Genomic DNA, 72,089 nt, shown 5'->3' with positions numbered 1-72,089 from the left:
GCACGGAGTCTCTAAAAAAAACAGAAACAAACTTTCCCCACACCGTAGTCTCTCCGAATTCCAATTCGAAGCCTTTCTTCTCTTCTCTGAAAAAAAAAAAAAAATCAGATATCCGCCTCCGGTTTTCTTATAGCTAAACTTGAATTCCCTATCACCCAATAGCTGCTCAGCAACGCTTCCTCGATGGTGTCAACCCGACCGAGAGAGTGTCTGTTAATGAAACATCTTGGTGGCAGACTGCCTCTTGGGCATATGTCAATTACAATTTGTAGATAATGCTGGCTGAAGTGCACCTGGCTTTGACACTTAATGATAATGGTTGCTGGTGATTGATCAATTCTTGATGACTGAAGGAGTCTCTTCATAAAGAAAAAAAGTTTGGCACCTGGATGTTTGGACGTTCCTCTCCCTTGATACACGATGGATCTATTTGAAACGACGGGATGCACATCTGTGTTTCAACACCTGGATAGTAACAAATGATCAGACACACTGACTCTCCTTGGGAAAAGGATCCACATCTAGAAGTCCGTATACACTTGATTATGTGTTGGAAAATGGAAGACGTTACATCTGGTCTGAATGCCATTAACCATGTGAGGGAATGTTACAAGAGTTTCAGAAAATGACCATAAGCAGGCCTTGCGCTCCTATGGTATAATATTCCACCGAAATATACATAATAGGAAACTTATTAGAGTTGAAATATCAGTTAACCCTTTGTTCCCGAGTCATTATTCCGATCATCCTTTCAAGACTTGGATAACGGAATATCCTTTTAACAATTTATTGCATATTATATAGCTGGATACTGAAAGAATATTTCGATTATTGAAGATAGAATGTTATGGGTTACCGAAGATTATTTTCCAACAATTATTAAATTTATGCAAATTGGAAAAGAAATTTCATAAACAAGTTTTACAAGAAATGCTTATATCTTAAATTAAACATTAATACTGAATTAATTAAATGCGTTAAAAAATATGTCTTGCAAAACCTTCGGTAGACTAAACTATGGCGTCTTTTATTGTCCTCGGTCAATGTTATTTCACTATTCTCAAGATCAATGCATTCGAGGCAGATCCGGACAATTGTGATTACTAGCATAAATTCAATTGAGAGCCTTAACGAAGGCCGAAGTGGCCTGGTGATAAGGCCTCCTTTTCGGGATCCTGTTTCCACCGAAGAACCATTGTGTAAGCGGGTTTAGTGTAAGTTAAATCCGTCTTGGCCAAAATGTCCTCCCACTAGTGTGATATTTGAAGAGGAGTGCATGCACAGGTGCCGTCCTCGTCATCTGACCGCAGTTCAAAATTGCGTGGTCAATACCATAATAGCCGTGCTGTTGTTTAAAAATGGAACTTTAGTATAACTAAACAAGAGCCTTGACGAGAGAAATTCGTCACATTTTGTGTTACTGGGATTCTTTCTTCGTATCCGTAAAAGTCCAGAGTCCATTTAAAGTCTTGTGATATTCATTTGTTTTTTCAAATTCGTGGGAGAGGCGATTTCGGTAACCATATCTACAGCACAGCCACAATGCAAACAGCCATCGATCTATCGTAAGGTATAAATAAACCAAGTCGATAAGCTAAGTCCTTTAATTTAGTGCACCAGACAGGTTTAACCACATGTCCTAAGTTCTTGCTTGATGGTTCATTAGTAATTTCGATTGCCTCTAATAAACCTCTTTTATGATAAACTTAGTTCAATTTGGCATTGATGAACTTTGGGAATTTATCGTGCGGTGTGATTCCATCAGAAGTTTTAGAAGATAAATCAAGTTATTGTCTGTCAATCCATTTAATAATTATTATTAATTAGATTAATCCTATAACTTTAAACGATCAATTCTTGTATATATAAAAATTTATTTCGTGCTTCTCGAAACGGCTTTAACGTTTGCAATTAAATTTTATATTTGAATAAGCTTTTGCTTTTTAAGTTTATCTATATGGGTGCCTTTCCTGAAAAAAAACGCGATTTTACACAAAAAAAAAACAATTTATTTTATAACTATTAGAATAGGTATATTCAAGCTTCAATTCGGAGAATGGGCAGTGCAATATAGTGGTCAGTACAACATGGATGACGAATGTATTGTGGGACCTCGGCTCGAATCACAATTTTTGCTTTTTTTTTTTTTTTTACCTTTGTATTTATGTTTTATATTTTTATTTTTTAAGTTTATCTATATAGGTGTCTGTCCTGAAAAAATAAATTTTGAGCACACACACACACACACACACACACACACACACACACACACACACACACACACACACACACACACACACACACACACACACACACACAAAAAAAAAAAAAAAAAACATTCTTCATAACTATTACAGCCTTTTTCTATCTGCTCTCTTGCTGATAATGTCCTATAGCGCCATCTCGGACCCGATTCAACCATTGAGTGTAACTGATAACTCTGAAAACTGAGTGCAAGTTCAAAAATATAAATAATGATGCATAAACTGAAAAATGAATACTGTAATATAGTAAATTGTTTCGAATAATGTATTAAATTAAGTGTATTCAGAATTTTCTTTTTTTTTTAAATTTAAATTATCAGTTTATATGTAGGTTAGATTGAAAAATATCCATATATAATTAGTATGTGATTTATATCTAAATATTTTCTCCGAAAAAACACGATTTTTTTTTTTAAAAGTCGAACGAAGCCAGACTAAAACTATTAAACGGGAAATGCATTATTTATTCTCATTTTTAGTAATACTTATTTATCAGATAATTCATTCTGTCTCTTTACTAGCAATGCTAAAAAATTGATATCCTGATTATTAAATGTACAAATTTTACTATGTTTTGGAGGTAACTGATTGTAGAGTTTAAATACACCAGAAAAACCACTTTTTCAACTTACCCATCTCTGAAATGAGTTCAGTTCAGTTCTTTTAAAGTCCGTTTTAAAGCAACAGTAGGGCTATTTTGGGACGGACCTCGTAATTTTGAACCGCTGTCAGATGATGAGGTGGACACCTGAGCTGGCACTCCCCTCAACAAACTTCCGCACTACATCAGCGGGCTGACTTTTGGATTTAGCGCTCTCCAGAACTCTTTACATAACGGTTCTTCTGTGGAATCGGGTCTCAAACCTGGAACCGTCCGATTCGAAGCCGAGACCTTACCACCAGGTCACCATGGCCCCAGATGTGATTATGTTCTGCCTGCTCAATGCAATTGTTGAACTTTCCGTAAAAAATTAGAGCATTGCATAGACTGAATAATTTCGTTCAGTTCGTGCCAAATCATATATTACAGGCAATAAAAATTAATAAGAGCCCTTTTCTTGTCAGTGCTTTTCAGAGGAATTTGTATCCAAATGTTTTTCAACCTCATTCTAGCAGTCCAACTGCAGCTATAAATAGACCATAACAACAGCCAAACATGAGATGTAAAGCTCTAGTGCATTATTGTCAGAAAGTTTAATTCTCTAAATCGATAGTATTCCAAATTTTTGGATGTTAGCTGGCCTCTTTAAAGTAGCGTTCACTCGGGGCCAGCTATTGCGCGCAATGGAATGCCACGCCTACCTCAAGAACATCAGTAAAGGTGGGTTCACACGAAGCCAACTATTGCGCGCAATAGAAGGTTACGCCTACTTCAGGAAAATCAAGTGACTACTACGGGACAATGGCAAATGGTTGTCCCGTCGGGACAACTATTAGCCATTGTCCCATCGACGTTGTCTCAACTGTTCACACGGGAACAATACAGGGACAACAGTAGAGAGACAACAATTGCGCACAACTGTTAGCCTCGTGTGAACCCACCTTAACCCCAACGGGACAATGGCTGTCTCATCGGGACCAACTACTTGCCATTGTCTCATGACAGCCACGTTATCTTCGATTGCACGCAATAGCTGGCCTTGTGAGATCCTTGTTTTAGAAGTTTATTTAAGAAGACATTGGAAGAGGTAGAGAAGTACTTTCTTCATATTTATAACAAAATATAAAAGCTTATTTACAGAAGTTTGCTGAAGATGGATCGTACAGGAGATTATTACGACGAAGAAAATAACACGAAGGAAGATTTCTGCACGATTAAATTTTTAGAATTTCTGTTGCGGTATGATTATGTATATCGCCAGGATTGCGAGGAAGATTTTAAACTGAATCTATCAGAAAAGGATAAAAGTCAGTTTCTGCAAGAGTGCGGAAATTTCTTTCGAGGTATTAATGAAACGGAAGCTTCTAGGAAAATAACATTTATAAAAAAACTTTACTGTAAAGAATTAGATAGATTGCAAAAGACTTCAAACAGTACGGATGGATCGAAATATCCTTGGTTTTCTCTAGCAGATAAACTATTTCGAAAAACATCAACTCCAGCAATTGCGATAGCTTCTGCTTCACAGCCTTTGGAGGATATGGAAAAATTACAAGATGAAATTACTTCTCTGGCCCAAGAAGTGAGTATATTTCTTTAATTTCATTTGCCTAAAGAGTCCAGGTAATTTTATATGACGATTTTAAATGTTAGATATCATTACAATCAGCTAATATTTTTGATTAATTTTCGATATCTCTGTTATTTACACAATACGACACCTTTTTGTGTTCTGATTTGTAATATAAAGCAAAAAATCAGGTACATATTTAGGATACATTCAGGGTTTAAATGGGTCAAAAATTTTATAAAATAAATATATCTAACCGTTGTTAATATATTCTTAGTTTGCTATATTTAGTAGAAATTGTGATATGTTTCGAAATTGATTTAATGTGTTAACATAGACAGAAACATACCGTTTAACTCAACATACACTCGTCAGCAAATTTTGCTTAAAATTAGGAATAAGTTTAGAATTTTGATGTAAATATTGCATACTAAAATTTAATATTAACTAACTAGATGCATTTGAGCTGTCGAATGCGCATGAATTTTTGTCTTTCGATTTGCAATATAAAGTAGAAAATTAAGTAAATATTTTGGACGTATTCATGGTTTAATTTGGTCAATTTAATTATACATAATATATCTAACTATTGTTAACATGTTCTTTGTTTGCTATGTTTAGCAGAAATTGTTTGTGTGTTTCGAAATTGATTTAATGTGTTAAGATAGACCATTTAACTCACTATACACTCGTAAGCAAATTTTGCTTAAAATTAGGAATAAGCTTAGAATTCTGATGTAAATATTGCATATTAAAGTTTAATATCTAACTAGATGCATTTGAGTTACCAAATATGCATAATAACATGCAGACAATTCGCATATACATGAAGAGCTTGTAGACAGCATGTGAATGAAGGAAAATATAGAATTATATTCTTAGTGTTGTACTATTTAGATGTGTCTGATAGGAACTTATAGTTTTAGAGATTATACATTTAATTTCATTAATTCATTTCGTAGCTTCTCGAGATTATCAAACTTACAAGAAATCGAAATGCATGAACTTCCAGTTGACGAAATTTGAAAGAAATCTATAACTTTAATTTAAAGACTGCATACCAAATTTTAATGCATTTTGCCTAATTATTTTGATAATTTCTTTCATATTTGACTAACTGGGTTGATAAATAGATATAATTTTAATGGTGGTTGTTTTGCGAATTGAAGGTAGTTTAAACAGATTTATCACACGTTTGAGGTTGTGACTAATCATGATAATTCTTCATCATTTCTTGCATTTTTGACTAATCACGTTGATAAATAGATATAATTTTGAATAATAGTTATTTTTTGTATTGAGGTTGGTATAAAAAATATTTGTCAAACTCTTGAAGTCGAGGTCTTTGTTGTTTAAAATATTTGCTATGTTTGGAATAAAGAAATGTAAAAAATTATTTTTTTTCCGATTTCGTTCTTCGTGTTTATGAAAATAGAGCTTATAAATGAAATGAAAACACATAAAACAACAGAAAGGAATTACGATTGTGCACTATTTTAAAATTAATAACAAGTATGTAACATAACATGTACACAAATAAAAATCCAGTTTGCGATGCGGTGCAATTCTTTTGCCTTGTTTCATATATTTAATATTAAAAAAATTTATAAGGATTAATTAGAATTTTATGGGTCTAAAAATATAGTGATTTGTTAAAACTAAGCAATGAGGGCTTACATGAAACTTTAATGAGGCGTGTTTTTAAGATTATGGTAATATTATATTGTCTATGATAATTTAATAAGCATTCTGGAATCGTATAAAAACGTTTCTGGTTTACGTAATTATCAAGATAAGGCTAAGAAGCATAACGCACATCTTAAAATAGAAAACTGCTTGCTTTTTGTTGTGCTATATTTATGCGTCAATCTTTCTTTGCAGGGAAATTTAACAACGATGCCTGAAAGATCTGTATTATATAAATCTTCATTAAGTTATTCTCCTGAAAATCAGCAATATATGCCAAGAAAATCTAATATACCGATGTCTACATCGTGTTTAGATCCACCTTTAACGATGGGTAATGAATCGATGAAACAGGATTGTACATCTAATATCGCCAAATCGCCAACTGCTGCTGTTTCGATATCAACGACATCTAGTAATCCTTCTCCTGTATCGATCAGGAATTGTTTTTCGTATTCTGCCATATCATCTTCATCCCCAGCTGATAGAATTTCTGCATCGCCCACACATTCCTACATCACACCCAGAATTTCTACATTGCATTTCTCGTCTATGGACTGGAAATCTATATCGCCTGCAGACAAATCGCCTCCTGCATCCGTTGACCCATCGCCCCCTACATCCGTTGGAGCATCGCCAAATATACCCGTTGGTGTATCGCCTCCCACATCCATTGGCGCATTGCCTCCCACATCCGGTGGCGAATCGCCTACTGTATCAGTTGGCCCAATGCCTACTTCGTCTGGAACAATGACTGCGTTTTGTCTATCGCCACCAAAATCAATGCATTATGAATCAACGAACTTAAAATGTTGCATTACTAATACATTAGCCACGAACTCGATCCCCGGTTTGCCGAATGCCAATGTTTCAATACCATCGACATCACTTGACACTGGATATGTTACATACATGATGCCTCTTTCGCACGTGTATTCGAATTTTGATTCAACCCTAAACTGGACCTCTACTCGGGCAGCAATCAGGAATCCTACACCAGCAGCAAACAAGAATTCTAATCCAGCAGCAAACAGGACATCTACTCCAGCGACAGTCAGGACATCTACTCCAGCGACAGTCAGGACATCTACTCCAGCGACAGTCAGGACATCTACTCCAGCGACAGTCAGGACATCTACTCCAGCGACAGTCAGGACATCTAATCCAGCGACAGTCAGGACATCTAATCCAGCGACAGTCAGGACATCTAATCCAGCGACAGTCAGGACATCTAATCCAGCGACAGTCAGGACATCTAATCCAGCGACAGTCAAGACATCTACTCCAGCTGCAGTCAGAACTTCTGCTCCAGCGACAGTCTGGACTTTAGCCGCGAACTCGACTCCCGGTATGCCGAATGCAACTGTTTCAATACCATCGACATCTCTTGACTCTGGATATGTCACATACATGATGCCTCTTTCGCATGTTTATTCGGGTTTTGATTCAACTGCAAACTGGACCGCTACTTCAGCAGTAATCAGAACTTCTACAGCAGCAAAAAGGACTTCTACTCCAGCAGTAGTCAGGACATCTACTCCAGCAACAGTCAGGACATCTACTCCAGCAACAGTCAGGACATCTACTCCAGCAACAGTCAGGACATCTACTCCAGCAACAGTCAGGACATCTACTCCAGCAACAGTCAGGACATCTACTCCAGCAACAGTCAGGACATCTACTCCAGCAACAGTCAGGACATCTACTCCAGCGACAGTCTGGACTTTAGCCGCGAACTCGACTCCCGGTATCCCGAATGCAACTGTTTCAATACCATCGACATCACTTGACTCTGGATATGTCACATACATGATGCCTCTTTCGCATTTTTATTCGGGTTTTGATTCAACTGCAAACTGGACCTCTACTTCAGCAGTAATCAGAACTTCTACAGCAGCAAACAGGATTTCTACTCCAGCGGTAGTCATGACTTCTACACGAGCGGCAGTCAGGACTTTAGCCGCGAACTCGACTCCCGGTTTGCCGAATGCCACTGTTTCAGTACCTTCCACATCTCTTGATTCTGGATATGTCACATACATGATGCCTCTTTCGCACGTGTATTCGGGTTTTGATTCAACTGCAAACTGGACCTCTACTTCAGCAATATTCAGAACTTCTACAGCATCAAACATGACTTCTGCTCCAGCATCAAACATGACTTCTGCTCCAGCGACAGTCAGGCCTTCTACTCTAGCGGCAGAATCAATACCATCGAGATCACTTGACACTGGATATGTTACATACATGATGCCTCTTTCGCACGTGTATTCGGATTTTGATTCAACCGCAAACAGGACCTCTACTCCAGCTTCAGTCAGGACTTCTACTCCAGCTTCAGTCAGGACTTCTACTCCAGCTTCAGTCAGGACTTCTACTCCAGCTTCAGTCAGGACTTCTACTCCAGCTTCAGTCAGGACTTCTACTCCAGCTTCAGTCAGGACTTCTACTCCAGCTTCAGTCAGGACTTCTACTCCAGCTTCAGTCAGGACTTCTACTCCAGCTTCAGTCAGGACTTCTACTCCAGCTTCAGTCAGGACTTCTACTCCAGCGGCATTCAGGACATCTACTCCAGCGGCATTCAGGACATCTAGTCCAGCGGCATTCAGGACATCTAGTCCAGCGGCATTCAGGACATCTAGTCCAGCGGCATTCAGGACATCTAGTCCAGCGGCATTCAGGACATCTAGTCCAGCGGCATTCAGGACATCTAGTCCAGCGGCATTCAGGACATCTAGTCCAGCGGCATTCAGGACTTCTACTCCAGCGGCAGTCAGGACATCTACTCCAGCGGCAGTCAGGACATCTACTCCAGCGGCAGTCAGGACATCTACTCCAGCGACAGTCAGGACATCTACTCCAGCGGCAGTCAGGACTTTAGCCGCGAACTCGATCCCCGGTTTGCCGAATGCCGATGTTTCTATACTATCGACATCTGACTCTGGATATGTTACATACACAATGCCTCTTTCTCACGTGTACTCGGGTTTTACTTCAGCAGCAATCAGGACTCCTATTTCAGTAGCGAACTGGGCTTTTTCACCATACTCAGTCCGAGCTTTTCCCTTCTATCCTGCCAGAGCTTTTCCATCCTTCTTTGCTAGAATTCCACTGTCTCATGCTGCCAGAGTTTTTTTACCCCACTCTGCTAGAACTCACATGCCTGCCGCTGCCAGAACTCCCTCACCTCGCGCTGCCAGAGCTTCCCCGCCTCTAGTTCCCGGAACTTCTCCGCCTCTAGTTGCCAGAACTTCTATCTCGTCTGCATCTGGATCGTCCATGTCTTCCACCCCTCCATCTTCCATGTCTTCCACCTCTCCTTCGACCATGTGTCCCACCCCTCCTTCGTCCATGTCTCCCACCTCTCGATCGTCTATGTCTCCCACCTCTCGATCATCCATGTCGTCGGTCTCTGGATCGTCTACATCGCACGTCTCCAGATAGCATGTATCATCCGACATGGGATCATCTGCTTTATCCGCAGCTCTTGGTCGTCCGTTTGTCACAAGTGATGATTATATTTCACCAAATACTAAAAACTTTTATTTCGCCAGATTAAAATTTAAAAAACTGAACAGTATAAAATCTTCTATTTCTCTAAATATTAGAGCTTCAAACGCTTATACTCACAGAGTTGCTATTTCATCTATTTGACCCTCTCAAGTAATTTCAACTTTCCACACTTTGCCTGCTTTTGAATCCATTTCGTTTATCACCAGAATCTAGACTTGACCTACTATCAATTACCTACTATTGATAGTAGGAAATGTCTATCGATAGTAGTAAAATGTAGGTACCTACTATTTCACCTATTGTGGTTTTTTACATTTGTTATCTATTGCTAGATGCTCCATGTCACCAATTGCTAGAACATCATCATCTGCTTGACTTTTGCTTCACATACCATTTTGGCAACTACCTAGTTTTGTGGATGCCAGTGATTCTATTTTACCATCTGATTCGAATTCGATGGCTGCCTTTGTTTCCACTTCACGCATTTCCAGACTCTTAACATCGTCTATGACTAAAACCACGTGCTGCTGTATGTGGCAGTTCCGTTTCTACCAATTTCCTCAATTCACCCGATGCCTCAGTTTCTATTTCATCCACTGATAGATTATTTTCACCACTTTCTACAAGAGCTTCGCTTTCTGGCAAAAATGCATTGCCATTGTTTCACGAAAGCTCGTCATCAAAATAATTCTAAATTCTGTAACTTATAGACCATAAGCTTTTCTATACTTGTCATTTAATTTGATTCATTGTTTTTCAAGCTTCGGAATTAATATTTCGACAGTCTGCTGATTTGGTGGAGTAATTTTATAAAAAAGTTTATTTTTGTATATATTTAGAATGTAATATTTTTAGAAAAAATAAAGTGTATTACATTTTAAACTTTCGTGGAAACAACTACATTCGTCCGTCGAAGAAAAGTTTATACAACCTAAGTATATTTAGATAAAAAAGAAAATTTTGGAAAATTTTTCCTGTGTCGTATTTTGAAAGGCATTAAAATTCAGCGTTTAATCCTTTGAGATGAAAGTTCATTTAAACTCCTTAATAAATGTCGCATTTTATTTCGTAAATGGCAACGATCGAATATTTAGATATGATGCGCGAACTCAAAAGTTCCCTGGGCTTTTTAATGTTATAAAAAAGGTGACTTAGTAATGTAGAACTACAATAAAAGATTGCGATATATAGTACACTCCCGAGTGAGTATCTGGAGAAATGTGAAGGAAGAACTGGCCGGGTAACAAAAAAGCCGCTGTTCTATGAATTCATTTCTTTGCCCACCAATACCAGAAGACAAAGTTTTATTCAAAACTCATTGTTATAAAATGCGTTTTCTTTCTTCTTATAGATATTGAGCTCTCCATTTATCTCAATGTGAACACAACATTGGTCCGGTGAATCATAGAAGTAATTGCCGGTAACGAGTCGAATTAAAATGGAAGGATCTATGCTGGTAGTCTATATACTGCATTGCTCTTTCCAAGAATTTTAGAAAAAGTAAGTTAAAGGATTTAAACTGTTTACATTTAAACATATATTCGCTCAACGACCTTTAAGGTCTTACACCCTTTCAGGTAGGCGGGGCGTCATGGGGTAGACCAAGACCAACATATATTCGGTAATGCCCAATTTAAATGCAGGAAACATAAACAAAACATTAATGTAAATCGTAGGAATAATTCTTAAGAAAATTGGCTCAAATTGATTTTATTTTTCACTAATAAATGATTACACAGAAATGAAAAATTAAACCCAAGATAAGAGTCAAAACTTACAGTTTTTATGTTTTGAAAAAGCCTTTAATGGATGACATAATAGACGCCTTACCTCCCTCATTTAATAACGATAAAAGGAAACTAAGCCAGATAGTCTTGAACTGGATACTCAGGAGTGCACTGTAACGACGTAATTTTACAAGATTATTTAATAAATATATCAGTGGAACTTACAATAAAATTTTTGATAGAAAAATCACATTTAATTATTGGATACAAGATATTTTCTAGTACTAATTATTGGCAAATTTTAAATTCATAGGTGGACAGCATACCGAGTGATCATGGCAACAAAGGAATGGTAGATGCAAATTCTTTCATCCATGTTCCATGATAACCAATTCCACGAGAATAAATAGTTTGTTTTCAGGAGGATTTCCACACTTGTCAAGAGCTGTTTGGTCTGTTTATAATTATTTATCCTTTTGGAAATATTTTTAATCTCTAGAGTAGTTTCTGATTAGCATAAAATATTCCCTCCACAGTACAAATACAGTACACTGCCGAGTATTCGGTACGTGACCATCCAGCTTCAATACTTCCTTACTACTCATGCCGTAGTTTTCTTTTATGGTAATTAAATGAGGATATCAAGGCGTTGCATTGGCAGCATTCCCAAAGCATTCATAGCGGGCGTCTGCCACGATCCTTCAACATATCGTATGCAAAATATAATCTGTGACAGGAAAAGGGCAGCGTTCTGCTCGTTGTTCATTGTTTCATCTGTGTATAAAGGACCTCAATTGCTACCGCTGTTTCTGATTATATTTGCGTAATCACTTATCTGTAAAAAATAAAATCAGTTTGAGTCAAATTTCTAAACAACTGGGCCTCTGATTTATATTAATTTTTTTGTGTATGTTTCCAGCATTTAAGTTAGGGCATTACAGAACTTATATTAAAATGTGAACAGTTTATATCCTTTCATTACTTTTTTTAAAAATAAATTCTTGGAAGGTGCAGTTCAATATGTAAACATATATAAACTACCAGTACAGAGACTTCTATTTTAACTCAACATATTACCGGCAACTGCTTCTATGATTCACCGGGACGGGGTTGCGTTCACATTCTACACGGCTTGAGATAAATGGAGGGATTAGTACAATAAGAGGTTAAGAGAAAATGCTTATTATTTCAAGGAGTTTTGGTATAAAAACCTCTTTTCTGATATTGGCATGCAAAGAAATGAGCTCATGGAACTCCGGTCTACCCTTCCGCCACATTAGGCGGAATATTCGAAAGAGTATACGTGAAGTGTGTTGTTTAGTCATCTAATGGTCGAAAAATAACAAATATCTTTGAGAAATAGCTTCTATGGTTGAGAAAAGTCATGGATATATCCAAAAAAATAACACAGAAGAACTGGATATATGGCCAATATTCTATGAAGATGACTTAAAGAAATTTTGAGCATTACTGCGAAGAGAAAGATTATACGTTCAATAAAGAAAATTCCAAAGTTTAAACCTTGGAACTTGTCTCATTTATGCCCTCAGCAATTGGAAAACAGCTTTCAGCTGAATGGTTAGACGTGTTTTTCATAATGCAGGATTTCACGGCCGAATTCCAATAAGAAAGTCACTTATTAGTTATGCTAATAGAAAAAAAAAGAATTTATTTTGCAAAATAATCATATTTCCAAACCGAAATCATTCTGGAACACTTTTCTGTTCTTCGATTAAAGAAAATTCAATCTGTACGGAAGCGATGGACTAGATAAAGTATGGGGGAAAGTTGGGAAGGAATTAATTAGATCCTAGAAATACCGTAAAGGCGATTAAGTATGGAAGTGGATCTGTCCTCGTTTGGAGCTACATGGCAGCAGTAAAAGTTGGAGAACTTGGCTTCATTGATGGCCTTGTGGATAGACTGGTATATCTTGGCATCTTAAAGAATAATTTACAAAAAAGTGCCAACAAAGTAGGGCAGGAGTCAAACTTCGTCTTCCAACAGTGAGCGGAAACATACGGCGAAAATAGTCAAGTAGTATTTCTTTGACCACTGCAAGTAGAAGCTACATACTTCCCACCAATTTCCAGACCTAAATGTCATAGAAAATTTATACGCTCAGTTGGATATAAATATGTTTATGAACATGACCTGATATCTGACCTTTCTCTAAGACCTCGGTGGCCTAGTGATACGGTCTCAGCTTCAGAATCGAAAGATTTCATGTTCGAGACTCGATTCCAGCGAAGAACAATCATGTAGGCAGGTCTGGGTAAGTTAAATCCGTTGAGGCCAAACTGTGTGGCGTGGAAGCTTAGAGAGGGGATGTCAGCTCAGGTGTCATCCTTGTCATATGATCGTAGTTCAAAGTTACCAGGTCCGTCCCAAAATATTCCTAATGTTGTTTTAAAACTGGACATTAATATAACCAAACTGAACTGAAATTGACCTTTCTCTAGATGAAGAAGCAAAAAAGAAATCAACCGTCACCATGAAACTCCTTTCAATACATTTAGGGGTGAATTATTCTTTTTTTTAATTATTATTTTCTTTTTATTTTGTTTAAAAAAACATTTTCCAGAATGGACTTTTAAGAAAATTAGGAAAATTCTGGATTGATAATCTATATACATTTGTTTGTTTGAACTGCTTGAAGGATTTGAACATATGTTTGGAATTTAGAATGATTAGCTATGTTATTTAGAACTTTCTACACCCTTTCTAAAGGAGGTGAAAAGGGTGGAGATCATTTTGAAGTTTTTCCCACCATAATTTTGTATCATATTGCTCATTATTTTCTTATACACGTAGTATAAAGAAAGTATAGTAATCGCCAAAAAATTTGAACTCAAGATTTTGACGAATCCCAACGTTTTAGATTTCCATGAGTCCGAAAAACACATTTTTGAAAAATGCACGTCTGTCTATGACAAAGATAAATTAAAAACCCTTAGAGCAAGAAGGTTGAAATATGGTATACGGTTTCAAAACCAAATTTACAGATTTCTCTCAATTTTGAGTAAAATCAGTTCAAATGAAGTCTGTCAGTCCGGCTGTTCGAATTTTAGTCACCATGATAACTGCAAAACAAAGAAAGCTAGATAGATAGGATTTGGTACACAGATTTAACATCTTTAGTATAGAGATCTTTCAAATTTTGAAATCAACCACGGTCTGATTCTATCGGTCTGTATTTTCAGCAAAAACTCAATGATTTAAATATATGATGATGATGATGACTTGTCCGCGTTACCACGGAAAGGGGGTGCAGTAGCTTCTGAGGGTAAAGACCCCTGAGCACCCGAAGGCAGAAGTCAAACTCAATGATTTAAATATATGATGACGTGTCCACGTTACCACGGAAAGGGGGTGCGGTAGCTTCTGAGGGTAAAGACCCCTGAGCACCCGAAGGCAGAAGTCAAACTCAATGATTTAAATATACGATGACGTGTCCGCGTTACCACGGAAAGGGGGTGCAGTAGCTTCTGAGGGTAAAGACCCCTGAGCACCCGAAGGCAGAAGTCTGACTTGTAGCTCATATGAACATGAAACTCACACATTCGCTTGCACAACCCTTTTTAAAAGGGGGGCACATGCACACACCTCTCAGATAGAACACAAATGAAGAACAACCATGCCCGAACCGGGATTCGAACCCGGGAGGCCCAGATCAAGGGGAAGATGCACTACCCCTATGCCAGGACGCCAGCATTCAAATATATCAAATAGGGAATAGAATTTTGTAATTGCAAGTGCAGTTTTGAGTTAAATTTGGATTTCAATCAGTCGAGAAAAATACGTAAAACAAAACATTTTTGGAACTATTAACGCATACCAGGGACTAATTGCAAAATAAATAAACAAATGCTATGGATCCCACTATAGATTCATTATAAATTCATAAAATTATAAATTCAGGTCAAAACTTAATATTGCCGCATTGAAAAAGAGACAGTTGACTTTCCATGGCCAAATGGTCATAGCACTGATCTCTTAATTAAGAGATCGTAAGTTCGAATCCCGCTAGAGACACTGCGATTCACAGTCTGTGTAAATATTTAATTCCTTGATTTTATGTTTTCCTTTATTTCATGTTCTAGAAGATTCTGGACATTTCTTTAGTTTACCAGACAAGTGTTCCGGACTTTTCCTGCTGTCTCCAGAAAAGTATTCTGGAACTTTCCCTGCTAGTATAAAAGCAGAAGATCTGTCAGTCACTGTGTTCTCAGTTCCGAGTTGAGTTAATAAATTGCTTTAGCTCTACTTCTTGTGTGTGTCATTGCGTTCCACACTAAAGAACCTTCTCGACAATATTTCGTAACTATGATACGCCATTGCCGTGCAATGCATAACTTTATTAAAAAGTATGCGGGAAAGGTTTGAGGAAACTACTTTCCGGGTTTTACACATCTGTGAAATAAAAAAAGAAGCTTTTCATTGGCATCAATGTTATTTCATAAATTTCTATTCGATTTTCAAAGTTCATTTTAAACAAATTTAAAGGAATGCCATTTTCTGCAGAAATATGAAATTTATTTCATTATTAATCGTATTTATTGTTGGCGCGCTTTTGCCAATGTTAAAGCTGCTCCCTTCAGATACCTTCACTTTTGTTTTTATTATATAGAATAAGTCGCCATTAAAATGCACGTTACTAGAATCTTTACTGTTTAACCTAATTTTGTCTAATATTTTAGCACTCCTAAATTTTTTATGTGTTCAAATGTCAAATAAGATGTCTCCTTTTACTATTTTATACTTTCTCGTATACGAAGTAGATAAGAAATATTGTAAAAAATTGGAACTCTAGATTTAGTCCAATCTTCACTGTTCAGCCTCCTTGAATCTCAAAAACCCGTTTTTGGCATTATGTCTGTCTGTCTGTGAATACAATAAATCAAAAACGCTTTGAGCTACAGACCTAAAATTTAGTATACGTAACTGTGACCAAATTTCTAAATTTCTGCCAAATTTTGAACAAAATCCATTCTCAGAATATTTATCTATCTGGCTCTCCGAGTACAAGAAAACCCGATAAAGCAGAAAGAACCATGTAGATAGAATTTAGAGCACAGATTTAACATCTAAATTGTAGATACTTTTCAAATTTTAAACTAAGTCCGTCAAAGGTTTATTGTTTATCGGTCTCTACTTCCAAATGCATATAAACACAATAAATTAAATCAATGAAATTTGGTATGCCATTTTGGTATATAAACACAAATGCATCTAAACACAATAAATTAAATCAATGAAATTTGGTATGCCATTTTGGAGCTACACCTGTAATTTTTTTTTTTGTCAAATTTTGGTTTTATTCATGTTTCTATAAAGGCTTTCAAAGTACATTTTCGCGTGATAAATTTATTTAAAATATTATATTCACCGCAAAGATCTTTTTTTCTTAACTATTGTTCACCAATGCCATTCCAGGCCTTTTCAGGATCCTCAATTTTATGTGGATGCAGGAGAATAAGATTTTTATTGACGACCCAGTCTTTAATAAGGGTACGAAATACATGAAGTATTGTATTCCTGAAAAATTCGAATTCTAGACTTTGACGAATCGCCATATTCCAGACCTCCCTAAACCTGAACAACACATTTTTGAAATTATGTCTGTCCGTCTGTGAACATTATAACTAAAAAAAAAAGCCTTGATAGATGAAATTTGGTATATGGTCTTTAAACCAACTTTTTGGATTTCTAACCTTGAGCAAAATACATACAGAAGAAATCTGTCTGTCCGGTTGTTCGAATATAAGTTAACGTAATGATAACAAGATGAAGAGAGCTAGATGGATAAAATTTGTTAAACAGATTTAAAGTTGAATGTTAGATATGCATCAAATTTCGAATTATATCCAACAAGGGGCTGACCGTCTGTCAGTTTGTACTCATATAAACGTGGTAACTCAAAAACGCAATGACATCTATATAAAATTTTGTATACATTTTTATGACTGCATACGAAGTTCTGTGTAAAATTTTAATTTCAATGGGTCGAACAAAAAGCGTCCAAAATATATATTAGTTTTCTGATACTTGTGGTAAGTTTTTTTTTTTTTTTTTTTTTTGTCTCAAGGTCCAATTTTTCTGGTAGTTGTGCATTAATCGCATTCCACAGTTAACTGCCGAAATAACCGCCCAAATTTGCATGATAAGTAAGTACTGCTCTCCAATGGTCCACGGCTAATAATACATTAAATTTTAGACCTAAAACGTTTAGAAAATATTGGAGAAAGTTTTGAAGAGACAACTCTCACTGGTTCTATAAAAATTTTAACCTATTCCACATTTTAAACCTAATTATCATTACAGGTCATAGACCAATGTTAAAGTTACTTTATACTGACACTTTAACTTATTTTTTTTTATTGTGTAAGAATAAGTCGCTTCTAAAATGCGCTTTTCAATATATTTTAGCATTTCTAAATTTTAAGGTACCCAGCTTTTATGGCTTTTTTCACTATTACTTTTGGTTTGAGTTCATTCAATTAGATTATTTTTTGTCTATCTGAAATCTTTACATTAGTATTTAATTACAGTTAAGCATTTTAAAACATCTTAAGAGGTTAAATATAAAAAGCTTATGTTTTGCTTTTTTGTTACCTGCTTATAGATTGGATAAACGCTGGCGAAGAGGCGAATACAGTGATTAGTTTGACATAAAGCAATTATACTGAGAATACATTTCGAAAACTAATCAATCAAGTTCTTCAAATGTCTTCTCTAAGCAAACATTTAAAAAAAAAATCAATCAAATTCTTCAAATATCTTCTCTGAGCAAACATTTCAAAAATCAATCAATCAAGTTCTTCAAATATCTTCAACGTGTATACATCTCAAAAATCAATCAATCAAGTATTTCAAATAACTTCTCCGAGCACACATTTCAAAAAGCAATCAATCAAGTTCTTCAAATATCTTCTCCAAGAATGCATTTCAAAAATCAATCAATCAAGTATTTCAGATATCTTTTCCCTGTTTAGAAGACTAGAAATCATTTACAGTGTATAAGCATAGTACACTAAATATGAGTCATACAGAAGACATTGTAGAAGATAAGTCAGAGGAAGATGACCGTACCACTAGATTTTTGGAATTGCTATTGCGATACGATTATGTATGTAAACAAGATTGTGAGGAAAATTTTCTGCTTAATTTATCAGCAAAAGAGAAAATTAAGTTTTTGAATGATTGCACTGAGATCTATCAAGATTTCGATGAATTAAAAGCTACAATCAAAATAACGAATATAAGAGAATTATACGATAAAGAGATGCAAGAGACTTCAAAAAACGCAGACGAATCGAAATACCCTTGGTTTTCTCTGGCAGATAAACTATTTAAAACAGCATCCGCTGCGGCAACTTCCGATATTCCTGATTCGGTGTCTTTGAAGCAAATAGAAGAATTGCCTGTCATGAGAACTTCATCGGTCCTTGAGGCAAGTAAAAGTTCCGGTTTTACAAAGCATCTATAATAAGCTCTTTACTAGTAATAAATCAATCAAAGTTTATACTAATAATAAGTCATTTACAACCTTTTCCGGAAAAAAAAGTAGATTTCTAACACTTCTACATATTTCGAGAGAATTTTTTAAAAAAATTGACTGTTTTGGCATAATTAACTATATTAATGTTGATATTTTCAGACTTTGCTTTGCATATTTATTTGAGAATTTAACCTTCAAATTTATTTATTACATTGTTAATTTCTCTTTCTGTAGATTTATAAAATTCTTAAAGAATTTTGTGATCTGAAATTTTATGAAGTTTTCTGAACGCTTTATAATTTTAATATAAATAAAATTCATTGTGATGATATATGTATTTATGTAATACCATATTTTTTCCTATACAACTGGGTCGAATTCAGCCAAATTTGAAAACTTTATTATATAATGACATGATTAAGAATACTTTCAACTTTTCTAAGTACAAAAAATAATAAAACTTCAATTTATAAATGATACAACTTTCAATTAATAAACTTTTTTAACTTCTCTTTTATTTTTATACAACTTTGATAATGCTTCAACCATGCTTAATACTATGCTGAAGCCAATCGCTTAAATGAACTTCCTTATACTTCAGAATTAATAAACAAAATTTGCAGTAATAATATAAATAACTTGTGAAGAAAAATAATTGTCAGTGATTTTTAAATTAATCTGGTACAACTGATATTCTAATTTCAATTAAAAACAGACATAAAGATTTTAAACGCTGAAAGAATTTTATTAAGGGTGTCCAAAATTAAAGCAAGATTTGAATTTGCCACTATTCGTACAGTAAGGTGTTGGCAACTCTATTAAAAAACCATCTGATAGCTGATAGTTTAGAGGTAGTAAAAATGGAGCGTTACACGGTAGAACAACGTGTTAAACCAACATTTGAATTAAACAAGAAAGTTTTTTTCTTTAAATTGTTATATTTTTATTGAATCGTAAAGTGCACAAAGTAGGATTATGTGTGGAATTACACATTGGGCAAATGGTCTCTACGGCTTTGCTGGACATACGCACTTTTGTCGAAATTTTCATCGACTATTTTGTATAAATGTGACTGAATTTCATTGATGCAAGGTTGAATTTCCAACTTAAATGCACGCATGCTTGTGGGCTTGTTGGCATAGACCTTTGACTTCAAAAAAAACCATCAAAAGAAATCCAATGGTGTTAAATCACACGATCTAAGGAACCAATTCTCAAATTTTCGAACTGTGGCCGCCAGACTTTCATTATTTTTGAAATATTGTTCAACAATGAAAACACGTGTACCCATTTTCAAATTTTTTAATCCTGAACTACCTGCTGTCAGGTGGTTTTTGTAATAGAGTTGCCAACACTTTACTGCACGAATGGTGGCAAATTCGAATTTTGCGTTAATTTTGGGACACACTTTATATTGTAGCATTGCAAACAAAGTTGTTATACTTTTAAAATTTTATACATGGAAGCGTTTTAATCCCAAGTAATGCCGGATGTAATAAACCCTTTAATATTTTCCAGAGATATATATATACCAAAAATATATATATATACCAGAGATATATATTTCTAAATCATTTTACAAATTTTATTTCCAAAACATCTTTAAAAAGTTCGACATTCAATGTTTACAATCCTTAAATTCGTCGTTGTTCAAACCGCGTCATGTAAAATGTTAATTAAAGTATTTGTATTATAAATAATTTTTAATAAATAATTAGATTTCATCTTGACTTCCACGTACCCTTACAAATTACACCATAATTTATATTTAGCTGTATGGAATACAGAAAAAAAAAAAGAAAAAAAAAACGAATGTCATATTTTGAACTCTCATTGGTTCTAAGATTTGATACTGCCATTTTAAGACTGAGACGTTATAAAATTTAATTGATCTTGCATGTTTTGTTTTTAGTTTGTGTTCACATATACGTAGGAAAATAAACTAATATACAATTCATTTGTTGTCTGATTTTAATCAAAATAAGATGGATATCTTCAAAGGGGGTGGAAACGTTATACTAGAATTTAAGCATATAATTTACGGAACTTAATGCGTTTTTTGAACAACTACATGGATAAATAAACGGTAAAAGTGTAATTTAGTGCGCCCCTTGCTGCGCCAAGGATGCCAAGTCACCAATTAAGATGGCGGATGAAATAAATAAACACTTCAGCGAATTAGTTACGGTTATCACTTTCTGCATTAAAATTACGATCTTTACTGATAAATACTTAATCTGAGATTATTTATTTATTTTTTAATCTTTGAGTTCACTATCGCTGCTTATCTTAAAAATTTTGAAATAAAAAAGTTTTTCAAACCGGCTGCGCCGGTATGTTATGTTGAGAGTAAAATTTAGAATATGCGATGCCTTTGGCATCTGAAGAATGCACAGGTCAAAATTTTTTAACTTAAAAAAAAAAATCTTACGGCTTCGCTAGCAGCGGTAGCGGGATCTTAGTAGCTTCACTAGCACATTGAACATAAGGAGTGTGTTGATAATAGGAACAGTATATAATCAAAAGAAAAGAAAGAACGAAGGAAAAAGCAATCAAACCTTTCTCCAAACAAAATTATACATACATACAGTTGGGAAAAGGATGCTTGTTTGAAATTTTGTTTGGAGAATGGTTTGATTGCTTTTTCCTTCGTTCTTTCTTTTCTTTTGATTATATACTGTTCCTATTATCCACACATTCCTTATGTTCAATGTGCTAGTGAAGCTACTAAGATCACGCTACCGCTGCTAACGAAGCCATGTTTTTTTTAAAGAAATTCTGCCTGGTGCCTATCAAATGTCGAAGGCATCGCATGCACTAACTTTTTGTCAACAAAACAGACCGACGCAGCCGGTTTGAAAAAGTTCCTTATTTGAAAATTGTGTAATTTGAATAATTTTTTTTACTAACGCGTTGACATGAATGCCGTATATAGTAACCATGCCTCATGTTGATCCAACTAACAGCAATATCTGGCCTATATTCTTTGCATTATAAATAAATAATCAAAATGTATATATGTGATAAATCTCTTTCCATCTAAATTCTACCGGGCCACGGTGGCTGGTGGTAAGGTCCTGGCTTCGGAACCGGAGGATTTCAGGTTCGAGATCCGATTCCACAGAAGAGCCGTCGTGTAAGCGGGTCTGGTGCACGTTAAACGTCCGGGGCAAACTTTCTCCCTATGGTGTGGTGTGGAGAGGGAGGGGGGAGGATGCTAGCTCGGATGTCGTCCTCGTGATCTGACCGCGGTTCAAAATTACGAGGTCCGTCCCAAAATAGCCCTAGTGTTGCTTTATAACGGGACGTTACTATAACTGAACTAAGCTTCTAAATTCTTCCAATTTTCTTTTAAAAATGAATACCTGTATATTTTTCATTAAGTGGTATAATTATTTTAATTATTATCACACTTGGGAACTGCTTCCGCAAGCGTGCTTGTAGAATATGTCTGCAAAACCTCATAATTTTCATTTATTTTTTTCAGTGCTTTTTGGTTTATTTCATACATTTCAGTTTTCATTCATTCATTTACTCCTCTAAAGGGTGATTGTGGAACCTTAAAAATTTTGTTTGAAAATATATCTTTTAATGAAATTTGTTATTTTTTCGTCGTTTCTTTGGAGTAAAATATTTTTTGTCATTATGAACCGGGTCCTCGGAGGAATGGGGGGGGGGTCTGGTGATAAAGTCTCGACTTCGAATCACATGGTTTCATACTCGAGACCAGATTCCATCTAAGAACCGTCTTGTAAGAGAGTCTGGTGCACGTTAAATCTGTCGAACCCAAACGTCCTACCACTGGTGTGGTGTGTAAGTTTGGAGAAAGGTGCCAGCTCAGATGTCGTCCTCGTAATCTGACTGACTGTTGCTCAAAATTACGAGGTCCATCCTAAAATAGCCCTAGTGTTGTTTTAAAACGGGACGTTAATATAACTAAACTAAGCTAAGCCGTTATGGATCGTAGTGGAAGAAAAAGATTTGCAAGGAAAGGATTACTATGCCAGTAATAATTTTTTTTTTCAAATTAACTAAATTAATCTTCAAAATAAAGTTTGTTTAAATACAAAAAAACTTTTTTTCTATCCACTAATTTAAGAAAAAAATGTGTATGCATCTACAGGAACGTCTATAGCATTTTGTATATCGGAGAAACCGAGCTATTAAAAACAAATGACGGCTATAAACGTCCGTCATTTTTTTTAGGTCAGTTTGTAAAAAAATATAATATTATCTTGATATGCAATCTTAATAGAACTCTCCAAGAATTAAGAAATTAAAAAAAAGTTTTGATCGTCCCTCACTGATTTCAAAGAGAGCGTCGACGGTCAATGCCTAACTATATTTAATGAAGGTATCAAATGATAATTTTTGCAATGTAAAAGAGATTTATTGGTTCTAAATGTTGAATACTTATTTATTTTTTTACAGGAAAGGTCAAGATCCGAAGGAACTGTAAGCTCCATTACAATAAGAGATATGAATTTAGAGACCGATGCTGCCTCCAACTATTTGCAATACGTTAGGAAAGAATCTAAATCGTTACCTCTCTTTAGGAGACACCTCAGACTCTCGATTAAAGTTCCAACGGCCGCTTTATTTTTATGTCCACCAATAGCTACACAAGATGGTTCAATAAGTTTAAAATTTTATACTGAAGATTCACACAATTCGATAACCAATATTGCTGTGGTGTCAGAAGCAGCTAATGATTCTGTTCCTTCAGTGGCAGCTAATGATTCTGTTCCTTCAGTGGCAGCTGATGATTCTGTACTTTCAGTGGCAGCTAATGATTCTGTTCCTTCAGTGGCAGCTTATGATTCTGTACCTTCAGTGGCAGCTTATGATTCTGTTCCTTCAGTGGCAGCTTATGATCGTGCTTCCTCAGCGGCAGCTGATGATTCTGTTCCTTCAGTGGCAGCTTATGATTCTGTTCCTTCAGTGGCAGCTTATGATTCTGTTCCTTCAGTGGCAGCTTATGATTCTGTTCCTTCAGTGGCAGCTTATGATTCTGTTCCTTCAGCGGCAGCTTATGATTCTGTTCCTTCAGCGGCAGCTTATGATTCTGTTCCTTCAGCGGCAGCTTATGATCGTGTTCCTTCAGCGGCAGCTTATGATCGTGCTCCTTCGGCGGCAGCTTATGATCGTGCTCCTTCGGCGGCAGCTTATGATCGTGCTCCTTCGGCGGCAGATTATGATCGTGCTCCTTCAGCGGCAGCTAATATTTCTGCTCTTTCAGGTTTTCTACCAGGTACTTCTACGAGGTTTTCTGTTTCGCCTTTAACTTCTAATACTGTTACTCTCGCTGCCAATATCTCGCCATCAAGCTGTGATAGCGGTTCTGTTTCTGTCTCTGATGTAATCCCCACTTCGCCGACTGCATCTGGTTGCAAATCTCCAGAAATCTCTATTACATTTGATTCTTCTCGAATATCCCGACACTCGACTTCCCTGATGAATAAAATTTCTTTGCATTATCCTTCATCTTCTTCCAGATCTCCTTTTAAAAGAACTTCGGCCATCAAAAGTGTTTCGACTTCACCTGATACCAAAGAATATGCTACACCAACAAGTTTAAATTCCATTTCGCCCTTTACTGGACCTTATATTTCATCCAATGTCAGAAGCTCTATTTCACCTACAACAAGAATCTTGACTTCAGCATCTACAAAGGTTTCGCCTTCTGTTTTTGATCCAAATACACCACAGTCCGGACTCTCGACCTCATCTCATAGTAGTACTTCTATTTCCCCCGCTTCCAAAATGTCTAAATTGAGGTTATCTCACACTTCTCTTTCACATCCTGGCAGATTATCAACTTCTTTGGTTGATGAAGCTTCTGCTTCAACCTCTAATTCATGGTACTCTTCTCACACAAAGAGACTTATATATTCCTCAGATGACAAAATTCACGCTTCCCAGGATGCTTTTAAATCCCCATTACCTGTTAAGCTTAGATATAGATCTTCTAGTTCACCTATAAATTCAATCTCCCCTCCACCGGCTTCGTTTGATTCTACTTTGCATACTGCCAGACTCTCGACCTCATCGGTTGCTGAAGATATTTCATCTGCTCCTTTCCATTCTACATCGCCTTCTTACAAAACATCGACTCTTCTTACTAGCAGACTTTCGATTTCACCTATTGCCACAGTTGGAAATTCTATTTCATCCACTATCAGTCGGCAAATTTTCAATTCGCCGACTTTTAAAAGATCATTATCCTTTCCCGATGAGAATGCTTCTTCAGATAAACAACGGAAATCAACATAAAGGCAAAATCTAAAATTCGTAGAGAACAGTTCAAATGTGAAATCAGCTTTGACATTTTCCTTTCAAATAACTCCACCAATATTTCGACGATCTATTGATTTAATAGAATATTTCTTTTATAAATTTATATAAACAGTATATTAAATGTTTTTATTAGAACTGTATTGTATTTTTTTAATCAATGATATTTTATAAGAAATAAAGCTTTTTACAAGAAACTGTAGTAATCTTTATAATAATGAATATAAAAATACAAGATAAATTACATAAGGAGTAAAAGAAAAGATAAATAAAAATTTTTATTTTAAAGCGTATATAACCAAATTCCAAAAGGCGTAAACATTTAATGCCTAAACTTAACAAATATGACTGCCACGTCAGCCTTTTTAAAATAAAATGTTCTCAGGGTATTATGGGAAAATGCATGTAATTAAATGTAATAATCCAATTATATAATGTTAGTATTCTCTCATACTTTCTTATATTTAAAAAATATGAACGAATATTTGTAAATATATGATAAAAGAATGATAAGCATATTTCAGTACACAAAAAAACAATTGTCTAATTTCTTTTCAGAAATTTAAGAGATCCAACACACCAAAACAACGGAGTATGATAATGTGTATTTAATTCATCTGTTTTTATATTATTTTTCAAAATTTGCTGTTAATTATCTGCTTGTGACGATCATAAAACCTGGATTTAATATCGTCACAAGCCGAGTGTGTAAAAAAACAATAACTAAAACAGAAGTATTTTTATAAAATAGAGTTATTTTAAAAATTTCTTAAAACTAGATAAAGATTGGAAGGGAAAAAAAAAGGAAAGGAAATTGGTATCAATGAAAACTTACTCTTTAAATTTTAAATTGGTGTAAAATTGTTTTGCGCAATAATGTGATTTAAAATTTCAGAAGAAAAAAAAAGTCGTTAACATTTTGATTAATTTTAAATTAAAAGATCTTAGTAAATTTTCTTTTACTGAATGACTACATCTCTAAAAAATTCTATATATAATGGTACTAACTGCATTTAGAGCATTTTGGACGAATTTTTCATCATTCTTAGCGTATGGTGAAATTGTTTAATTTGCAAACAATGGGTCAGCTTATAAATATCAGCATGTTAAAAAAAAAAAAAAAAAAAAAAAAGCGAAGTCATAAACTACTGTAATTCTGTTGTTGTTGTTTCTTATGGCACTTGCCATGGACAAGCCTGCTGTTTGTAGACAGCCGATTTAAGCCTGACAGGGAGCGCCTCTTGTTTCTATAGTAGCGCCATCTAGGGCCAAGAGAACGACTTAGCTACACACACGTCATAACCCTTTTTACGGGGCAGACTTCATTCACGCATTGCATTCACTCAACCCCAGATCGTAATTTAGACCTGAATCAGAGAACGATCACCCCTGATCCAGTACCCCCAGTATTATTACTCTAGACATGGAGGACTTTGTGACCACGACAGATTTATACGCGCGTCAACTACTAAGCACGCGGAGAATCTTCGACCGGCGGGGTTCGAACTCGCAACCTAAGGGACGCGAATCCGATGTTCTACCAACCAGGTTATCCCCGCCTTGTTAATTCTAAACTTCTGTATACAAACTAATAGGGTTTAATAAAAATCATACATTAATTACATTTAATATTTTAATACTAATATATCAGATATATCCAAATGAAAAGTAGATTACTGGTGAAGTAATTTTAATATCATAGTTATTGTGAAGCAATATAGCTATAAATAATCGAAATTAATATTGAAACACCGATCCCAACGTATTGGAAGGAAGTAGACGGCCTCAGAGTCAGAACATATGGGTTGCTTATGGATCCTGTTTTCCAAGAAGCCCTTTTCCCACTTCGTTAAAGGGCCGTGGTAGCTTGGTGTTGAAGTCTCGACTTCGGGACCGGATGGTTTAAGGATCGAGACTCGAGTTCGCCAAAGAATCACCGTATAAGTGGGTCTGCTGTACCTCAAATCTGCAGGGACCACAAGTCCTACTATTGCTGTGATACAGAAATTTGGCCAATAGCTCAGTTGTCGTCCTCATCATCTGACGTGGTTCAAAATTACGAGGTCCATCCCAAAATACCCTTAGTTTTTCATTAGAACGAGAAGTTAATCTTAAACTAAACTTCATTTTGACATATTCAAGCTTTCTAGTGGATTAGATACTGCATAGTGCCTTTTTTTACCGATTGTTCAACAGCAACTTTGCATGTGGTGATCCGGAGGTTCAAAATTACGAGGTCCATCCCAAAATACCCTTAGTTTTTCATTAGAACGAGAAGTTAATCTTAAACTAAACTTCATTTTGACATATTCAAGCTTTCTAGTGGATTAGATACTGCATAGTGCCTTTTTTTACCGATTGTTCAACAGCAACTTTGCATGTGGTGATCCGGAGGTTTTGCCGAACAAGCTTCTTTATAACCGAAATCCTGACACGGTCAAATTGTGCTCACAGTGTGTCAATATCAATATTTAGTACCTATTATTCGCCAAGTTGTACAAAGCATTCGCTGTCTTCCTCAAGTTTATCCACAATTTTATTCGAAGTAATAGGAATAAGACTTTTATGGGAGAGCACTTGGGAATGTTCTACTCCAACAGACCATTCCTACTGAGTTTTTTCTCAAAACGAAACCGCATATTCAAGAGAGTGTGAATATAAAATTTGATTGTGATAAAATCCTGTATAATTCCGGTTCCATTTGGGAATATTTTTTCCTTTAGTTATTGCTCCTAATTATTTTTCCAAGGTAGAACAACATTTAATTTCTCTCGAAGTAGGATTGCAGACAACTTTGATGTCATAACCTAGATACCCAGCGTGAGTGGTTTCCTTAAAACTTTCTCGCATACTCTCTAATAGGCTTGTCATGACAGAAAACGCCTCTCATAGCAGTGGAGTACAATAGTTAGGAAATATTAACTTTTGGCTTGAACTTAACATTTTTACCGAATCTATCGTATCATTCTTGGCGATGCTTTTTGGCGATGAATCACTGACAAGCAATGAATAATATCCAAAAATTGAATTATGCTTTTTACACGTTTCTCCAAATCGATTGAAACAAAGATTTGGCACAAAATTGCACTTGATGTCACAGAATCCCATACTTAATTTGGAATATTACAATAATTTAGATTTTGAACTATCACGTTTACATATTTCTGAAAGTACAGATAGACAGACAGTCGAAACTTTGTTGTTTTTGGCTCTAAATTTGATAACTATATATACTATAGATGTTAAATCTCTGTACCGAATCTTATATATCTTCGTTTTGTAGCTATCGTGTAAACTTATATTCGAATAGTCGGACAGACGGACTTCTTCTGAATATATTTTATTCAAAGTCTGAAAGAAATCTAGAAATGTGGTGTGTTCACGCGAATGTCGCTTAACGCCAAACTTGGCAATGTTAAAATTACGGCAACCCCTTTACCCGCCATTCCGGTCGAGTCTTTCAGGAGTTCATTAGAACGCTGACCCGCATCGGCTCCCGCAGAAGCTGTGTACAACTTCAGTTCTAAGGCTTAACAAAGCCAACCGCAATGCAATACCGCAATCAGCCATGTATGATATGATCTACTCACCGCAAAAGGAGTGTATATGGTGAAAATAAAGAAGTTCAAGCAAAAGTACAGTCCACTGCTCATTTCGAATCACCATGGTGTAAAGACCGTATACCAAATTTTATCTGTCTAGTTCAAAGCGTTTTTGAGTATCTTTGTCACCGAGAAACAGACAGACATTTTTTTTTAATGTTTTTTTCGAACTCAGCAAGTTAAAACATGGAGAGCCGGCGTCCTGGCATAGGGGTAGCGCGTCTTCCCCGTGATCTGGGCGTCCCGGGTTCCAGTCCCGGTTTGGGCATGGTTGTTCTTCCTGTTCTATCTGTGAGATGAGTGAATGTGCCCTCCTGTAAAAAGGGGTTGTGCAAGCGAATGAGTGATGCGTGAGTAGCAAAGTCGTACTCTTGGCCCTAGTTAGCGCTACTCTAAAAATAAGAGACGCTCCCCCTCAGGCTTAAATCGCTGTCTTCGTAACAGCGGGCTTGTCAGTGGCAAGTGCCATAAGAAACAACAAGCAACAACAAAACGTGGAGATTTGTCAAAATATCGAGTTCGAATTTTTCGACGATTATTATACTTTCTGTATACTACGTATAAGAGAAAGTAAAAACGAATCAAATTTCACCTTTTGGCTTACAAAAAGAAACACTTTTTTCTTGGAATATAATTGTTCTTGATTCTGTTCATCTTATTTATATAAGGCAGAAAGGTTTTTATTTATAAGACGCATCTTATCTACATAAGGCAGAAAATAAAAGGAAATTTATTGATATGTCATCAATGTCTTCAGTTTATAACATAAGTGTTATAGGTTGAAAAAAATGGGAATACTAAAAAACAACTTTTTAATATTGCTTTTATATTCTAAGAACTCAATAATTGTTTGTTCCTCATAAGTTTATGTGATCTTAAATTATTTAGTTTTTTTATGACTACTTTCCGAAGTTATTAGAAAAAATTATAAATTTGGATATTTATTTCATTTATTAATTTTATTTATTTTATATTCACTTAATGTATTTAATCACAAATCAAAATCTTTTTCAAAAAATTTTATTAAATATTCGAAGGCGTAAATAACGAGGAATTAAACCGAATGCCCCTTATATTTCTTTTATTTTCATTATATTCTTTTTCATATGTCTCAGTTCCTTCACCCTGAAAGATGTGACTGCTGTAAAAACAAGGACGGTAAGGATAATGCGCATGAAAATAGGGATGTGAAATTTTAAAACCAAGAAAGGCGAAGAATAAATACTAGTGTTTCAACTTACTACTTCGAGATTATTCGTTATAAGGTCGAAACTGTTTGTTTATAAGCTGAAACTTTCGTTAATTTCGATTTAACCGATTCGAAGTTTTTAAACAGTAATTTTCATTTTGCCGTGTTTGTAGAAATTTGTTATTTATTTGTTGTAAACCCGTTGTTGGCTTTGGCTCAAACTTTGACTGACATCTACACTATAAATTTTAAATCTGTGTACCAAATCTCATCTGCTTAGCTCTCTTTGTTTTGTAGTTATCGTATAAACTTATATTCAAACAGCCTGTGAAATATTTTTATAGTTTGTATATACTCTTTTTTTTTTTTTTTTTTGGCTTCTACCATTTTTTGCTGAAAAAAATTGCATATATGATGGTATAATATCACTCTTTAGCTTGAAGTTTTGATTTTTTTTTCAGAAGGGAAATAATTATATCTATACATAGTATAAAATGAAGTCCCCTGAAAGCATCTGTATATTTGAAAGAGGAAAAACTTGAGAAATACTTCACTGGTATTTGAGATATTTATACCATTTTATAGGGCATTTATTGGCGAAGGTTTTAGTATATTCAAGACTCATCAGAGTGAAAAAAGGAGTTTTATAGTTGCTATTTTAATAATTTTCCTACTACGATTCGTGCATGCGTAAAACAGCAGCATCTGTGCTTTGCACTTATCCGCGCATGTGCAAAAACCACAAACTGCGCATGTGCAAATAGCGAGAGCTGTGGTATGCAAATGCGATACATTTCTTTGTTTACGTCTGATTTTAAACAGGCGATTCAAAACTCATTATGCCCGCAAAAAAGGAAATATAACCTTTGCTATAGCACATTAAGTGCCAAAATGCTTCGTTTCTTGCGCGATAAGGAAAACGTAGAGGGAAGAAACGTTCGGTTAGCGAATATCAGAGAAAGAATGCCACACTTAGGGAAGCAGCGTTTTCTGTTGAGCGAAGTAACCGTCTCTCTTTAAATCGGATTGCAATTGAATTACAGAGACAGAATGAATATCATTAAAAGCGAAGTGATCGCACAGCCAATATAGTTTACAAAGAAATATTATGAACCAAGCTGAATTTTATTTTCATATCACATTATACACAGTTGATAAACAAGTGTAGAACAGTGGGTACAATGACTTATTTGTAAGTTTTTAAATTTTAAAACAGCTTTTCTATTATATATTTTTAGTGAATTGTTTTGTCTATGAGCATATCATATTTTTACCTTTTTAACAGTCTAAATATTTCTGAATGTGTGCTATATAAATTGTTTTGTAGTTATTTTTGACGACTTCTAAATATATTTTTATGTTTGTTTGATGTTGCGTGACATTCCCATGTCATATTGGGTGGAGGCTACACTTCAGTTAAAAGCTAATTTTTCTACTTGGACGTTATGCCACGGGCAACGCTGTGCGAGTAATACTAGTATTAAATAAATAATATAAAATTTCCTAAATAAATAAAGCCTTTCATTATTGCTTAAAATATGCTAACGTTACACGGATTCCTTACTCATTATACTGTTAGATATTTTCTGTGTATATTTTGATTTAGTAGACAAATTATTATATGAGATGAAATTTAATTGTTTTTCTTTAAAGATTTAAAATCAAATCTAAGATGAAGCAGCAGATAGAGAGAAATAACAAGTGCTTAGTTTAATGAACAGATCAAATGTAAGGCTTCTAAAATAATACAAATGGCATACCAATGAAAATTTCAAATTAAAAAATATTTTGCCAAGAATACTTTTAAAAGATTTTGTTGAAATTTTTGGCGCACAAGAATTCCCTATTAAGCAGATGGTTACTATTATGGTTAATTAATGTCACAGAGAAAAATATTGTTACGAATCTGTGATGCGGCTTCCCAGCATAGTTGGTTCCATAGGAGGTCCCAGAGCTTGGTGACAAATTTGGCGAATTGGCGACAAAATAGATTATTCCTGGCTGCCGAGTCGTCGTGAACCAGATCGGCGAGGGTAGTCGGAATCAACGGTAAAGAACTGGCCTTCCAGAAATTAGCAGAGCAGCGACGGAGTCAAGCTAGTGCTGAATTAAGCTGTACGCTACTGTCTGCAGTAGAGAGTCTTGTTGTATGCTGCTGTGTATACTTTTGTATGCTGCACGTCTCGGCTGAAGATAATCGTCTTCTGTGCTGTATATAGTTGTCGTCCTTGTGCTGTCCTGTGTGTCTTCGTGTAAATAAACGTCGTTGTTTTATTTTCTACTGCAGCCTGCTGATTGAGCGTTCTCCACACCATATAACTTCCACTATCCAAACGAACCCCGGAAGATTTCGTAACAATATGTTGTATTGTAAGTTATTCAATAACTCTTAAATTTGCAGAAAAGTTCCATGAAATTAAGCCTCTTACATTTTAAATGAGTTATCTTTACACATAGCAGCGACTATTGTCTTTCTACTTTCTCATATAGGTAGTATAAATAAAGTATAGTAACCGTCAAAAAAAATTAGAGTTTGAGATTTTGATGAATCTGCTCGTTTCAAACCACCCTGATTTCGATAAACACATTTTTGGAAAATGTCTGTTTGTGACAAAAATAATTCGAAAGCGTTTTGAGCAAGATGGTTGGAATTTTCTACACGGTCTTTATACCAAATTTGCATATTTCTATCAAATTTTGTGTAAACTCTGTTCAGAAGAAGTCCGTCTGTCCTGATGTTCGAATATAAATTAACACGATAATTACAAAACGAAGAAAGATGGACTGATAAATTTCGGTACATAGATTTAATATCTGTAGAATTGATACCAGTCAAATTTTGAGCCAAATCCAACTAAGGGCTGTCTACCTGTATTTTCCAACTCATGTAAAAACAATAATTCTAAAACGGAATAACTTAAATATATCAAATTTGATATGGGATTTTATGATTACAAGGGCAGTTTTGTGTAAGTTTTTTTGTTTTGTTTGTTTGTTTGTTTCAGTTGGTTGAGAAAAACGTGTCCAAAACATAAAATCAATTTTTGGATAATATAAACACATGCCAGGGATTAATCGCCAAGTATGACACGATAGATTCAGTAAAATTACTAAATTCACGACAAAAAGTATTTCTTACTATTGTACACCATTACTGTACAAGGCGTTGTCTGGCATGAAAAGTTTATAAGAGAGTATGCGAGAAAGTTTTGCAGAGACCACTTTCACTGTATATTTTCTACTTTTCAGGACATCAGAACTAAGTTCAAATTATTAAAATGGATGGAATGCTATTTTGCGAAGTATTATCAGCTTGAGTGGTCACGGGACGTATTACTTGCGTTAAAAATATAAACACTTGATATGAAAGTAAGCCGGCCGTTGATAAACTGTTTCTTTCATTTTTTTTTTTTTTTTTTATTTATTTATCTTGAGAATAGGTTTTGGAAAGATAAGAAAGTAGATATTACTTCCTGTGCGTTTCATTTTGCAAATAAGTATCGACATCGGCATTTGAACTTTTTTAGACGCTCAGGAAACCGATTTGAGAATGGCAAGTGAAAGAAAAGGCTTTTCTGTGAAATGGCGCATCGAAAAATTTCGGTCTTGGCTTCAGAAACAGGAAAGTATTCTTTACAGTCCAGAGTTCGCTATCGAAACGATGGAGAGTTCTAAATGGAAACTATGCATATCTGCGAAATGCGACCCAACTATGAAATATATTGGTCTCAGCCTTTTAAGAGAAGTAGAAGATGATGGACCTGAGTTGATTGATTTATATTGCGAACTTTCGTTTCTTGCAAATGATGGATCTCCAATAAAACTGGAAATATTCGCAGAAAAGTTTGGTAATGGAACAGGAAGCCAAGAACTGATGGTAAAAAAAGGTACAGTTCTCAATGAAAGAAAGTGTGATTATCTACCTGAAGAGAATTTAACAGTTAGTTGCAGAATGTGGAGAAGCAGAGCATCAGTTGCCAAAAATGGGAGGTGCTTCATTCGTTCTGTTATTGGATTAGAACGCATGACTCTTGAAGGGATTGTCGAAAATTTTAGCAGTCTGAATTGCTACAGTTACAGGACCGTAAATCTTATATCACTATCAACTGGAGTATCTTTGGCTTCTTTGCATATTATCTGGAATAACAAAGATGATATTAAGTTTGAAAGGATACATCGCAAAAGTGACTTCTTTTTTACTGGTAAACTGTTTATCTTGGATACTGCAGGAAACAAGAGAGAATGCGAGAAACAATATTCGAAACCTGAGTATGTGCCTCTATCTGCAATCGATACATGGTACTCTTTTCGTTTGCCTTCAACACCAGAAGATCTCATTGCTCAAAATTTTTTGCCTAACGATATATTGACACTCCAGTATGAAGTAGCATTTAGCCCTGGAATCGAACTGGAACATGTAGAATATGATTTTTCACAAGATGCTTCAGGCTTTGCCGATTCGAACGTCCATAATTCGGATGAATATTACCATGTTACAGATAATACTCAACGATTAGAATCTGCAGATAAAGCATTTGCTGCTGAAGAAGAACAATCCGATTTGATTACCTCTTTCAAACGTGACATGATGTCCTTGTATAATGACCATTATTTTTGCGATATTGTACTCCAGTCGGGAACAGAAACCTTCCCTGCTCACAGAAGTGTCCTGAGCGCCAGGTCACCAGTATTTAAAAAGATGTTCACTACAGACATGAAGGAAAAAACAAGTGAAAGTATTAACATTTCTGATTTGAGTCCTAACACAATAAGCCGAATGCTATTTTACATTTATACAGATACCATTCACAATCTAGATTGGACGAATGTCAAAGAGCTGTATTTTGCTTCTGATAAATACGAAATTCTCACTTTAAAGCGAAGATGCTCACTTTTCATCAAGCAGAACCTGACTCCATCCAACGTATATGAGGTTCTTATTCTGGCAGACACACACCAGGACGATGATTTGAAGTCAACAGTACAAGAGTATATTCTGAGGCACGATGAAGAAATATTTGGTTCGAGCGAATGGAAATTGTTTATGGATACTAACTGCCACTTAGCAGCCCAAATTATGTACCTGAAATGCTTAAAGAAATAAGTGAGGATTTTTTAAAGAAATTCTATTGCATTTGTTCTTTACTCTACTTCAGTCATTATTTAGTAATCAATTTGATATTCATGTGCAACTTGGTTGACTTGAATGGTTTTAATTCGAATTCTTCAGATAAATATGAAATTTTCACTCTAAAGAAATGCACACGTTGCATTAAGCAGAAATCTCCATCCAGTGTATTTGAGTTTCTTATTCTTAAAGACAAACATCAGGACAATGATTTGAAATCAGCAACACAACAGCTTGTTCTGAGACATCATATAAAATTATTTGATTCGAACGAATTGAAATTATTTCCAGAAACTAACAGCCACTTAGCAGCCCAACTTATGTATCAGAAATGCTTAAAGAAATAAGTAAGGATTTTTTAAAGAAATTCGATTGCTTTTGCTCTTCACTGTACTACTGTTATTATTTAGTGTAAACAACTTGATATTCATGTGCAACTAGCTTGAGTGCTTTTAATTCGAATTCTTCTGATAAATATGAAATTTTCACTTTGTAGCAGAAATTTTCACTTTGCATTACACAGAATTCTCCATCCAGTGTATATGAGTTTCTTATTCTTGGCGACAAACATCAGAACAATGATTTGCAATCAGCAGAGCAACAGCTTTTTCTGTGACATCCTATAAGAATTATTTGATTCGAACGAATGGAAATTGTTTCTGGAATCTAAATGCCATTTAGCAGCTCAAATTAAGTACTTGAAAGGCTTAAAGAAATAAGTAATGCTTTTTTAAAGCAGTTGTAATGATTTAATCTACAAATATAACAGTGTTATTTTTGTTCTTCCTTGTACACCTGTTGTTATTCAGTAATCAGCTTGATATAAATGTGCAGCTTGGTTGACTTGAATGCTTTTAATTCGAATTCTTCTGATAAATATGAAATTCTCATTTTAAAGCAGAAATGCTCATTTTTCATCAAGCGTAATCTGATCTTCGTCCTTTGTGTGTAAGTATCTTGTTCTTGAAGACAAACACCAGACAATGATTTGAAACCTGCTGTGCAAGAGCATGTTATGAGATATGTTATAAAAAATATTTGGTTCGAATGAATGAAAATTGTTTTCGGAAATTAACTGCCACTTAGCAGCCCATTGTACCTGAAATGCTTATAGGAATAAGTAATAAGTTTTTAAAAAAATTCCAGATGCATGAACCTAGTAATATTACAGTATTACACGATTTATTTCATTGTTCTTTCTAGTATACCTATTATTATTTTGCAATCGACTTGAAATATATGAGGAACTTGACTGATCTGAGACTTTTTAATTAAAATTCTTAAAGAATTCTTATTCTCCTCTTTTCTCTAAAGTTTCTTAATGTTAAAATACCATCTATAATTTCATTTAGTTTAATTTCTCTGATTTAAATTTTTTTTTTATTTTTAATTTATTTTCTTTTGTTAAATACTCTGTTCTTTGTGTCCTCCATGATCATAATTGAAAATTTTTTGTGACTTTTATTACTTTATTGTCGTAAAAAGCAATCAACAATTTATAATTTTTTTTTATAAACTTATACTATAAAAATAGTTACTTTTTAAATATTAACATATTGCGTACGGCACTCTCCGCGCTCCCAGGGCCCGCTTATTTTTAAATGCTCTAGAAGCCTGCTTGGCATGCAATAGGATGCATATATTTATATTTTTAATTTGCATTTGGTATTATATTTACATAAAGTATTCTTAAATATTAATATATATTTTATACATTAATTTATTAAATAAGATTTTTTGCATAATAACTATTATTTATTTCACAGACTTGAATAATGTTTTAGAGTGTGATATTTGCTAAAGCATATTCCCATGTGCAATGGTGTTCAGCACTATTTGCAGTAGTATCTTGTATTAGACATTAAGGACCACTCGCGAAATTTCTTGTGTTTCACGTCCCATATGTTACGGACCGCTCACGAGTTTTCTCGTGTTGCGTGTCCAATCTTTTATTGCTTCATAAATAACAAAGTTGTGATGATTTTATAACGTCTAAGTTTTCCCCAAAACGTACTGTCCCAGGCGTATGCCTTACAGATTTCTTTGCGGTCCTTAATGGATTAAATATTTGCTTCTCATTGGTTATGCATCGATTTAGCCGAAGAAATATGAAAACGAGATATCTCGTGACCTGACCACAACATTCAGCCTGCTAAAAGCGAGAAATCTCGTGACCCGTACGCAGTGTGTTAATATGGCAATTATGCAATAAAAATACTGAATATGCTGTATTTTTTAACAATGAGTAACTATCACACCCAACATTCTTTCTTTTAAGAACATATTTCTTGGGAAAAAATCCATTCGTTTAAATGAGCATAAACAGTTCATTCTATGTGGATTGTTTTAAATTCTCTGTTGGAATGCTAGAAAGATTGGCCTATTTACATTGAGAGCAATAATTGATCCTCTTTGTTTACCCTTTACTGTTATGTTTATATTGCCCCAATACAACAAGTTATCGACAATGTTTTGTATGATGCAAAGTAGTTGTCCTAATTCATAACAATCAATATTGTACAATTCAAGAAGGATTCAAAAATTTCCTTAACACTTATGCAAAGATTACATTTCTAAAAGTTTCCCATATTATTGAATTTTTATAGTAATATTTAAAACTATTTTATTGTTATTTTAAAGCTTGTGACGGATTATACAGAATCACTAAAAGGGCAATAATTTGTTCATTATTAAAGTAGAAGAAATGAATGATTTTATTATATTGTAACGATAGCATAGACACAGAAAATGAATTAAATATCGTTGCTGCACTGAATAGATGCAATATTAATGTCCTAATATTAACCTGTTAACCAGCTATTGAACTTATATTGAACTCGTTTTGCTGAAATGTGATATTGCTTATTTTGTGATACCCATCTAATATTTAAATGAATGAGAAATATTGTTGTTAAATAAACTTAAAAGTTTTATTAAAAAAATTAAATTAAAGGAAAACTTCACTAAAATAAAATTAATATCAATAATCTAATGTTTAAAAAAATTTCGTGTAATATAAAAATGGTTTTTGTGAAAAAGTAGGCTATGAAGTTAATGAAAGAAAAAAATTAAAATTTTCACTCATTTTTAATTGAAAAATAATTAAAATTTTGATAAATTCTTTCTTAGTAAGCATCTAATACTTAAGAAATAAATACGTGCCAAATTTGGTAGATCTAGATTCAGCTATCTATCTTTCAGATTGATTTGAAGGATTTTTACATCCTGTATACCGAAATATACAATTAGTACCTAGTCTATAAATCTTATCAGATGGGAACATTATGTGTTCCAAATAGAGCTGAGCAATAAGTAAGCTCAGTATACCGTAATATACAATTAGTACCTAGTCTATAAATGTTATCAGATGGGAACATTATGTGTTCCAAATAGAGCTGAGCAATAAGTAAGCTCTATTTGGGACACACCAAAAATTTCAAACCTGTACTTATTAAATGATAATCATTACTTATCAAAATAAATGCAAGGTAATTAAAATTAAAATTTCCTGTTTGGGACACCTCGATGAAAGAAGAAATGGATGTAACATTTTCGTATTTGAAGGACATACCATTTCATAATAAATTGAGTGGTGCAAAGGTATTTATTAAGCAAAGGTCGCTATGTGAAAAATATTGACAGCAATCGGTTTAAGTGAAAGGAAATGTAACATGACACTACAATAAAGAACATAATATGAAATATTGGTAATTAGCTTTATTGTTAAATTTTTTACTCACAAATTGTCGATCTACAAAAATGATAGTGACAGTGCAAACCAAAGACATAACACACAAAGGTTAAACAAGTAGTTTTGAATGTGTCACCTTGCTTTAGAGTCAGCACGTAAAACCAAATTACAACATGATATGGCAGTTTAAGATTGTTCAAATTTTATCATCCTCCTGTTTTTTTTTTTTTTTTTTTTTACTCTGCAAGGAAGGCCTATTAACTCATCTCTTATGCAAAATTAGTTCTCTGATACTGCGCGCGCAGATAAATATTCACAACCTCGTCCCGACTGTTAATGGCTTGTATATAAAGATATATAATAATAAATTGCTGTTAACACGTATTTTGTTTTTTATGGCTGTGCTACGTTAATTTTTTCTTACTTTCAGTCCATCGCACCGCCTTATTTTCATAAAGGGCCATTTTTTCAATTATTTTTAATTGCATCAATCCATTTTCTATGGCTTGATTTGTATATCCACCAAATATGAAGACGTTGGATCGGTTGCTTCATTGTTCCTACAGCAAAATGACTTTAAATTTCAAATTGAGTTAGAATTTTAAGAAGCTTTATTTTATCTAATTAATACATGATCTGCAGATTATGAACGTGAATTTTCTTAATAGAATCAAATCAAATATCAAGCATGATGGAAAATCATAACGAACTATATTATTCAACATTTAATTACCCATGTTTTGCCTTCAACGCTATAACTTCGCTTTCTTTTTTCACATGCGCTCTTGATATTATTACTAAACTGGTGAAGCATAATTGACGTTTATAAGATGAGCACAACCAAAACCAGCAAGAGTGGTCACATACTCTCCATTAAATTTGTCATGCGAGAGAACGCCCTACATGACACTGGCCTACAATAGCTACGAAATATTGACTTTTGGCGTAATTTAGCATTTTTATTGAATCTATGGTGAAAGTGAATTTTAGTGTGCACCCAGCTGCGCCAACAATGCCAAGTCGCCAATAAAGATGGCGGACAAAATAAACAAATACAAATACAAAACAGTTACAGTTACCATTTCCCACCATATAATTAGGACTTTTTACTAATAAGTATTGATTGTTTTTTTCATACTGCCCGGTGCCTTCTACAGATGCCGAAGGCATCTGTAGAAGGCACCGGACAGACTTTTTTAACTTAAAACATCCTACGGCTTCGCTAGCAGCGGGAGCGGGAACCTAGTAGCTTCGTTAGCACATTGAACATAAGGACTGTGTGGATAACTGAAACAGTACATAACCAAAAGAAAAGAAAGAACAGAGAAAGAAGGAACATTCTTCATACAAAATTTCAAACAAACATCCTTTTCCCAACTTCATCAAGTCGTAAATAAATATATTCCACTCACCCTTCATCCATTCTGCCGGTTCGATATCAAACCATTCTCAATGCAAAATTTCAAACAAGCATCCTTTCCTAACTTCATCAACTCGTAAAAAAACATATATATACACATATTTAACTCACCCTTCATCCATTCTATAGGTTTGAAATACTCCCGACATAACAAATTATGAAGAGAACCAACCGTTAGAACATCAAAAGAATTACGAGAATTGCGAAGAATTCCATTGCAGCTGTCTTTTAAAGTGAGAATGCAGACGATTTTTTAAAGCGTATACTGAGAATTAAAAACTGCAAACGAATAAATATTTTCTGTTCTTATTCATCGTGTTCCAGTTCTTTGATGATTGCAGTAATTGTTTTTCTGTGTGCTTCGTATATGAGAAAATAGAATATATTAACAAACTTGTTGCTTTCATAAAATTAACTTCCTATGAAACCTCCTTTATTCATTTTATTTTGTACAGAGTACAACCACTCGAGTTTATTTAATAATCGCAATTTAATTCCGTTTAGTTAATCGCAGTTTAATTCTATTGTTCTGAAAATGTCTGAAATCTGTCCGGAAGTCCAACAGGTTTCAATAACAAGTAACGACGCTTTATTGTATACGAAAACCCAAGCGTACAAAGCATAAAACATAATCGAAGCTTACACAATAACATTTCTTGCATTAAACAACCACACACAAGTAGCGAATCTGTAGCAAACTAACGTAATAGCACTAAGCATAGTAGCGTTAAGCGTTCTTCACGAGTATTCTAAAGAAGGCTTCATGCTATCATTCTCTCTCAATTCGACTTAGTACTGACTGGCTTCCTTCAACTCTATATGTCGGCTTTTTATAGATTCGGTGACAGGATCTGTCTTAATTTTCGTGATCGTATTTTCTAGAACAAACTCTAGAGCTCGAGTTTTCATCGAGATATCGCCAAGATTAGTTATGGCTGCCTTCGAATCCTTCATTTTTGTCACAAATTTGTCGCCAAATGGGGTTAAAGTTTATCATCGAAGACCGAGACTTATTGACTCGGCATCCATTCTGCAGCCATTACTACGTCTGTAAAACTCTTTTCCTCACCAGGAAACATTCTGCGCTGTAAAGTATTATAAATTTATAACACTATTTTAAAAGGGTTCATGAAAGGTTATTCTTAATGGTAAAATCATGTTTTCAGCACTGGCTTTCACCAAAGATCCATTATACATGTTGTCCTGCTGGTAAAACATTTCTTATTGATGTGACACATTAAAGATGGAGTGTCGTGCCAAATCAATCCTATTCATCTGGACATGATTTAAAAAATCCAACACCCAAAAAAGGGGATTTTTTTAAAGGACACTGATAAAACTAAACGAAACTAAGTGAAATCAAGATAAGATTTGTTTCATTTCTAGTCATCTCGTTTTTATATCTACTTGAATCCAATATCTAGAGATTCTTGATTTGTGTTAATGTAATATCTAGTGTATAGTGATTTATTATTCAGGAAATCTGATTTCTTGAGGTAAAAATATTGCAATAACTGTGTTTCAAGATGACAAAGATTACTGAACAGCATTTTCGTAAATTAGTATGAATGCATATGATTAAAAAAAATCATTCCAAATATTCTGCAGGGCAGATCTATGTATCTAGAGCTATCACTTTGGAATGTAATTACTTCATAAATAGTAAATACTTATTGCGAAAGGGCATTTTTAATTTTTAAAGGAAATTAATTAAAAATTCATTGAAATTTTAAAGTTTTCATTAAATAACCATGAAAAATATTTTAGCACAAAAACATTACACCACCTAAACCACTAAACTAAACTTTAAAAAAAAATTAGATTTTCAATGATATCAGTTTGATTTCCCTAATTTTTTTTCTAATTTCAGTATATTTTTAAAAATATTTGTAAGTATATTTTAAAACAATACTTTTCATTGTTTTAAATCATGCATTTATACACGCGAACATCGTAACTATATTTAATAATTGTTTGTGATATTTAATAAATTTTTATAATAAAAAGTTAAGTTCCTTTTTTAAAAAAAACACAAAGACAAACGCTTTATGTTTTAAATATATCATGCTAAAATGTTTTGCCTTAGAGGTTCAAATTTTTTAAAATTCTTTAATGTTTCATTAAAATTTCTTATCATTTGTAATTTGATTTGTGGTATTTTAGGTAGGTTCCAATAGGAAGATGTAAAGTTTGTAATGGTTCTCATGACAAGACTTCGGGAAAATTTCTGCAGTTCTTCACCGATCATGGTTCCTAGAACCCAAAACCATCCTTCGATAAAAAGTTATACAATAAAAAAGTAATACTCTACGATAAAAAGTAATACTCTGGATTTTCACTAGTTATTGTTAGAAATGTAAAAATCTCCAGCAAGTTTAAACGGCCATCTAGCTCAAAGGCGGTGGAAATGGTAGGAGGTTGAAATTTTTATTTGGCCATAACGTTCTTAATATTGCAAATAGAAAAATAAATCCAATTAGCAACTCATTAAGACGAACAGCTTTTGTTTTTAAATTTTTCTATAATAGCAATATCTTAAAAGTTAGGAGTTGTAAAGTGATTTTTCACACCCTAATTTTGACTATTTCTAACATCAACAATTTATGTTGCCAAATAAAAACATAAATGTAAAGGAATCTACCTTTGCCTTACAGCTTGCCGAGAAAAAAAAATTTATACATTTCCGTTAAAAAAAACGAAAAAAAAAAAAAACATTAGGTAAAGAAAGAAAAAGAACATCAATGTAAAAGTAGAAACGGCCACTTAAAATACAGGAAGTTACGTTTTTCTCTGATTTTTTTTTTCAGATTCATTCTTTAACCTTGACTCTATCTAACAAAACTCGTCACACAAGCTGAATATCCATGCCTTTATTTTCGATTCTGATAAGAAAGTGTTATCGAATCAGCCATCATTTCAACCGTGTATTAATATCACTCTCGGAGGGAGTTTACTGGCACACGGAAGAAATTCTTTTGTCACATCTTATATAAACAAAATGGAGGCGGAAAGTGTTTTGGTCACTGGAGCTAACCGTGGGATTGGACTAGAATTTGTGAAACAATTGGTTAGATTGCCTAATCCGCCCAAATTTGTATTCGCCACTTACAGGGATGAAAGTACTATAGAGGTAAAAGTTATTTTTTTATTATTATTATTCTTTTTTCATATGTGGGATATTGTGAATTTAAGAAAATTCTATCGCAATATTTATTTTTCTGTCTCCCTGATTTAAAAAAAAATCATAATTATATCTATTAATTGTGAACGCCATACGAAAAAGCTCAACGAATTGGATTGGTTAGATTTGATGTCAGAATTGGAAACCTCTACCAAATTTCGGATGAAATCTAATATATACCCATCCTAATGCATAAGAATAGGATAACATGAAAAATTCAACAAGCTGCGTAGATGAAAATCGGTATGTGGTCCTGGAATCAAACTGTAGAATTATATCATATTTTGGATTCAATCGCTCAAAGAAAAGAGATACTAAATGCATATTCGATTATTTTAACCCTTTGCTCTCGGATGGTGGCTTTCAATCACCATTCAAGACGGTGCATCATTTTGACGCTTTATTTTTCAATTTTTATTGTTATAAACGCCTACAGAATGGTAAAAAGATGTAGATTAATTTTTCAAAGAAATTCGACTTGAAACAATTATGTATATTTATTTTTCAGAACAATAAACAAATATTTGTATTTGATGAATCGAATTATTTTTCCGCGTGCAAAGGGTTAATATTGCTTCGAATGTTTATTCGAAACATACGATATAGTATGACCTTATAAGATAGTCGCAAAAAGAATAATTCCATAATTTTTCTGACTTCATGCCTACAGACTTTTCATTTGAAAGAGTCAAATTTTCACAAATATTTTTTACAGATTATTTATAATGTCGTTAAAAAGAAAGAATAAAATTTTATTTACGCTCAAGATTAATATTGTAAAGACGATGTAATTTTCCATTAATATAAATTAAGTATGTAAATTTTGGCGTATATAAATCAATATACATACGCAAGCGAAAGCAATGAATTCAAAATTAATTTAATTATGTAGGCTTTTCTTATATATTTCTTTTTGCAATATTATTTATTATTTTCATTTCTAAATTTTGTATAGACCCGCAGGCCTTATCAATCCTTAGAAGTACAATATTTTTGACAAACGAACTTAAATTTTTTTTTAATTATGCTCTTTTACAACAAAACTTACATGAAGCTTTGAATTTATTATTTTAAGCTAATTAATGGCTATCTTGAGTAAGTGCCGAAACATTGATAGGTCGATTTTACTCGAGGTTGCCTTTGAAATGTCTTAAAATAAGAGTATTCAGTGTTTCAGTATCGGTCAGTTTTAATCTCGGAAGAGTGGTGGGGCTGCGATGGCCCGGTGAGTAAGGTCTCGGCTTCGGGATCCGATTCCAGCGAAGAACCATAGTGTAAGCGGGTGGTCTGGTGTACGTTAAATTCGTCGGACCCAAATGTCCTCCCGTTAGTGTGGTGTGGAAGTTTGGAAAGGGCAGGCTGGATAAAGTGTTGTCCTCGTCATCTGACCCCGATTCAAAATTACGAGGTCCGTCCCAAGATAGCTCTAGTGTTGCTTCAAAAAACAGGATAATAATAAAATAACTAAATTTAATATAACTAAATAACTCAAATATAACTAAACTAATATAACCAATAATTATATAATAATATAACTAAATAAAATAACTGAACTAAATATATAACTGAACTAAACTCAAAAGGGGGGGATTTTTTATATAAAATACTAATTTGCCAAGAATATTTTTCTTTATATAAATAGCAGAATATAGGAACTATATAAAAATGTTGATTCCGTAATTTCTTTGTGTGTACATATATTGATTCAAACATAAACTATAATAATTTACATCATTAAAGTAGCTGACTACCTTGTAAATTCGATTTTTTGTGAAAGTTTCGAATATTTCGAATACTTGCTGAGTTTTAGGTCCACAGTTATAGGTTCTCTATAGTTACTGCAATATTCTCACTAGTTTGTTACCGAATTCATATTTGTGACTGTAATACTCTTATTTGTTTTAGGCTCTAAAAGAAATCAGGGATGCTACGAAAGATACTCAGGTTGTTCTTGTTAAAATGGGTAAGCCACGTGTGCTTGAATTATCTTTTTTTATACTTTTCCTTTACTAGGGGCCGTAAAAAAATCGCCAAAACTGTTGGTGATTTTTTTGTTGGAAATTTGGCTAAAATAATTTTATTGTCACCAACGATGCTTGGAAACGGGAAAGCACTCTTTTTTTATATATGAAGAAAACATTTCATTCAGAATTCAATAAATCATATTTTTCATTACTTTTGGAAATCCAGTTTGTTACGAAAATTAAATTCCATTAAAGAATGTTGGAAAACATTCTTTTCGGTATCAAATGTTGTTCAAAGAATCTGCCGGTATCAAATGCTATTTTCGTTTTTGATTATTCTCCGACAAACTGATTATTGAAAAGATGCGGAAACCTTGAGAACTGAATCAATACATATTCAGATAGAATTACCCTCAACAATTGAAGGGGACAGTGGATTCTATTACGCCATTTTTGCAAATTATTCACTTAAAGTTATGAAACTTTTTATTCATATGTATTAAAATATAAATGTCTTTTTAAAAACTTTTTTAAACAAAATATTTTTTAAAATTATAGGATATATAATTTTATGAAATTTTAAAATATTCCTGGTGATTCAGTTTTCAATTTTTTCCTTATTACCCATTATAAATATATTTGGAATAAAACTGTGTAAGATTTTGTAATTCTGATTAATTTTTTAGAAATATTTTTATGCACACTTATTAAATTTTCATACGAATTTTATGTTTCTCAAAACCAAAATTGACTTTTAACAATCTAAAAAAAAAAACTCGAAATATAAAATGCACATTCTGTTTTCTTTTAATGTGTAACCGAAATCTTTATTATTAATTCTATTTAATTTCTTCAAAAACTAAGACAAACGGGACATTTCAAAGATATTTGAATCTAGTTACAATATTATTTTGTGAAAAGTAATTAAAATGTGCTTTTTTTTCTCTAGGCCTTTTAAATATTCATTTTATAGAGCAATAAATCTTATAACACTATTTTAATTGAATATAAATATATATTTTAGTTGAGGAAATGATAAAATCTCATGCTCCTGGCCATTTTTGCTTATTTCAAAGTCCACTGTCTCCTTAAATTCAGAATTGGATATATGCAATGGACTATTTAAGTATGGGAAAATACTGGATTGGAAATTAAAAAAAAAAAAAAATGTTTCTCCATACCCTATATATTCTTAACCTCTTCACCTACGAATTTATTTAACATCCAAATAAGAGCATGCCTCTTATTGGAGTATTTTTGTTATTGCAATCTCTATAATGATGATGTCGTGTCCGCATTATCACGGAAAGGGGCTGCAGTAGCTTCTGAGGGTAAAGAACCCTGAGCACCCGAGGGCAGAAGTCTGACTTCTAGCTCATATGAAGATGAAACTCACACATTCGCTTGCACAACCCCTTTTTCATGGGGGCCCATTCACACACCTCACAGATGAAGAACAACCATGCCCGAACCGAGATTCGAACCCGGGACGCCCAGATCAAGGGGAAGAGGCGCTACCCTTATGCAAGGACGCCGGCATTCCAATCTCTATAATATAACATAAAGGAATTTGGGACGTTGAGGTTTCACTTAGGGAATTTTGCGTTTTAAATGAAGAATAATTTCGCCTAATTTCAGATTTAAATACTAAAAAATTAAATAATTCGATACACGCGTCAGACATGTCATTATAAAGTCTGTTTAATTTCAAATTTATGGTATGTAACTACTTTCGGGATGAAGTTTTTGAAAAATGTTCGAAAATATTTTATATTTTTAAATATTTTCATAAAAAAAAACTGTAAAAAACATCAATGGAACCAAAATAACAAAGTAACAAATGTCTTTCAGAAAGTTGGAAAAAAAGAGCTATTCTTGGCTCAAAATAAGGTATAAAGAAAAAATTTTCTAGTTTAGAGGTTTATCAAATGATTTGCTTAAAATGTTGCAGATAGCTGTATTTCTATCCATTCTTTAATATTGGGGGTTAGACTGATAAATTACATGAACTTTTCAATTTTCTCAGATTGTGAAGCATTTATACACAAAGCAATTAAAACAACTATAAAATATTTCTAAACAATATAATTTCTAACAATATTTCTATTAAAACAATTATAAAATATTTCTAAACAACATAATTTCTAACAATATTTCTATTAAAACAATTATAAAATATTTCTAAACAACATAATTTCTAACAATATTTCTATTAAAACAATTATAAAATATTTCTAAACAACATAATTTCTAACAATATTTCTATTAAAACAACTATAAAATATTTCTAAACAATATAATTTCTAACAATATTTCTATTAAAACAACTATAAAATATTTCTAAACAATATAATTTCTAACAATATTTCTATTAAAACAATTATAAAATATTTCTAAACAATATAATTTCTAACAATATTTCTATTAAAACAATTATAAAATATTTCTAAATAAATAGATTAATTTCTCTCTAGTTCAGGAACTGAAGAACATATTGAGAAATTATTATACCAAATTTAATGAAAAATACGCATTAGAATTTAATTTATGAGGATTTTCGTCAGGAAATTTGATCAAAGATTAGAATTTGAGAAGGTAGCATCTAAAGATGCAAAACAACAACTAATGTAAATGCAAATTATGTAAATGCAAACATAAAAATCGGTATAATTTACAATAAAAAAAAATAGATTTAGAAACCAAATTTTAACGGTTTTATAAAGAAACATGTTCAAACGTTAAAAGTATTGGATAAAAAAAATTTCATAATTTCGGAAAAAATAGACCTTTTAACTATCTAATATCTATTGTAAATGCAATTAAAACATTGATCGCCATAAAATTTTATGTAAATTGATTAATGACTATTGGTTTTGAAGCTTATTCTGGGAGAATACATAAACATAATTATAATTTTCCTGGATTCCCGTGAATTTCCTGTCCTCTTTAATTGACTCCTGTGAATTTCAAGATGATAATGGAATGATTTTATGACAAACAAGAATATATTATGTTACTTTCATAAAATATTTTGAAGCCAAATTTTATCAGTAAGTAGGTAAGCCATGTCGATTGTTTTATAGAGTGCGCGAGACTGTGACTGGCAACGTTGAACGGCAGCTCAGCCTACTTCGTCGGTCATCCATGATCTCTATGTTTATACTGAAATAATTAAATATCAATCATCTATCATCTCCATGGCGACCAATTTGTAAAAAAATAAAGAAACAACTTCACTTTATGAACTGCTCATGCAGTTGTTGTGGTAGCTAATTTAAAAGTGCTTACAAATTGATCATTGACTTGTTAGAGGATAAATATATTTTTAGTAATAATTAAATTATGATCAATAAATCCAATAAAACATTTTATTCCAGTTCTTTCTTCAGAATCTATTTGCCAGTTACTTAGTTGTAATTCTTTAATTGTGTATTTTAATTAAGAATTGGGTGCAGGTGCATTAGTTTCATTCCTGTCCCCCTTGTCCACCCACTAGTGTGGTGCAGAAGTTAGGAGAGGGGGGGCACCTCAGATATCATCCTCGTCATTTGACCGTGGTTCAAAATTACAAGGTCAGCTCTGAAATAGCCCTAGTGTTGCTTTAAAAAAACGGGACGATAATATAACTGAACTAAACTTCATTCCTCCCCAGAATTTATAGCATGATTTCTGACCCAGGATAAACAAACTTTTACTCTCACATTAATAATGCGTTTTTTAATGCTTAACATAAATGCAGATCGCATCAAAATTTAATTAAATTTTCAGTAAGAAATAAAACATTTTTAACGAGTACTGAGAATGGCTAAATGTGTTGCAGCAATTTGCACATCATTTACGAATGTATGCCAGAAAACAATAAAATTGCCATCTCGAATTGGTCAAGATCGAATGTCAAAGCTCATTTCATTTTGACATTTCATCTTGATCAATTCCACTTTTACTTTTAAATTCCGAGATTTGATTTGAAAACAAATAATTTTATAGCATCAGTGAAGAAAATATTTTCTAGCATTTTAAACAAATTTATCATAAAAATTTACTCATTGCCATTATTTTTCCAGACATTACAAAAAAGGGTGAAGTTGAAAGCGCAAGAAAAATCATAGAAGCCAAAGTTGGCGACAAAGGTTTGAATCTTCTCATCAACAATGCCGCAGCTCTGAAAATGCAAGGTTTCCCAGACATAACCGACGAGAATTTGCTGCTTCATTTCAACACAAATACAATTGGACCAGTCATGGTTTTAAAAGTAAAAACTTTTACACATCTGTTAATAGCGCATTAAAACACTATTAATTCCAATCAATACTGAAGAAGCATAAAATAAAATGTTCTGTGATTTTATTACCAAGACTTCATGAATCTTTAAATTATGTAAAATAAGAAATTAAATTAAACCAGAGGAAATGGCCTTCTCAAAACTTTCTCGCATACTCTCTAATAAAAGTGTTATCCCAGAGAATGCCTTGAATGGCACCGCCGTACTGTAGTTACGAAATATTAACCTTTGGCGTTAATTTAGCATTTTTAATAAATCTGTTGTGTTATCCTTGGCGAGTTATTTGGCGATTAATCCCGGATATGCTATCCGAAAATAGAATTTGTCATTTAAACTCGATTTCCCAACTGATTGAAATAAGAATTTGACACAAAACTACAATTGTACTTACAAATTCCTATACCAAATTTTGATATATTTAAATTATTGCGTTATCGTTTACATGTTTCTAAAAGTACAGACAGACAGATGGTCAATCCCTTGTTGGATTTGGCTCAAGATTTGGAAGGTATCTACATTATAGATGTTAAATCTACGTACCGATTTAGCTTTCTTCATTTTGTAATTTTCATGTTAATTTATATTCCAACAGTCAAATAAACAGACTTCTCCTGAACAGATTTTACTCAAAATTTGATTGAAATCTGCAAATTTCTTGTAAAGACTGCATATCAAATTTCAGAGGTCACTTCAAATCGTTTTTAAATTATATTTGTCACAGACTGAAAGACAGATGGACATTTTCCAAAAATGTATTTCTCCAACTCATGGAGAAATAAAGCATGGATATTCGTAAAAATCTCGAATTTTGACGATTACTAAATTTTCTCTATAGTAAGTATACAAGAAAGTGAAAAATCTGTTAATAATATATAATACATTTTATGCACACTTTGTCTATGACACAGATGTTGTCTAACCAGTTGGATAGGCACATATGGAAGAAGAAACAAAGAAAAAAAAAGGAAACGTCATATCTCTCACGGAGTCTTCATAGAGAACTCATTGAAGTCACATCCCGAATAATCCTTTGAAAAGTAATGGACACTGTGAGGCTATATAGTCAATGATAATTATGGAGAACAAGTCATTAATAAAAATAATAATCATCGTTTTATAATAATGAAAATGAATTTACTCGCATGCACATACCTACAAACAGCTGTAGAATAACTACGTTAATGGCGATGGTTCGTTAATCTACATGGAATGATCTCCCAAGTTTAATGAGCATTACATTAAATGATAGAAAGTTTTCCTTCTAATGGTTTCACTAAGAGATTATGATTCGGATATCTCTGGCACGCATAGACTTAAGAAAGGGAATTGTGGGTATCTTTAAAAGGAATGCTTAGGTGTAAGGGATTTTTATCCCTTCGTTCGGAGAGTGATAAATAATAGTCATCAATTTTCTACAGCGCATCTTAGAGATAATTAAATAAAGCGTGATTCGAATCAGGAAATAAGAGAAGAATGAAGCAATATGAGCTAATTTAAGATAAAAAATTAGGAAATTAATTAAAATTTATTATAAGTACTTATATAATATGAAAATTCTTTGTACTGCACTATATGTTTTATTTCTTTCATTAGTAAAGCTTAATTTTTCAGGAAATGCTTCCATTGTTGCAAAAAGCAGCTGCTCTGAAATCCGGAGGAATGAATGTTTCCAGAGCAGCTGTTCTCAATATTTCTGCCATGGGTGGCTCTATCACTGAACTGACTGACGAACAGCCGAGGATATTTCTGTCTGCAATGGGCTACAGAATCAGCAAGGTTGGTTTCCTAACTTTTCTTATCTTTCATATATTTTAAGACTGAAATTTGAATAGAGGATTGTTGATTAACGTATGTCGTCTGTTCCAAGACGATGCCTGATAAACAGTATTCGATTTGTCACATGTCTCTTATTAAAGATTTATTAATTCGTACTGAACATCCAAGAAAACAAGATGTGGTTAGAAAATAAGTACACTTTTTATAAATACAAAAGTAAGAATACCTAGAAGAAACAGTACACAACTATGTTATTTGTCTCTTCCTCTACCGTCTGCTCGAATCTCAATTCCATAATATCTCCGGTGGTCTTAAACCTGGAAAAAAAATCTGTTCTGAAAAAAATATTAATTATTAAAAACTTTGCGTATTAACATGAAACTCCTCATTGATCTTGGGAAATTTGAAACAAAACTTATTCCCTGTTACAGCTCTGCATCAATTAATGATTACAGTTGTGCATCAATAAGAGATCACAGCTGTGTATGCTATGTATCAATGAATGATTACAGTTGTGCATCAATGAGAGATCACAGCTGTGTATGCTATGTATCAATGAATGATTACAGTTGTGCATCAATGAGAGATTACAGCTGTGCATGCTATGTATCAATGAATGATTACAGTTGTGCATCAATGAGAGATCACAGCTGTGTATGCTATGTATCAATGAATGATTACAGTTGTGCATCAATGAGAGATTACAGCTGTGCATGCTATGCATCAATGAATGATTACAGTTGTGCATGAATGAGTGATTACAGCTGTGTATGCTATGCATCAATGAGTGATTACAGCTGTGTATGCTATGCATCAATGAGTGATTACAGCTGTGTATGCTATGCATCAATGAGTGATTACAGCTGTGTATGCTATGCATCAATGAGTGATTACAGCTGTGTATGCTATGCATCAATGAATGATTACAGTTGTGCATCAATAAGAGATTACAGCTGTGTATGCTATGCATCAATGAATGATTACAGCTGTGCATCAATGAGTGATTAAAGTTGTGCATCAATGAGTAATTACAGTTGTGCATCAATGAGTAATTACAGTTGTGCATCAATGAGTAATTACAGTTGTGCATCAATGAGTAATTACAGTTGTGCATCAATGAGTGGTTGTTCGAGGTGCAATTCAGTTTCTATTAGAACAGTTTTGGCATGGGATCGTCAACGTAAGACACTCCTATTCCTCTAATCTTGCCCCCTATATATTTTCTAATCCTCCATAAACAAATAAAGCTAAAGAAAATTGAATTTGAATCTCTAGATACATTGAAAACGTTGAAGAAATTCAGAATTCCTTCAGGAAATCACCTGGGCGATGAATTATCTGTTTCGAGCGACATAGCAATTGAGAAAGATAGCATAAAAAAAGATAGTATCAAAATTATAAAAAAATGTGAATAAAAAAGATTTAATACATCAAATCTATCGGCTATTTACTAGTCAACCCTTCGTGTGAAAACAAAGATATGATCATACTTGGTTTTCATGAGGAGCATAATTCTTGGCTCTCTGTTTTTTCGGATCCCATAACATTAATATTATGTAATAAGTTCTTACGGCCAGTAATTCTTCTGAATGTTTTTAAGCAGAGATCGTTTGATTCTAAATATCTCTATCTAAATACATTTTTAAATAAAGGATAATTTGCATAATTGTTAATAAATTAGTAATTTAATGGTTTATTTCTTTCCCTCTTAGTATATGATAATTTTTAATATACAGTCACAAAGACAACGCTAATGCTTGTTGCTTCCCAACTGCTATCAAATGAAATTGTCACTAATTCCCCGTACAATAAGAATATTTTGAAATTGTATCCAGCTTTAATCAATCCATTGTTATATGTCAAGAATTTTTTACATTCTCTTGTCAGATGATACAGACTGTACGAATGGGGTGTGATTAGTTGGTTACCAGCTGTAGGAATCGACCTCCGTCAATTGGTTACCAGTTGCACGAATCGACTGTTGTCAATTGATCATCAGCTGTACAAATCGACCGTTGTGTCTTGGTAACCAATTGTACTAATCGATATTTGTCTGTTGGTTACCAATTGTGCGAATCGATTTTTGTCTGTTGGTTACCAATTGTGCAAATCGATTTTTGTCTGTTAGTTACCAATTGGGCGAATCAATTTGTCTGTTAGTTACCAATTGGGCGAATCAATTTGTCTGTTGGTTACCAATTGTGCGAATCAATTTGTCTGTTGGTTACCAATTGTGCGAATTGATTGTTATCTGTTGGCTACCAACTGTGCGAATCTGTTGTTATCTGTTGGCTGCCAACTGTGCGAATCTGTTGTTATCTGTTGGCTGCCAACTGTGCGAATCTGTTGTTATCTGTTGGCTGCCAACTGTGCGAATCTGTTGTTATCTGTTGGCTGCCAACTGTGCGAATCTGTTGTTATCTGTTGGCTGCCAACTGTGCGAATCTGTTGTTATCTGCTGGCTGCCAACTGTGCGAATCTGTTGTTGTCTGTTGGTTACCAACTGTACAAATCTGTTGTTGTCTGTTGGTTACCAACTGTACAAATCTGCTGATGTCTGTTGGTAACCAACTGTACAAATCTGCTGATGTCTGTTGGTAACCAACTGTACAAATCTGCTGATGTCTGTTGGTAACCAACGGTACAAATCTGTTGATGTCTGTTGGTAACCAACTGTACAAATCTGTTGATGTCTGTTGGTAACCAACTGTACAAATCTGTTGATGTCTGTTGGTAACCAACTGTGCAAATCTGTTGATGTCTGTTGGTAACCAACTGTACAAATTTGTTGATGTCTGTTGGTAACCAACTGTACAAATCTGTTGATGTCTGCAGGTAACCAACTGTACAAATCTGTTGATGTCTGTTGGTAACCAACTGTACAAATCTGTTGATGTCTGTTGGTAACCAACTGTACAAATCTGTTGATGTCTGTTGGTAACCAACTGTACAAATCTGCTGATGTCTGTTGGTAACCAACTGTACAAATCTGCTGATGTCTGTTGGTAACCAACTGTACAAATCTGCTGATGTCTGTTGGTAACCAACTGTACAAATCTGCTGATGTCTGTTGGTAACCAACTGTGCAAATCTGCTGATGTTTGCTGGTTACCAACTGTGCGAATCTGTTGTCTGTTGGATACTAGCTGTGCGAATCTGCTGTTATCTGTTGTTTACCAATTTTGCGAATCCGTTGTTTGTTGATTACCAATTGTATGAATCGGATGTTGCCAGCTAGTCACCAATTTACGAATCAGCCAATGCTAGTTCGTTACTAATTCTATAGCGGCTACGAGCTGCTAATCAATCGTTACCAGCCTGTCGTCAATTGTACATTTCAGCGGTTACCAGCTGATTATTAATTTGTGTACATCACTTCTTATCAAAATATACTAAGTATTTGAATTCTTTATTTAGGCTGCTCTGAACATGGCCATGCGAGTAATAGCCCTCACGATAAAAGAACAAGGAGTTCTGGTGGTGAATATGTGCCCTGGCTGGGTGAAGACAGACATGGGCTCCGACCGGGCTCTTCTGACAGTCGAAGAGAGCGTGTCCAACATGTTGGAGACTCTACCTCGACTCAATGAGTCACATCATGGTACCTTTATGAGAAGAAAAGGAGAACTCGCTCAGTTCTGATAACTTTGAACATGTAGAAGATATTTGTATCTAATTTTGTAATAAATGTAATTTGATTATAAAACTCTTTGAGAAATTAGGATGATTAGTAACATTTTGAAATTATATTTAATAAAACAGATTTCAAAAATGCAAAGATTGTTTCTGCTATTTTTTTAAAACATTTATTCTAACTTAATTCTGCTTGAGTATTTTTTGTTAGTTTTGAGCTTTCTATTAATGTAAATGTAATTTAAGAAGATAACGTATTACAAAATTACATATTACATAAAATACCATGTTGCATATCATATTACATTATACATACAAAAGCATGGAGGTTGGTACTTTTAAAAGTTTTTTTTATCATCTACACAAAATAAAATCATTATTTTTAGTTTTGATTGTTCTGTGAAGAAATTCTTATTGTATAAGAAAGTTATTTAAATATTGTATATTCTGGTGAAACCAGCTCTATTTTACTTGAAATCACTTCTTTAATCGTCATAGTTATTATAAATTTTATTGCAGCAAAAATACCGAAACAAGAATCACAACCTAATAAAGTTATACTTGTACTATACAAATAATAAGGAAAATATTCTTAAGCAGCATTTGATTAATTTAAAAAAATGAACGTGTGTGTGTGGTTGTGTATGCAAGAGAGCATTTAAATACAGATAAGTACTTATGATTTTGAATATGATTGTTGTTCAGTTTCAGTATAAAAGGAGAAATTTCAGATTGTATATTTTCGTTCAAATTGAACAGCGTCATAATTATACTTCTTTCCAAAAATTATACTAAAAAAGAATTTCTTTGCGGTTGTTTGACAGAAAATTCAAGCAAAAGGTAATTCTTTTTGATGACAAATACTATTTGGGGGGGGGACGATTCGAAGTTTTATTATAAAACAATAACTTAAATTTTAGAATAAAGTAAACGTTTTTTTTTATTTTTTTTTGTAGTAAACAAACACTTTTGGAAATTGTTCAGGAAAAGCAGCAAATTTTTGTTTATTAATTTTTTAAAAAATCATTCCGAAGTACACTTTCGCTCTTTCAGTAACTATGTATCAAACATTCAGTTACTTGGGGTACCAAGAGGTAATCATACATTCTTCATAAATAGTAAAGTCAGAGATTTATTACTATTTTAGAGGCAGAACCTGAAAATATGCACTTTTCAATAAAACTCCTAGAATTTTTAGGACACTACAGAGGATAAGGTTCTTTTAAGGGGACAGTGGACTCTATGAGACACTTTTGGGAATTATTCAGTCATGGTTATGAAATTTTTTATGCATATTTATTAAAATATAAATACATCATATTTCTTTAAAGGAAACATTTTAAAACAAAATATATTACTTTTTAAAAATTTACAAAAAATATATAATTTTTTTAAAAATTTAAAACATTTTAAGCGATTTAATTTTTTTCTATTATTTTTTTCTTATCCAATATAAATTTATTTGGAACAAAACTGTGTAAGATTTTGTAATTCTAATTAATTTTTTAGAAATATTTTTATGCACACTTACTGAATATTCGTAGGAATTTTATGTTTTCTGAACTAAAATTGACTTTTAACGAGCTAAAAAAACTCTACATAAAGTACATACCCCATTTTCTTTTTAGGTTTGATCGAAAACTTTATTATCAATTTCATTTAATGTCTTCAAAAATGAAGGCACCTGAAACATTTAAAGATATTTAAATCTAATTACAATATTATTTTGTGAAAAGTCATTAAGATGTACTATTTTCTCTCTTACGCCTTCAGTTATTTATTTTATTGGACAATATATTTTATAACACTATTTTAGTTGAATATAAACATATATTTTGGTCACGAAACAGTAAAAATAAAATGGCACGTTTTTGTCCATTTTTACTTATTTCAAAATCCATTGTCCCCTTAAGTTTTGGTTGGGGAGGAATTTAAAAAATATATATAATATATTATAAAATATTTATATATTTTTTAAAATAGCTGCATAAAACTGATTAAAAATCATCTGTGAAGCAAAAGTGTAACTGTTAAAAGCGAAATGTGTTTCAAAAACTAGAGGACATTCTCTCTCTATTCTTTTACTGAAAAGAGGTATTAGGCTAATTCTTTCTTTTGTAAAGGTTTAAAAAAACAATTTGTACAAAACTTTGCTGTTAAATTTAAAAAAATATTACTTAGTTCTCGCATTAGAAAAAAAAGCATTTTAATCCATTCCTTCAGTATCTGTGTTCGACAAATAGATAACATGAAATTTTCAGTTTCTTTCGCAATATGAAGCATTAAAACAATTGCAAATTTTTTTAATGAGTAGATTATTTATTCTATTATTCAGTAACTACAGAGCATATTGAGAAGTTGTTACATCAAATTTATGAGACTTTTCATAAGAAAAATTTTTTACATAAGAATTAAAGAAAATAGCATTAAAATGTAAATTTTACAAATTTACAAATTAAGGGAACTTTATAAAGCATAAACATGGATGCAAAATAAATAAATAATTGTAAAGGAAACTGTATATTGAATGAAACAATATTCGGTATTTCCTCCAAAAAATCGACTTTTCAATGTAGTCACTTGCCTCGGTCACTGAGGCGGTTGAGATTAATAGAGGTGACAAAATATATATTAATTCATATGAACAATCTTTATAGAATTTTGCATGACAGAACTTTACTTTCCAGTCTATCTTTTCAAAAAAATTATTCTTAAAAAAACGAAAAATAGAAGAATTGAAAAATTGATATATATATATATGTGTGTGTGTAATGATAATTTTAAAATCTAATTTAAACTTAATTAATTTTCTAACTTTCTATTTAATTTAGCACATATTAACTTCATTCTAAAATATTCTCTTATTTCCTGATCCCATTCCATTTTTTCTATTTAATTAATACAAGAGAAGCTTTGTAAAATGCTTTAGTCAGTTGTATCCACGCGAAGTGAAGGGATACAAAATTGCTGACTTAAACAAATTCTTCTAAAAGATCCCTGTTTTTCCCTTATCAAAATCGACGAGTGTTGAGAAATCCCTATCAAAATCTCATTGTATATAAACATTGCGAAAAGTATTTTCCCTCCCTTCTTGTTTTTTCTGCTTTTGTGCCGCACTGTGAGCGGACGTGTTCTGTGTCCACGCCTCTTGTAAATAAATCATGCCTCCTGGAATGGAAATAAAACGAACTTCAAAAACAAAATTCAAAATGTTTCTTCTCTCTCTTCTCGGCCACGCAACTACTTCAAAAAAAATTATTATGCTTATGCTATATATATATATATATGAAGCACCTGTAGCACCTGAAAGCACCTGTATGTTTGAACACGAAAAACACGAGAAATACTTAACTGATATTGGAGATATTTGTACTATTTTGTAGGGCATTTATTGGGGAAGGTCTTAGTATATTGAAATCATATCAAAATAAAGAAAGGAGTTTTATAATTGCAATTTTAATTATTTTCCTACTACGATTCGTGCATGCGTAAAATAGCAGTATCTGTACTTCTTACTTATCCGTGCATGCGCGAAAACCTGAAACTGTGCATACGCAAATAGCAATAGCTGTGGTATGCATATGTGATATATTTCTTTGTCTACGTCTGACAAAACAGCGATTCAAAACTCATTATGCCCCCCAAAAGGAAATAAAAATTGGCCGTAGCACATTAAATGCCAAATTCGTTTGTTGGGCGATAATGAAAATGTAGAGGAAAGAAACGTTCGGTTAGCGAATATCAGAGAAAGAATGCCCACTCACATGACTTCTGTTTTTCTTCTGTTGAGCAAAGTAACCGCCTCTCTTTAAATCGCACTGATTTTTATATTTGTTTGATGTTGCATGACATGCCCACGTCATATCTGGTGGTGGCTAGACTTAAGTTTAAAGATATATATATATATATATATATATATATATATATACAAAAGTATTAGAATCAAGTTAATAGGAAAAACAAAAAATCAAAAAAAATTAAACCAAAAAAATTATAAAAAATATAAAAAAAGAATCCGGCCTGAAGACTTTTTCAAGGGTCACCCTCAGGCAGGGATTTAAAGAAAGGGATTTTTTCTGTGAGGAAAAACAGACATTGTCTAAAAATGATTCCTCGTGACCCGAAAATCCCCTGAAATTATGCTCAAGAGATATACCATTTTAACAGAAAGGAAATATAAAACAACAAATAAGAAGAAATTAACCACAACAAAGTAAAAATACAATAACAAAAATAACAATAAAAACAAACAATAGCACTAAGATTGAAAATTAAAAACGAAAAGGCCAGTACATACCATTAACAGTCAAGAAAACTTTAAACTATTGATTGTGATTCCCTGTTTTTAAAAAAACTAGCGGTAAATTATGTAAACAGATGTAGGCTCCCAGCGCCATCTATTGAGTAATCCAATATGCAAGGAAAGTTCTATTTTTATTTAAGCCAAAGGATTGATAGGTATGGTTTGGGATTAATCTTTTGGCTTAAATAAAAATAGAACTTTCCTTGCATATTGGATTACTCAATAGATGGCGCTGGGAGCCTACATCTGTTTACATAATTTACCGCTAGTTTTTTTAAAAACAGGGAATCACAATCAATAGTTTAAAGTTTTCTTGACTGTTAATGGTATGTACTGGCCTTTTCGTTTTTAATTTTCAATCTTAGTGCTATTGTTTGTTTTTATTGTTATTTTTGTTATTGTATTTTTACTTTGTTGTGGTTAATTTCTTCTTATTTGTTGTTTTATATTTCCTTTCTGTTAAAATGGTATATCTCTTGAGCATAATTTCAGGGGATTTTCGGGTCACGAGGAATCATTTTTAGACAATGTCTGTTTTTCCTCACAGAAAAAATCCCTTTCTTTGAATCCCTGCCTGAGGGTGACCCTTGAAAAAGTCTTCAGGCCGGATTCTTTTTTTATATTTTTTATAATTTTTTTGGTTTAATTTTTTTTGATTTTTTGTTTTTCCTATTAACTTGATTCTAATACTTTTGTATCAATTCATCTGTGTTTTAGAAGTAGCTGCAATTGCGCTCTCTAAATACTATGAAGTTCTTTTTTTGGTTTTAGTTTAAATAGGTTATAAATTTTAGTTGCGATTTCGAAACTGTTTTTGTTTCGTTTTCATTTTAGTTTCGTTTATATATATATATATATATATATATATATATATATATATATATATATATATATATATATATATATATATATATATATATATATATATATATATATATATATATATATATATATATATATATATATATATATATATATATAGTACTGGGCAAATTAATTGGGACAAACTCCAGTTTTTATGAATTTCTTCATTTCTCGGAGATTTTCTGACTCAAACCGGTTTCAACTGCATTTTCTTGCAAAAAAAAAAAAGGGGGGGGTTGTTCTTGACTTGTCTAAACTGATTTGACTATGGATCATCACATGTAGTGCATTTTACCATCAGTTGTGTTTCAGTTACTGCAGGAGGTTGATTGTGTGAATTGTCTAGTTCTAATGCATATTAAAAAATGTATATATCACTCCCAGTAAAAGGACTAGAATTGGTATCTTCACTTCAGCACACTTCAATAACATTGAGGAATATTGCTGCAGCAGCTGGAGTTGGATAATTGAGTGTTTCAAGGATTATTAATCAGAAAATTAGATTTGGGACAATTTCTATAAAACGAAAGAGTAAATGTGGATGTAATCGCAATACAACATCTCAGACAAACAAATTTCTTATAAAAAATAGTAAAATGCACCCTTACAAAACAAGTTTTTCAGAGAGAATTATTAGTTCTGGGGTGAGCATTGATTCAGCAACAATATGACAAAGGCTTATTGAAGCAGGGGGGTGGGTAGGAAACCAGTAAAAAAACAAACAGTTGTTAACATTTGCAATGAAGAGAAAACGTTTGTATTGGGCCAGGGAATATCAATCCTGGACTGCACAAGACTGGAATAAGGTTGTATTCAGCGACAAAACACTTTGTGTGTGTGTGTGTGTGTGTGTGTGTGTGTGTGTGTGTGTGTGTGTGTGTGTGTGTGTGTGTGTGTGTGTGTGTGTGTGTGTGTGTGTGTGTGTGTGTGCAAGGGATTCAATCAACATTTGTCAGACGAAGTGCTGGAAAACCCATCAGAGTACAACATCTAAATCAAGAAGTTAAGCACCCTCAGAAGCAGATATTTTGGGATCATTTTACAACTGTAGGATTTGGTAGCTTAGTACCAGTTGAAGAGATGATGAATTTTAAAAAATACATTTCAATAATAGAAGAAAAAATTGTGCCTCTGATGCGAATGTTTGCTGGTGGTTTTCGTGTTTTTCAACAAGATCGTTCTCGAAATCCTCATTCCAAGGTGGTAAAGAATTTTTTTTCAAGAAAAAAATATTAATAGTTTTGGATTGACATGATAATTCTCCAGATATAAATCTCATCAAAACTTTCTGGAGAATTGTGAAGAAATGTGCGAGTAAAACAGACTTTTAAACTAAGAGACATATGATTGCGAATATCATAAACGTTTGGTTTCATTTTGATGACATCAAAAACGTATGTTATAAATTAGTGTAATCCATGTTAAAACATGCACAAAATCTCATTAAAGCTACAGGAGGATATATTTGCTACTAGATTGCTACACCATGCATGTAAGTGAACCTATACTAATCAAACAGCAAAGGTGGAACTTTTTGTGTTTGTCCCAATTAAATTAACATTATCCCAATTATATATATAGGATAAATAAAGACTCCATCCCTTTGATCAATTTCCTCTTTTAATTTTATTAGTAGCTATAAAGAGTGTGTAATCGAGGAATATGTTCCGATAAAATATTACGTTTATTCACATATCACAATAACGTAAACAAAATATCACAAGTACGTATCACAATCAAATATTACAATAAACATTATTGTAACAAAATATCATAATAACGTTATTAATAGCGCTATGAGTCACGGGGCTGGTTTCCATTTGAAAGGTTCGTGTATACAATGAACAGTAGATATATTTATAAGATTATTCAATTTACTCTCTATGCTAATTTGATGCTTAAAAATAGTTTGCTGACAGTATCACGGACATGATTTTATGCCTTAGAGATTTAATTAATATTAAAAACAAGCAATATCCCTGACGAACCGGCTGGTAGCCAAAGGTGGCTAGTGTGGGATAAAATTGATATCCCTGATAAATACCATTTGATTTGTACAATATTTTATTTCTTTTCATGCGGTTAAGTTCACAATTTTGTAATGTGCACTTTAAATAGAAAACTAAAACAATTTCAAAACAGACGGAAGGACGTATTTCACGTTTACTTTTCGGAAGGAAATAAACGGTGTTCAAGGTTTATTCAGATTGCAGTAACTTTGACTCCAGAACTAATAAAAGAGCCTGATAAGTGATTAATAGTGGCTGTTATCACTTCCGTTTATCTTTCAGATGGTGGGAAGCTATAAATAGTTTATCCTGAAGGAATTTATCTCATTTCGAATTAATGAATGGTTTATTTGACCGGAATTTTTAGATCCTTCTTTTGCATATTTTAAGCAAAAATGGAAGTAGAGAGTGTTATGGTTACAGGTGCTAACAAAGGCATTGGTTTAGAATTAGTGAAAGAGTTGGTAAAGTTGCCAAAGCCCCCTCGCTTTGTATTTGCTACATACAGAGATGAAAGTACCACACAGGTGAGAATAATTTATTTTGATATATTCATGCTTCATGAACTGTGTTTAAAAATGCTTTAATAATAGCATAATATAAAAATTATAACCTAATATAAAATAATTAATAACATAATAATAATAGCATAATTAATAATAACATAATATAAAAATAATAACATAAGTACGACAATTTTTTTTCATTACTTCAAATAATTTTCTTGCATTATAAATCTTTTCGTTTAATATTTTTATCAATTTTCTCTATAACATATATCATGATATTTATTAAAACAATATTAAAGATTTATTGCTATTTTAATCTTAAAATTTAATTTTCTATGTTTAAGATTTTCATTGTTATGAATGCACCATCTGAAATATTATTTTGTTACTTAATTGCCATAATTATACAATTTTTTTATAATATAATGTACTCAATTATTTTATTTGCACAGAGCTTTTATGAAATTTTATAAAACTGATTTTTGTCACCATACAGAATTTTCAAATTTTATAAGATTTTTAAATATTGGCTATTTTTTGAAATTTTCTGCAAAATTTAATAAAATTATAAGTAATAAATATTATTAATTTTATAAGCCATATAAAATAATACGTTTTTCTTTTCTTTTTTAATTTAGAGATAGCTTCTTACAAAATTAAGTAAGTAATACATTATCGATTTTTTAAATAAACCCTTTCATAAACACATCCGAATTCAAAATAACTATGACTCTATGTTTGTTTCAAATCTTCAGTCTTTTTGTCCGACCATGATGAAATTTTGCACATATGCTCTGTAAGACAAGAGGATGGTCACTATCAGTTCTTTAAAATCCAAAAAGTAATTAAAAAGTAATGTAATTAGAAACTCAGTGAAGTTTTCAAATAATATTTTCCAAAAATATTTGTCATAAAAATACACTCTCTTAAAAATCAAAAAATTGCCATCATAATTTCATTTTTATACAACCTTTTTTCTAAATTTATTAAATTTAATTTAATACAAAATCTGTAGCAATGTTTTTATTGTTATTATGAAATTCAAACGAATTTATTTGTTCTATAAGATTATTAGTTGTGCATTTTTACCAGTGTTAAAATTAAAATTAAAAAATTAATTCATTAAATATTAATTGCGAAGTAGGATTTTCACTATTTTTATTTACTAATATTCATATTTCTTAATTTGAATTATTAGTAATTTGTAATAATACGATATTATTGAATTCATATTTTTCAATTATATCGATGAACAAAATTAAATTTTAAATAAATACATTCCATGCAAATAGTTTAATGTCGAGATATCCAATATTCCAAGAGAACAAGCTATTATTTAATACAATGTAAATTATAAAATATAATATAAGTTATAAAATATAATAAAGTAAACGCATTCGAGTTAACATTAATTATTAATGCATTCCAGAAAGGTGAGTTTTTTAAATGAAATACTTCGATTGGTTACTACGAACATATATTTAGCCGAATATACTACAGAAATTTTCAAAATTGAACTTTTCTTTGACAGTCAAATGTGTAGAGCATGTTGTTAAGCGCAATTTTTTGATGATGAATAAATTTCTAATAATTGTGGGAGGGGGGGGGGAAGGGTGACTGCTAAATATATTTTAGCAGTTGCGTGACCGAATAGAAGAATTTTATTAGGCAATTTAGGGAGGCACAACTTATGTACAAAGAAAAGGTAATAAGAAATACGTCAATCTGCATAGCGACACAAGAACAGAAGAGACCAAAATTTTTCTGTTCAGCTATTTTACCATGAGATTTTGATAAGGATTCCTTTGACACGTGTCGATTTCGACAAGGGAATTTTAGGTATCTTTAAAAGAATGTGGTAAACATCAAGAATTTTTATCCATCCATTTGGAGAGTGAGAAAATGCTGAGGCTAGCAGTTTCATAGAGCGCGTGTAAAATGAATTAAATAAAAAAGTGGGAATTGGATCAGGAAATAAGAAGACATTTTCGAATGAAGTTATATGGGTTGAAGTAAGATAATTTTTTAAATTCATTAAGATTTAAATTAGATTAAGAGATATTATTGCATATATATATATATATATATATATATATATATATATATATAATATTATTTGTTGTGAAGCATGATGCAGTTTGAAGACAATGAAGATACTTTTAATTTCGTGACGTCGTTTTATTTCATTTTGAAGAAGCAAGCATATGTACAAGCGACGAGCACACAGAACGACACAGAAAGGAATGAGGGAAGAGCTCTTGGACATTTTATCCCTGGTCTTATATAACCTATGATTTTGATAGGGAAAATACTTCTTTACAGTGCTAATGTATTATGAGATTTCGATAGGGATTTTCGTTATACGGGTGGACAAGGTAGGGGAAACACAGGGAGATTTTAAAAAAGAATTTGCTTGATCAGCGGTATGTTATCTCTTCACACGTAGTGTGGGAAAGTTAGATTTTAGCTGATTCAACAATTTAACAAAGCTTCTCTTGAATTAATTAAGTAGAGACAGTGGAATTGGATCACGAAATAAGAGAATATTTTAGAATGAAGTTACTATGGGCTAAATTAAGATGAAGTTACTATGAAAATTAATTAAATTGAAATTAGAGTTAAAATATCATTACATATATATATATATATATATATATATATAACTGAACAGTCCGTGGTATTTCAGCATGCTCACATAATCTATCCGCATAATCTATCACATAATATCACTACACCTTCGCGGAACTCTCTGACCAATATGCTTATAATCTTCAATTTACTGCAATTGCCAATTCCGCTACCTTCAGATATCAAAGCTGGAATTATTGCACACTGAACGTGTTTAGACACGTTACTTATTTCATCACTAGTTATCTCATTTCTGTAATGTGTTTTATATTAGATTTCACTTAATATAAACATACAACCATCTAAAAGGCATATATACTGCTAAAAACCGCAGCCATAATTTAACTTAGAAGTGCCATATACATTTTTTATAATGCTATTAGTTTATACTATTGTAACCATTCAAATTCCAGGGAAGTATTACTCAAATCCATTATCACAGATTGTTTAATTAATCGTTGTTACTACTAACAATAAAAATGTCAAATGTATTTAAATATTAGCGAACATTAAAGTATCAAATGCCAGTTAGTTAACAAACATTACAAATATCAAATGCGAGTGTTTCAATTATTTATATAATTATCAATAAACTTTTTTAAAATATTGTAGTCAGAGAAATAAATACCACAACGTTCAAATCGGAATGAATCAAAAGATGATATCTATTATAATGGCATATCAAATTTCAAAGAAATTTGTGCCCAGAATGAGCTGTACATAGATCTGATTAGAGTTTCTAACTGATAAATTATCTGTATTCTTCAGCCTTTTTATATAGAAAATAAAACATTTGTATATTTTTCTTTCATTTTAGGCTCTAAAAGAAATTAAAGATGCGTCTAAAGATACCGAAGTCGTTCCTGTTAAAATGGGTAAGAAACTCGCAGCTTTATGGATAATTACCTTGCAGAAATTTTTTTTCCATAATAATTCTAATACTATAATAATATTGGGGTTCTTCTGATAAATAACAAGAAATTTCCAATTTTTTTGCACTTTCTGAAAAATTAAAACAACCATAAAATATTTCTAAATGAATAGATTACTTATTCTCTATTTTGGAATTGCAGAACATATTGAGAAATTATTTATATCAAATTTTAGCAAAATATATGCATTAAATTTTAATTTATGAGGTTTTTTTGTAAGAAAATTCTATCAAAGATTAGAATTTTAGAAAATAGCATTTAAAAATGTAAAATAGCATTAAAACGCATGTCAATTCAATTATAATAACCAGTGCAACTTCCTAAAAAGTAGATTTAGATACCAAATTATAACTTTTTATAAAGAAACCAGCTCAAACATTAAGAGTATTAAATAAAAAGAATATCATAATTCTGTAACGTAGTAATCTATTTTAACTTTATTATTAAAGTAGCTTCTAATTTTATTATAAATGCATTTTTAAAATTAATGGTGTTTCAGATATCACGAAAACGATTGAGATCGCAGATGCAAGGAAAATCGTCGAGAGCAAAGTTGGTGACAAAGGATTGAATCTTCTAATCAACAATGCTGGAGTGTTGGCGATGCAAGGATTTCCTGAAATAACGAAGGAAAACATGTTGCTGCATTTTTCCACCAATACTATTGGCCCAGTCATGGTTTTGAAGGTAAGAACACGTCCAATTAATTCAATCTTAAAAAATAATTGATCTCCTAGTTAAAAAAATTATTACTAATTAATTGAACCAAAATTACTAATTAATTGATTACTAATTACTAATTAATTGAACAAACAGTTTCCATATATTAAAATGATATAGAAAGTGCATCCAGATTCGCTTAAATTGAAATGTCTCAACCTTATTCATTCCATGCTTACTGAATTCCTTTCGGATAAGGATTTCTTAGACTTCTTTAGAAAGGGCTCGATTAGTAAATTATCTTCTTCTCGTGATGCGAAAGTTGTAATACTTGATCCAGTAATGTACATAAGCTTTTGCAGCTGAAAAATATATTCAACAAATTTTAAAATATCCTGTCATTGATTCAAATCCATCATAGCATATTGTCTTTATTTTTTTAATAATATATTAATAGTTATATTTTATCTTTTTTACTTTTTTATGATTGAATCAATTATAAATGTATAGATATGTAATTTTTTCCTGGAAAATAAAGAATTTTCAGATTGACCACTTTTGTCTAGGAAATTCGTATAAAAAATTTAAAAAGTACTTTTCGTTAACTAATAGTAGGGTAATTTCCTTTACATAAATTAATTTCTTACCTTATTCTGAATCCTTTTGCAACTGATATGGAGATGGTGTTTAAATCTCATTAATAAGTAAAATATAGAAGTATATTTCAACCCTTTTAGAACTCCCTGTATAAAGTACAAATGAGTTTGTATAAGTTAAAATAAGTTTGCGTTAACAGGTTGTTCTATCGTATAACGCTCCATTTTCACTAATCTTAAACTATCAGCTGTCAAATGTTTTTTAATATGCCTGGCAGCACTTTACTGCTCGAATAGTGACAAATTCAAATCTTGCGTTAATTTTGGGACGCCCTTTAAATGAAGTCTTGGATATTATTTTAATATATATTTACTCTAAAATGTGTCCTACCTCATTTGACAACAATTATTCTACCAGGAAATGCTGCCTTTGCTGCAGAAATCAGCTGCTCAGAAAGATAGCGGGATGAATATTTCCAGAGCAGCTGCTCTCAATATTTCATCCAGTGGTGGTTCCATGGATTCGCTTTCTCGGGAACAGTCGAAGCAATTTCTGGCGGCCATGGGTTACAGAACCAGCAAGGTATTGTATACCAGTACTTTTTTTTTTTAATCTTGCCTTATTTTACCAAAGTATAAACTCGAAATATAGGCATTTCATAACTGAAGAATATTACTGTGCAGTAATAATTTTAGAGTTTTTTTCGAACAATCGAAATAAGCTTTGAATTTAGGCGTCGAAATTTAAAATGTAATTGACATTTAATTTAATCTTTGTTAAAAAAAAAAAGTATGATGTAATTGAAAATAGGAAAAAAAACTCTATCTTACTGAATAAATAATGATTTTTTTTTGTTTTTTTTAAATTTCAGAAAAATGTGAGGGATAGTCATTTAGATATTTTAAAATTTATCAATTCTTTCAAACACGGTTGTTTATTTCCTGAACCACCTTTATTAAAGTATTTAATGCAATATGGTTCAATTTTTAAACAGTTAATGAAAAAAATAATATTTTTAAAGTACGATAATTTATTCTGTGAGTGATATTATAAAAGCCTTTTATATACTTCAGATACTTACAAGTTCCTCTCAAGCCTCCGTAACATTGTTGCCGAGTCCAATTCTCCCCCTGATTTTTCTGCACCAAATCACTTTATTTTTTCACTATTCACCTTTTTTGCACTCCATCATCGCTCTCATCTCACCTGGTCTCATGACCGCACTTAAAATGCTGTTTTAGCCAAAACTTCTCAGGGTTTCAAATTCAGGTACCACAGTCATATTCATACTGAGTGGAAGTGTTTTTCACTGGCACTCAACGAAGAATCCAAAGTCAGTCAGATACTTACAACAAAAAGAACAATTTTCAGCACATCAACCTTAATTAACTGCTAGAAGAAGATATGCTAATCACAGTACGATATTTCATGCAAAATGTATGGTGTGCATCTGCCCAATTTACCAGGTGCCTTTAAGCTTAGTGAAAACAAAAACCTTTTTTCGGATGTTTCATATTTGAGAATAATAGATAATACATTTGAAAAAAATCCTTAATTAAAATAACACAGTTTAAATTATTTGTATATAGCTCATAACTTATTATTTTATGAATCAGTATGTTATAACTCATTATTTCAATTGCACTCTGTTATTTATTTATTTATTCTACTTTAAAGATTCAAAACTTGACATGAAAAGAGACTAAAATTTTGATAAATTTGATATGATTAAAGAGATTTCATATTATTAAGTAGAATACTAGAAATCAGGGAAATGCTTAATATGTATCACCACTTAAAAAAATGTAACAAAAATTTTTTGATCCAAATTTTAAATATTATAACGTTAGAGATTGCTTCAGAATGTAAAAATATTGCTTCCATTGTATATAACTTAAATTTATTATTTTTATCAAATAACAGATTTATTTTTTAGAAATTCTTGTGCCAGAAACAGTTAAGAAACTCGGAATTTTAGCTGTTAAGCTTGATGATTGTCTTTAGTCATGTATAACTTGAAATAAAATATCGATATTCAGAGAGAGAAAAAAATTAGTAATTAGGTTGTTGAAAAGTTCCAAAACTGATAAAAAAAATGACGACTAATGAAAAAAAAAATTGGTTAAAAAAATATTTCAATCGCCTTATTGCGCCATTTCAATCATTGTCAACATAGTATTAAAATATGATTGTCATTAATAGAGCATGAATGTCATAGATATTAACAATTAGCATCAGCACCCAAACTTCTGTTTTGATAAACATAAACGGTGTATGATGTAACTGAAAATAATAAAAAAAATCTTACTAAATAAATAAGATTTTTTTTCCAGAAAAATGTTAGGGGTAGTTATTTAGATATTTCAACATTTAATAACTCTTTCAAACTGGTAAAAACTCTTATATTTGATACAATTTTCGTTCCATTTCTTTTCATATAATTTAAGTTGCTCATCATTCTAATTTAACTTTTCTTTGATAGTTTACCCTCCCTTCCCCTTATTTAACAATTCTTTCTAAACAATGATAGATTATCCTATCTTGTCTCAATTTTTTGTCATGAACAGCTATACTTAACTCTATAGAGGTTAAACCTCAAAATTGAAGTGGACATAAAGAAAAAAAATAAGGCCATTATAATTTTACTTAGATAGGTAAATCAGTTGTTATGTATTCAAATTAAATTAATTTAACCATTTAATTATTAAATTATTAAATTTAATTACATTATATAATACTGGAATGATCAATTGAAGTTGTAATAAACTCAATCCTCATTTCATCTGACATTCTGTTGTCACAGGAAGAGGGAAACGTTCTTTTTTTTCTGATTACGATATTTACAGACAGTCGAAAATGACAACCCATAATTGAAGCCGTCGCCAATTTAGTAAGAAACTTTTAAACTATAATAAATTTGTTCCGTGATTAAATCAAACCAAATCACAGGATAAAACTTGCATCGATAATTTATCAGCAGATTTTTTTTCCATTAATACGTTGTTTGAAATAATAAGAAAGTTAAGAAAGGAAATCACATTTGGTATCTGATGCCTGTACATTTCTCCTATATCAAAGCTTGATAGCGATAGAATATTATAATTTTTTATTTAAAAAACAATCTTTCCCCTGTATTTTAACAAATAAAAATTATTCTTGGCTATCTTTTGTATTCATAAAATAATACAAAACAGCACTTACAAAAATATATAATATTACAACTAAACTAAAATTGAATTAATGGTTCTGCAACAAGATATATCCGCACAACTAACATTTCCATTGCAAATGTTATGGGAAATAAAAATTCTTTCATGAACTGCTAAATATTGATGCTCTATTATGAAATATTATTGTAAATCTAAAAGCTCTATATTATTCCTAAAAACTGAAAATCGACAAGGCTTGAAAAAGATGTAATCTTTGTTATGAATGTTGTTTTGGGAAAACAAAAATTTCTTATTTGGTAATCAGTTAGTGACAAATTAAAATTAAGAGCATACAATGATTCATTTTTTGGGATAATGCATTAATAATCAATTATATTCTACAGGCTTCTCTGAATATGGCCATGAAAGTGGTTGCCCTTACAGTGAAGGACCAAGGCATTTTGGTAGTGAATATGTGTCCTGGCTGGGTTAAGACTGACATGGGCACTGATTTCGCGCAACTGACTCTCTCTGAGAGTATTTCCAGCATTTTGAAAACCTTGCCTCAACTCAACGAGTCACACCATGGGGCCTTCCTGGACCGAAACGGAAAAGTCATTCCCTACTGAAAGAAAGATTTCAGCCTTCCTGTGTGTTATAGCTGAGAATTTCTCTAAAATGTCACCGGGGAAAATTGACTGTTGCATTTTTATTACATATTGTGCTTCCTATACATTCAAGAAGTAATATACTCTGTTGTATATTTAATAATAAATGTTTATATTAACATTCGAATTATTTGCATTTTGTAACCAAAATCTTCTGTGATGAACATTCTTAATTCCTGGCTGAATTCAAAGTCACCCAACAGGAGTTTTTAACTTCACTGGCCCTCAAAATTTGAGATAAAATTAAATATTAATGAGAATAGACTAATTATGATATTTAAAATACTTAAATAATATTTTTTAAAAAATTTCACTGACAGTAAAAACAATATATGCATTAATATATATTGATTTATTAACAATATTATTAAAAAATGTGCTAAAATACTGATTTTAGATAAAATAATTTTATTTTCTTGTATACGTTGAGGCTCTTTTTAACTCACTAAATTTCTGAATTCTTGCATTTATAGTAGTAAAATAAGAGCCAATGTTACATGGAAAGTTTAAGAAGCCGCAATTTCTTTTGCTTTTGCACATTTGAAACTAATGATGAAAGTTTTCATAGCCTTACTGCGTCTTGAATCCTTAACTCTAGTTTCTGAAGAACTAGTGAAAATAATCTATATTCAATGTATTAAATAGCAGTTAAAATGCCCTAAATGACAAGAATTGAATAAAGCTGAAACTAATGCTCAGGACTTTCATAGCCTTACATCACCCATCTTCATTTGGTCATTCATCCTGG

At 32.5% G+C, this 72,089-nt stretch overlaps 3 protein-coding genes across 3 annotated transcripts; all 3 read left to right on the top strand.

Moving 5' to 3' along the window:
- Positions 1-4,018: 4,018 nt before the first annotated feature.
- LOC129987625 (mucin-2-like) lies at positions 4,019-9,565 on the top strand. Its single transcript, XM_056095585.1, has 2 exons — positions 4,019-4,447; positions 6,317-9,565. Exons 1-2 carry the CDS (start codon positions 4,019-4,021, stop codon positions 9,563-9,565), a joined length of 3,678 nt encoding a protein of 1,225 aa, XP_055951560.1.
- A 33,458-nt stretch (positions 9,566-43,023) lies between these two features.
- On the top strand, positions 43,024-55,167 carry LOC129988752 (C-factor-like). The gene is made up of 5 exons (XM_056097019.1): positions 43,024-43,316; positions 45,273-45,330; positions 49,396-49,583; positions 51,225-51,389; positions 54,807-55,167. Exons 1-5 carry the CDS (start codon positions 43,185-43,187, stop codon positions 55,029-55,031), a joined length of 768 nt encoding a protein of 255 aa, XP_055952994.1. The 5' UTR covers positions 43,024-43,184; the 3' UTR covers positions 55,032-55,167.
- A 7,278-nt stretch (positions 55,168-62,445) lies between these two features.
- Positions 62,446-71,468, top strand: LOC129988832 (C-factor-like). The gene is made up of 5 exons (XM_056097105.1): positions 62,446-62,725; positions 66,153-66,210; positions 66,767-66,954; positions 67,942-68,106; positions 71,078-71,468. The coding sequence occupies exons 1-5, from the start codon at positions 62,594-62,596 to the stop codon at positions 71,300-71,302; spliced, it is 768 nt and encodes a 255-aa protein (XP_055953080.1). The 5' UTR covers positions 62,446-62,593; the 3' UTR covers positions 71,303-71,468.
- Positions 71,469-72,089: the final 621 nt, after the last annotated feature.

This window comes from Argiope bruennichi, chromosome 10 (assembly GCF_947563725.1).
Source record: "Argiope bruennichi chromosome 10, qqArgBrue1.1, whole genome shotgun sequence".
Classification (NCBI taxonomy): Eukaryota; Metazoa; Arthropoda; class Arachnida; order Araneae; family Araneidae; genus Argiope; species Argiope bruennichi.
This window is presented reverse-complemented; position numbering and strand designations above follow the sequence as displayed.

Excerpts from the sequence above, each read along its gene's own strand:
- LOC129988752 (XM_056097019.1), top strand. The coding sequence starts at position 43,185 with ATGGAGGCGGAAAGTGTTTTGGTCACTGGAGCTAACCGTGGGATTGGA. Across the intron at positions 49,584-51,224 it reads GACCAGTCATGGTTTTAAAA|GAAATGCTTCCATTGTTGCA; the intron begins GTAAAAACTTTT and ends TTAATTTTTCAG. Across the intron at positions 51,390-54,806 it reads TGGGCTACAGAATCAGCAAG|GCTGCTCTGAACATGGCCAT; the intron begins GTTGGTTTCCTA and ends TTCTTTATTTAG.
- LOC129987625 (XM_056095585.1), top strand. The coding sequence starts at position 4,019 with ATGGATCGTACAGGAGATTATTACGACGAAGAAAATAACACGAAGGAA. Across the intron at positions 4,448-6,316 it reads TTACTTCTCTGGCCCAAGAA|GGAAATTTAACAACGATGCC; the intron begins GTGAGTATATTT and ends CTTTCTTTGCAG.
- LOC129988832 (XM_056097105.1), top strand. The coding sequence starts at position 62,594 with ATGGAAGTAGAGAGTGTTATGGTTACAGGTGCTAACAAAGGCATTGGT. Across the intron at positions 62,726-66,152 it reads GAGATGAAAGTACCACACAG|GCTCTAAAAGAAATTAAAGA; the intron begins GTGAGAATAATT and ends CTTTCATTTTAG. Across the intron at positions 66,955-67,941 it reads GCCCAGTCATGGTTTTGAAG|GAAATGCTGCCTTTGCTGCA; the intron begins GTAAGAACACGT and ends TTATTCTACCAG.